Genomic DNA, 72,089 nt, shown 5'->3' on the forward strand with positions numbered 1-72,089 from the left:
AAGATTTGACTTTTGGCTATAACATGAAATAGTAAAAGTTCTATTAACTTGTACATAGATGAACTTTTTAACATTAATATAACATACAATTTCAACATCTTACCATGTAAGTTGCATCCTTGAGTTTGTTTTCCCCCTGAAGCTTGTCAATAACATTGCCAATTGTGTGTTTCAATGAAATCTCACAAATATCCATAACGGTGATGATGTGACTTCTACAAATCCCGCAACCACTTTACCAAGAGCTTTATAATTATAACAGTCACTATCATAGCCAATGTTTGGGATATTGAAACCATGGGGAATACCTGCAATAACTAGGGAATAATCCCTTTTAGGTTTGAGTTTAGCAATGTCTTCATAGTCACCTTGTATTAATTGATATTGAATAGTTTCAAGCCCATTCCAAATGAAATGAGTAAGAGTTGGATCAAGTTCAACATTCCTAATATGCTGCTTTCTCAGTCTTTCGATCTTAATTTTTTCAATAAAGCTTCTAAAACTATCTAGTGCTCCATTTGCATCCTTCCTCATATTTAATAAAATAAACAAATATATGTATAAGTTATAAAATAAAAATAGTATACAGATGAATAAAAATGAATGTATAAATCAACATACCTTTTTAAATGCAATATAAAAATATTTTAATGTTGATGTAGTTCTTGAATAGGGGTAGTTGCATACAACATCGTCCCAACTATCTTCATTCAACAATTTAACCATTTGTTTTTGTATTTTCATGTAAACTTTTTGATTGAATAGATAAAGTAAAAAAAGTTAATATAATGATCTGTATAACAAACACTACCAAGAACAATATGTTATATTTAAAAGAAAATTATAATCTAGAAATAAGTAAAAATAATAGAACAAAGTTACTTTTGAAATTCCTCACACATTTCGTCTAATGATAATTCGCCTAACTTCACACGAGATAATATTGGTTTGACAACTTTTTCATCTTTCATTCCTTTCAATGCCCTCCAAGGTGTGATAGTCATATCTTCTGGAAACTGCTTCATTTTAGGACTTGATTTATTGCTCCTACATATCAATGGTTTAGAATTTTTGACCTTCTGGTTTTTAATCCCAATGTTCTCCCACATGCTAAAAATCTCATTAATCAATTCCCATAACTCTCCAGTTCTAAATTCCAACTAGAAAAATTTATCAATACTTGTAAATATATCATAATGTACTTTTCGCCTTTTGAATTGATTTTCCTCAATTTGATAGCCTATTTTCATACAACATTCCTTTCGAAATTCTAGACTAACATTTATCTTATCCGCACCATATTTTTCTTCAAATTCCTTATGGATAAATCTAACCATTTGGATGAAAGTCATAGACATCCTATACCCATTATCTGTATTACGATCCCATGGAAATAACTTTGCTTCTATATGTGATAAACCAACATAAATGATACATTTCATTGTTTCAAAACATGGGTTATTGGGATATTCCTCCATCAATTTCCTTTGAGCTTCTACATAATGATTCCCACCAAGCACATAATAATTGTATTCAAAAGATTTTGACTTATGAAATGCTTCTTTGTTGGGAACTTGAACTGGATCAACAAGAAGCACATAATCAGTCACATGAGCATATCGATTGTACCTCATCAATGTCTTCAAGTTGTGAACATGCAGGTGGTGTGGCTTTCTGATTTGATATTTAAATTGTCCTTCACTTGGCTTATAGATTTGTTCGACATTAAGCTGAAATATACGACCACCCTCAATTAACTTTATCTTTGCCAAGTTATGTCAAATGGAATTTTTTTTTGTTTTGTTTTAATAATGTCATCCTCTAAATTAGCTCCTGGTGTAATGATTTCCTTGCTTTATTTTGAGTTTTCACTAGGATCTTCATTGTTGGCCTTGACTATTTGAGAACAATCAACTTTTATTTTCTTCCTCCTCTTTTATTCTAGATAAGTGACATTCTCATCATCAACTAGAATGGAGACATTCTTGGGCATTTTTACTTTTGGTCTTTTATGGATCTTCTCCTTTCTAACATCAGTTCTAATCTCATCCTCAGTAACGACAACATATTATTTAGCGTCAGTTTAAAATTCTTCATCTTCAAAAGCAACATTCCTACCTTTGCTAGACTTATCCACTGCAGGCATTCTTTGTTGATCCCTTGGATGTTGTTTTGTAGCATCATGAATTACTATATTTTGGTTGTTTTCCATATCTTCTTTTAACCCTGAGTAGAAAATGTTGACAACATTCATAATATCTTGCTCTACGAAATAAATGCCTCCCGACATAATTGAAATTTATTTTTGGTGTTATTTTCTAGTTTGGAACCCCTGATTCTGAAAAAGCTAGTAAATATGAATAGCTATATCTTTGTTTAATCTCATGGATTTTGAAAAACTAATAATAATAATTACTAATTAGTTATAGTGATTATTAATAATATGAAATTAAAAATTATTTTTGTTATATAAAGTTAATTAACATATATGATATATGTATATATACATATGCTACCAATTGATATATATCCATTACATTTACTAATGTGTATAGGAAGGATTAGTAAACTATGATTGATTATGGCTAAATATGTTCTAGATATGGTTAAGGAGGACTTATTACAATCAATATAAAGTTGACTATGTATGACTATGGTTGTTCACAATCAATTATAGTTGACTATGATAGATTTTGATTAACTATGGTTCACTATGGTTGCCCATGTTTGATGATGGTTAACCATTTGCAATGATGAGCATCATTGAGCATGGGTTGACTATGGTTGACAAAAGATGACTATGGTTGATCACTATTGAGCATGGTTAACTATGGTTAGCTAAAGTTGACTATGGCTGACCACAACGAACCATGGTCAACAATGGTGACCAAAGTCAACTATAGTTGATGATGACTGACCATGCTTACCAAAGTTAACTATGGGATACTATAGTTGACTATGGACAACTATACTTAACCATAGTAAACCATGATGACTATAATTGACTATGGTTGACTACATTAACTATCACTGGCAATGGTTGAATATGGTTGACTATGATAACTATGGTTGATTGAAGATGACCATGTTTTCTCATGGTCTAGTAAGGTTGACAATGGTTGACTATATTGTGACATGACCATGCTTACTAATGATTGACTAAAATTGATCATAGTTGATTATGCTGGACTAAAATTAAGTAAAGAACTATAACTATTTATTATTAAACTTTATCCACTATGATCAAATTATTTTTACCACATTACAATGTTACTCATTCATTTAATAAATAAAAATGTAGATATTTTACCGTGTGAAAATAGTGATCAATTTGTAAAATATTGAGCATCAGCAAATTTCACTTATCAACTTAGCACTGACAACATCAGTTAATATGATAATTTCACCGATCAACTAAAGTTAAAGTAACACGTCCGCGGATTTTTAGTGGACTTGTAACCATAAAATAACAACTGTAAATACTGGTAAATCGGCATTTCAAATACATTGGAGTGCATTTCGGTGTTCTCATTACACTTCATTCTAACACGCTCCTTCATTTTTATTATTAATTCAATTTATAGTTTGTTTTAATGGAATGTGAAATTGATTAATATGAAATTATATTAATTGTCTACATTTTAATTGAGTGATTATGTGATAATATAATGTATATTTTTTTTTTTATAAATTTTAATAAATAAAGTAATTGAGTTTTAAAATTTTAAGTTAATTGAATTTATCTTGGGAGGAATAATTTTTATTTTTTTAATTAAATTTAATCCTTGTAAATGATATGATAAAATTAGATGTAATGGCTTCTAATCTTGATATAATGAATAAATATAGCAGAACATGTATATTTTTTATATAGAATATAAATATATTTATCTTTAATGTCTATTTTATAAATCTAAATTATTTTGAATATCAAATTTTACACTAAAAAAGTGATTGATAATTTTTTTAATAATAATAATTGGTTTATCTTTAAGGTAGGTTAAATGTAATGTCAAAAGAAATCATAATGATAAATTATTTAAAAATTAAATTTTTTTGTTGGATAGTTAACAAAAAGTCCATTGAAGATAGTTTATGAATAATGTATTAAAGTGATATTTTATATGGTTAAGTATTAATAGGAAATATTTTCGTTGATGTTATCTCCTCATATTATTAAGATATAAGGGAAAGGTAATACCAAAATGAATTAGGATGATAAATCATTTAAAGATAAAGTAATTTGTTAGATGGTTTATGATCTATTGAATATACTTCATAAATATGGTACATAAATGATATTTTGTAAGCATTAATAGGAATTCTTCTCTTTGATATCATCCAAGATGAGTAATTGCTCATATATAACTCGCATATTTTTAAAATAGAGAAAATGTAACACTAAAATGAATTACGATGATAAATTCTTTAAGAAGTTTATTGGATGGTTCATTGATGGCTAATAGAAAATCTATTGAATATAGTTTACAAATAGTATATTAAAATGTTATTTTATATTGTTAAATAATAATGGAAGATCTTCTCTTTGGCATCATCCATGATAAGTAATTGCTCATATAACTAGTGTATATTTAAAGTAATGCCAACATGAATAATGAACATAAATTGTTGAAAGATAAAAATGGTAAGTTGGATGGTTGAGGAAACACTAATAAAATATCTATTGAAGATAATTTACAAATAGTATATTAGAATGATATTTTATATGGTTGAGCATCAATTGAAGGTTTTTTCCTTGGTATCATTCATGAGGAGTAACTACTCATATACAAGGGAATGAGGTAGTTGTGGGGTTCACACAAAAAATCACAAATCCTAAATGTACGTGAAGAAAAAATTGAACTTGCAAAGAGAAGTGGGATTTCAAAAAGAACAAACTTTATTTAAGGACGAGGACATTAAGAAAATATGGAGATCACCATAATAAACATTCTAGTAAAATTAAGAAGAAATGAATTAAAGGATCTAATTGTAGGAATTTATTATGTCAGTAAGTTAAGGTCATATAATGTTGAATTTAATTTAGGTTGGAGTGAAAAAACATGGATAGGAAACCCAAGCAGTTTGGGTTGAATTTTAATTTAGATTCACAAGTTGAAAATTACTTTAGGGTTTGCAAGAGCTTTTCTAGATCTAAGTATGATATGTCAAAGAGTAATTACATGGATAGCAAAGAAAAATAGTTTGTGTTCAACTTATTCAGATTCATGGCTTGAAAATGGTTATACTATTATAATACTTTTTCTAGATAAAATATGGTTTATCAAAGAGTAGTGATACTCTTGTTGTCAAAAGCAACCAAAATTTGTTTCACAATTAGAGTGTTTATTATGTGGATCTTGAAAAAAATGGCCAATCGCTACTCACTCTTACTCTTGGGCTTGATAAGAGGTCAAAGCTTTTTTACTTTAATGAGAAAATTCCTTTTTCTTTCATTATTTATTTTTGAATTCCATGTAATGTCGATAAATTGTGTTTACAAGTGTGATAGCTTAGATCATGGATTTTGTGTCTTCAACAAGAGTATGCCACAATTTGTCAATTCCTCTCCCTCAAACTCCATTAAAAAACTCATGTATTGGATTGCAATTTAAATGTCCATGATATTATTTACATGCAATTGAAATGATGACATATATAGAATTGGGATCTCATTTCATGAAAATCAATATGATAATGTTCTCATTCTTAAACTAAATATACACTAAACTATAGTGTAATGACTCCACAATACACCACATAAATACATATAATCTTTTTTTTTAATACTTTAGATTGCATCAATATACATTCTAGTTTAAATTGTCATAACTCTATTCTTTACTGTTAACGAGGTAGGTACATTCGTATCCTTGTAAAGAGGCTCCTTGATTAAGGTTATGGTTGTCAATCTGTTTGTTTTTGGTTTAAGTGCCATTGTTGTGAAGGTCTTCATTAAATATTTTTGTGCCACGCATTTCCATACCATACCACCTGCTATATTCGTGCATATGTTGTCTCAGTCACCTGGCTTGCAAGCTGTATATCTTTATGATGGTATTGATATTTGTTTTTTTGACATTAAATGCCCTGATCTATCTTGGTACGTGGCACAGGCAGGCTGTCCTACCACAACTACTCCTCTCGGCCTCCCGTCTCATTGACGGTGGAGAACCTGGGATCTCCATCCTATGGCTAAGCTGCATCTGGGGTTTTTCACATCTTCATTTGCGATGGCAGTGTTTCATTTTCCTCCAACCTTCCTCGGTGCCTGCTCTGGTTCCACATCTCTTCTTGCAGGCCTGCTTGGCCTGCCAATTCGGAGTTGCAACGTGAGGAAATTCCCAGAATATGGTTATGTTTTTCTTATGGGCGAGTGTTTTCTTAGGTAAGCTTGTATTCACTGAGGTCTCTATTTTATTTCCCTCACAGATGAATGATATACATTTTCTATGTTGCTCTATTGCTAATCGACGATTGTGGCATGGTTGAACTGTAGGAACCTCGGCTACAAGCTTGGCATTTACGATAGTGCCTAAAGGAGGGTTTCTCCACAAGCTTTTGTCACCCGAGTGATTCCGGGTAAGGTTTAACTTCGGCCTGTGCTAGTCTGCCCGAGATGAAACTTTTCTAGGCTACTTGAAGCAAGGGCTTCGGCTCTCTGTGTAATTAAGCTTTTCATTCCTATTGAAATGTTGTGGTCTCTATAAAGTTAAAAGTTTAAAGTTATCATGCGGATACCCATCGCTATTTTGAGGTGTATGTATGGACATTTCCTCTTTAAGAATGACGGTTTCATTATCTAGCGGTGGATCTTGTGTTTAAGGCAACGTCGGTGTATTTTACATGTTAATTCTATATTTATTATGAAAAGTTTACATTTCTCGGTATGAAGAACTATTGTCCAATCTTAACTAGCTTTCTTAGTTTGAAGTCGTGTCATTCCTCTTATTACTATGATTTTGGAACCTTCTGGTTATAGATCAAGGTCTGGTTCATTGTGTAAATCTTGTATGCTATATGGAAATGCGATTTGAATTTTGGTCGTTACATAATTGTGTTGTATTATTGTTCTTTGAACTACCTATGATAATGTTGTTCATAAGTTTCAGTTTTTTATTGATTCGAATAGAGCTTAATGTGGAAAGACTCAATTCAAGGTTTCTTTTTAATTCCTTCTGTTTACGCAATTCCGAATTAAGATTGTTTTCGATACTGTCCTTTGCGTGATTAAAATGTAACTAATTCTCTGTTTTCCGATTAAACTAGAACATTAGTTAATTTGTTCAATGTTGGGTTTTGTTGTAGTTAGAAGCATGGGGTTTCAATTTCCTGGTAGGGTTTTAGGAAATCCTGGCAGGGTTTTAGACTTTAATTAAAAGTCCACTCTCGGGAAAAAATCTGGTCAGGTCAGCTAGGGTTTCTACTCTTATGCCCCTTCCTCATCAGCCCCTTTTATGTTTTCTCACTCTTCGGGAAACAACATTCCCAACATTTTTAATCAATTCCTCGTTTGTCTGTATTTCACTCAATCAACAGAGGAAATTATTCACCCGTTCTTTTCTACTGAATTTTTACAATAACCCTCTTTTATTTTTTTGCATAAAAAGACTTGTAAAGAGATGTAACTCCACAATAGTTCTAGAATTAGGCTATTTTCCTGCATTAAATTACCTGTACAGATCATATTCTACAGTAATTCTATATTAATCAATTTTCCTGCATTAAATTACCTAAATAGATCATTTTCTACAGTAAATATTAATCAATTTTCCTGCATTAAAGGATCTGAATAGGGTATATTTTTGCAAATATTATGTTCTAGATTTACAGGGAAACCCCCTTGCTTCGACAATTAATTATTCTTCTGTAAAAGATTACTATACTTAAGTTTTTCTTGATATCGATAGATAAAATGTAAAACAGAACCCTACTATTATCCTTTTCAATTATCACTCCACGCTTAGGCACGCCTCTACATCGTTTCATTCACAGTAAAAGACACATAATTTAGTTTATGCAACGGTCTAATTTTCTAGATGGTACCTCATACTTGAGCCGCGTTAATGTAAAGTACTCAAATGATAGAGGCCACCTCTGGTTTCCATTGCTAGTCAATCCGCCCGACCATGAGATTGTCTTTCGGGACAAAATCTCCCCCCTAGCTTTCTCATGAGACTTTCTGTCTCCTGCAATTTGCTCGCACATAGTGCTCATACTATCTGGTCGTCACTAGACTTAGCAATTTTCCCCTATACTTCCTGAAATTACCACGCAGTTTTTCCTCTCCCCTACTTCCTTTTCTTTGGAATTATTTCATAGTTGGGGGAGGTAGTTAGGGTTTTTCTAGCCACTGCCTTTTCAACTTCTTTCCCCCCAGAAGTTACAAGATCTACTGATGCTTTAAATCATTACTCATTTTCAATAAATAAAAATATTATTAAATTCAAACAGGTAATGACACTAATTATTCAATTTATTCTTAATGCGATAAATAAAATATTTACAGTTTTCTAGGGACATTACATCTATAAAATTTATAGACTAATCAAACTTCACAAAATATATTTTAAAGAAAATATCTTTAGAGTCTTTTAATTTTTTTTTAAAAACTCAATTAACCTGAAAGTAAAAAGATTTTTTTTTTGAGAGAAGTCATTGATATTTAATATTCAACCTATTAATATGATAAAAATTAAGCTAATCCATTTATCCTAAAATGCCAAACAAGAAAAAATACCATATATGCACAAAGAAAAAATAAAATTTTTTAATTAAGAGAATACATTCCGGTAATCTTAACTTTCTCCTATTTTCATAAATAAAACTTATGAAACCATAATGGATGATAAATGGTATCCAGTCCATTCAACCTTTATATTTCATTCCACTTGAAGGTTGAACAAAGGCATATGTTATCAATTTTTTTTTTTTGTCCAGAAACGAAAAAGCTTATATGTTATCATATTTTATAGTTGTGAAAGTAAACAAAATAGTTTTTTATTGGGTACAAAATGAAAAATTCGATGCATCAAATGCACATTTAAACCTCTTGACTAAGGAACACGAAAATTTATAGTTGTGAAAGTAAACAAAATAGTTTTTTATTGGGTACAAAATGAAAAATTCGATGCATCAAATGCACATTTAAACCTCTTGACTAAGGAACACGAAAAGGAAAACTTCACAGACAAATAACAAAATAGTATAAAATGGAAAACAACACAATAAATCATAATTTAATTTAATAGTTAAAATACTCAATGCAGGTCAAAATTTTTAATAAAACAAGAGTAGACAAAACGACATAAAGAAAATATGAAAAATAGAAATTGAAGGGTGAAACTGCATCCCATCATTTCACAATCGGAGACAATTAGTATATTTTACAAGAAAGTATAACCTACTATTTTTGGTGAAAATTCAGGGAGTCCGTGGATTTTGAAATGATGGAAAAAATCCTCTATTAATGATCTCTGGGTGATTACAAATAAGAGAGATTTTGTAACCCTTTTGTATATTACTAAATGCTTTAAAAATTCTTTAATCTCCAATTTTAAAGTAACTTGGAGTAAGTTCTTCCCCAGTGACAATTCATCTCTTCTTGAATCAATACAGTAATAGGAGACTGACAATGTAAAGAGCGAAACATGAAGCTTGAGTCATAAAATCCCTTCGTATCCCTTTCACAACGTTCATCCTTAAGTGAGTGGACGGTATCCCGCCACCTGGTATTATCGATAACCAGAGATCAACGAGGAGGCAAAATAAAAAGATATCTCCGTGAAAAGGAATGCACGTCTTTCTTAGAAAAAAAAGAAGGGACCCATAAAAATAGTAACCTATGTATGCTGATGCATGTCGAACGTCTATGAAGATGAGATGGTTATAGTAAAGGTTTATAATTTCATTCCCAAAGTTTATGAAGATGAGATGAAATAATGTCAAAATAAATCCACATTTACTTAAAAAGTCCAAGATATGTTTAGAAAGAAAAAAATATCTTGCAACTTTGTGAGTTAGAATTCAAAATAAATCCACATTCACTTTAAATTTTAAATTGGATGGCTTTCGCACTTTCTCGCTAATCTTCAGAATTTCAATTTCAGGAAAGATCATTTGACCGTTTTCACAGGTACTCACAATTTAAATTAAAAAAAAAAAAATCATCAGAATTTCAATTTCAGGAAAGATCATTTGACCGTTTTCACAGGTACTCACAATTTAAATTAAAAAAAAAAAATTCATCTGACGATTTTCACACTTTCCCACCCATCCTTACAATTTCAATTTGAAGGAAAGATCGTAACGACCGCCTGCACTTGAACACCGTTGGGTGCAGAGAGGCAACCGTGCAGTTATCGTTCACATTTCATATCATGTCTATAATATTGGTTCCGCGGTTGGGTGCAGAGAGGCAACCGTGCGGTTATCGTTCACATCTCATATCATGTCTATAATATTGGTTCGGCCGTTGGGTGCAGAGAGGCAGTTCTCGTTCGTATCTCATATCATGTCTATAATATTGGTTCGGCACGTTCAATACAGCCAGATACGGTCAGGCTATATTGGTTGGTGAGTTACCCTCCACCAGAAGATAGAGTGGCTTAATAAATTCCTCATAATGAAGTTTGGTATCATTTTTAGCTTCTAAAACTTGGTTTCCTTCACAGGACTTTGAGTATTGTTGGCTTTAGCCATCCGATGAGCCTTAGAACGCTCTTGTACAATTTCTTCATTTTCTTTTAATGTATTTTCCAGTTGAATCTCTTATTTCTCTATTTACTATTCATACTTTTTTGTTGTAGGTTACATTGGTTAAATGATTGAAGTGAATTGTTTTGCAGTTTATTTACAGATTCAAAATCATGATTCATCCTTTTAAAATCTTTGAAAATTCATATTCATCATTGAGTTAATTAAATTGGTTTACTAGTTCACAAATCTAAAGTTTCTGCAAGTCTCTTGTAGCAAAATAATAGTATTTTTATTCTATTTCTTAGAACGTGTTAATCAACTTAATTTGAGTTGATTCCACTTGTGTTGAGTCGTAAAAACATTCAAGTTAATAAAAACAATTAATCCATAACATTTCACTTGATTAGGCTAGGCATTTGATAGGTTAACTAGCTCACTAATTCTTAAATTTCTAGTTTTTAGAGTAGTAATTTTCTATTATTTTTTAGCACATGTTAACAAAGCTATTTAGGGGGGATTCCACTTGGAACGGAGCCTTGGGAAATTCTAATTCATAAAAAAAATTGTCCCATCTCATTTGCATTTGATTTTCTTGGGAATTCATCAAGTTATCTCACTCATGTGACAATCCTGACACTCTTGTAGCAGTCTTGTAGTAGACTAGTAGCAATTTGTTTTCAATATTTTCCTTTCCTAGGTTCACTCTAAATTCATGGTAGAAGTATATTTATATCCTATGAAGGCTCTTAGACCACTTTAGTTGAGATGGGGTTTGGTTAGGCCACCATTTATCTCTTATAGTGCTTACTTCTTAAATGTTGATTTTTGCAAATTACTCTAGATTCCTTTTCCGCAATTTACTTTATGAAAAGTGTGATTTCCTTTTTGCATGATTACTCTAGGAATTTTATTTCCTACAAAATATAATATATCTCCTTTAAATTTCATTTCCTTTCCATCAAGATAGTTGATATTTGCTTAGTTTTCATTATGCTTTACATCTTTGCAAGGATTATAGATTCCCTTCCTTCCATTTACTTTCCAAGTAGAATAGATTTTACTATTGTTGTTTACATTTTGTAACTTAGGATTGGCGACTTACTTAGATATTTGTTCAATTGAAGTTGTGTCATTGCCTTCTTTCACTTGCATCAAAGGGAGTTAGACTAGGAAGAGGAAGGTGTGTGCTGCACATACTACTGACCCCTCTTAAGTTTGTATGAACCCTAGGTTGATAATTTAATTTAATAACCTCAGGAGTTTCAACATTCTTGTCCCAATAATGAGGCTCATCAAATTTTCATATTGTTTCCTGTGAGTGTATCAAAGAAAGCACTCTCTTGTTCTTGGAATGATTCCTTCCTTATTTTCTGCATTCATATTTTCTACAAAAACACAATAGGCATCTCTCATTGCATTAGCATTCTCATTCAATTTTTTTTAAAGAAAAAAATTATATTCTTCAATATCACAAACCCCCTCACTTGATCATGTCCAGGTATAATAAGAAGATGTGGCAGAGAAGTTAGAAAGAGGCATGGAGCAACCCTACTTTTTCAACTCATATCAACAAGATATGGACTACCCCTTCTCTTTCAATATAACATGTAATGTATAATTTCAACCTTGGTCTCCACCTAGCAACTCACCTTGGTCTCCATAGTCTTATCCTTCCCAATGGGGTGATCCATATTCATGGTCTTATCCTCCTCAATATGGCATTCCCCTTTTCATCCATATCAGCACCAGAATCTTTAATGGGGTGATCCATATTTCCCTCAACACCCTCAATATCCTCTATACCAAACCCAATCCTATCCATTTCATCCACCTCCACCATAATGACATGCTTAACCATAACCATTTAAAAGACCCACTCCAACACAACTACCTCTATAACCATTTCCAAACCCAAGCAATAAAGTAACTCAACCCACTTAGAATGCTAAGATACAAAATCTCCAAACAAATCCTCTTGATCTAGATGACATTCGTCCTGGATCGGAAAGAGTATTGCAAAGAAGAAATTATCTTGCTTCTGTTGTAGAAAAAATCCAAAAGAAGAAGATTCATAGGGGGCTAAAGAATCATGGACCACATTTGATGGAGAGTAGCCATTAGTGCCTGAGACTGAAGAATTTCTATAATGCTTATGATCAGAGCCTTTATGTGTTCAAGGGGATAATCAACAAATAGTAGAATATTTGAATGGTATAGAAAAAGAAGACATGAAAAATGATTTAGATAAGCAATAAAACCAAGGGCATCAAAGCTATATTGGGGTTTGGTTCTAGAAAATCTACAAAATGGAGCATCAGTCTCTTCTTCAACATTTCTTGATATCATAAAAGTCAAAGTAGTTGGTCTCTAATATTCAGGCACACATCAAAGCATATGTTTCGAGCCTACACATGAGTTTATGTGTCATTTTGTTATGCACAGTGACCCATTTGAAGTATTTTTATATTTGAAAGAGAGTTTTGTTTTTTTTCAAGTAGAGTAGGATAGATGAATAAAAGAAAAAAGGAAAGAGTGGAAAAGAAAATAAAATAAGAAAAATAAAATCTCAGGTGAAAACCTCCTTTGAGGCACCTGATATTGGCTCATCGATTGAAAATCTCCATGAGACGGTCAATGGGTTGGAAAAGAGAGAAAAATAAAATATCCTAGGTGAAAACCTCTTTTGAGACGCCTAGGTAGACCTACTAGTTGAAAACCTCATTGAGCTAACTAGTAGGGCTACGAAAAAAATAAAAATAAATAAAAAGAAAAAATTATTTTCTCCATGTATCTATCTCTAATGAATGCAGGTGCTCTCCAACCTTTGCAAGAAACAAAAACAAGTTAGCACCAAAAGAAAAAGTTAATAAAAATCCTAATCATAGAAAGTCAAACTTGGGCCTTCTCCTCCTTTGCCCAGATGCTCTAGTAGGACCAAGACCATGTTAATCCATCACCCTCATCCATTTCCAACATCCACCCATCATTCCCAATCCTTTCCCATTCATTTTCCTTGTTGTCCTAAAATGTTACAGGAAGGTTTTTTTTTTTGCTACAAGACTGACAAAACACATAGGCCATAAATTGTTTTGACCATATATCAAAAACCATGCATAATTTGTTTATTTTTTCATGGGGAGATGTAAAAGGATTATGGTAACATGCTCAAGGAATTTCAGCAGATTCCAGTGTGCACTTTTCAAGAAATTGGCCTCCATCACCTTCAACCATTCTTTTTTCTCAATATTTGTGCATCTATTGGACAATATTCCTTTATTGGAATGTGCATTAGGATCAAGGAAAAATGCTCAAAAAATTTCAAGTCAATTCAGTCTACCATTTGACAGATCTGGATAAAACAAGTTTTCTATAGGAATGTCCTATAATGCTACAAGACAGTCTAGAATTTCTACAGCATTATGATCGACATAGAAGAATGGTTCAGATATTATGTTTCTCATCTAGAAACAAGAGGAGGGGTCAACCATAGCCTCATCATTCATTTTCCACACAACTTTTCCTCTTCTCCACTCCCATTTCCACCTCTGTCCATCAAAACACCACTTTTCACCTCGTCTTCCATCCCTTCTACCACAAAAAGGCCTTTGATCCTTGTTAAAAGATTACTTTTTAATTATTAGTATTTCTAAAGGAAAAACTTGAAGGAAATTATGATCTTAGTAGGATCTATGTGACTGTTATAGGAAGACACATAGTCCTATAGTAGTCTGCACATCCCTTACCAGACCATAGCTAGAGTACTAGATTGAGAAGTCAGCCACCATGGAGAATTTGGAGATGATAAATCTGGTCCTCAAACAACTACAAGACCTTCTGTTATCTGTTAAAAGATTCTTGATCACTCAATAAATAGAAACATATCATCCAAAGAGAATTTGCATGAAGGACAAACTTGCATCATCGAGCATCAATCAACAAGAGAAAATAAAAAATACATATCTTTATGAGGAAATTGCAGAAGACATGCACATCAATGTTACCTCTATTTAGAAATGACATATGATCATCTACAACACTCACATCAAAAGAATCTCAGAAGCAGGGCAACAACAACAGCAAGAAAACCTAGAGGACCTGAAGCATATTATCACATGTAGCTTCAAGATCATCAAAAGCAACCTCCACAACTCCATGAATAAACCTCATAGTTTTCTCTTTGTTTGAATTTTGAAAAATCTAAGAACAATGATTGTTAGTAATATAAAATACAAAAATATTTATATTATTTAGAATTAATGGAATATATAAATCTAAGAACCATGATTGTTAATAATATAAAATACAAAAATATTTATATTATTTAGAATTAATTAAATATATATTTCATAGAAAGTAAACAATTACAAACTCGTAATATAATTGTAACATATATTCAAATTGATTTAGTCATAAATTGACATTATAATAAAAATTGTACTTCATTTTATTTTATTTTTCTTCTCATAAATTGTAATTGTTATTTAATTTATTTACTTTATATTAATTTAGTAACAAACAAACTATAATGCAATTTTTATTCAATATTGGAAATTTTATTCAATATGGGTAATCATAAAATTTATAACTGATTTTTACTTTTAAGTTTATTTTATTTATTTTATTTTTTATATTGGTAAATTTTTGGTCTAATAAATTGTATTGCCTATTTAATTTATATTATCAAAATTTATTTACTTGCTATTAACTATTTCATAAAATTAAACTAGTATAGATTTATCTTAAGCATAGATCTAGTATGTATTGAAAAAGATCATATATTTTCAAGTGTAAATCTTTTTGAAGATGCAAAATTTGAAAAAATTACATCTCGCTCATGATATATATTTATGTTTCTATTATACTATACCTTGTATTTTTATTTTTATTTAGATAATATTTCTTTTTTTTTTAGAAAGTACATATTTCCATGCAATTATATAGAGTTTTAAATTTGTCCAAAATTAATGTCTCATATTATGGTGCAGATTAAGCCTCTATTATTATTTTTTGGTATTTAATTTTATTATAAGCAAAATTTTAAATAAAATTTATTTTTGGCGTTATTTTCTAGTATGGAACCTCTGATTCTGAAAAAGCTAGTAAATATGAGTAGCAATATCTTTGTTTAATCTCATGGATTTTGAAAAACTAATTATAATAATTACTAATTAGTTATAGTGATTATTAATAATATGAAATTAAAAATTATTCTTGTTATATAAAGTTAATTAACATATATGATATATGTATATATACATATGCTATCCATTACATTTACTAATGTGTATAGGAAGGATTAGTAAACTATGATTGATTATGGCTAAGTATGTTCTAGATATGGTTAAGGAGGGCTTATGATGATCAATATAAAGTTGACTATGTATGACCCTCCTTGTTCACAATCAATTATAGTTGACTATGATAGATTTTGATTAACTATGGTTGACTATGGTTGCCCATGTTTGATGATGGTTAACCATTTGCAATGATGAACATGTTGAGCATGGGTTGACTATGGTTGACAAAAGATAACTATGATTGATCAACTATAGTTGATGATGATTGACCATGCTTACCAACGTTAACTATGAGATACTATAGTTGACTATGGACAACTATACTTAACCATAGTAAACCATGATGACTATAATTGACTATGGTTGACTACATTAACTATCACTGGCAATGGTTGAATATGGTTGACTATGATGACTACTGTTGATTGAAGATGACCATGTTTTCTCATGGTCTAGTAAGGTTGACAATGATTGGCTATTGTGACATAATCATGCTTGCTAATGATTGGCTAAAATTGATCATGGTTGACTATGCTTGACTAAAATTGACGTAAATCACTATAACTATTTATTATTAAGCTTTATCAACTATGATCAAATTATAATCAACAATAATATAATTATTTTTTACCACATTACAATGTTACTCATTTATTTAATAGATAAAAATGTAGATCTTTTAGGGTGAAAATAGTGATCAATTTGTAAAATATTGAGCATCAGCAAATTTCACCTATCAACTTAGCATTGACAACATGGGTTAATATGATAATTTCACCGATCAACTAAAGTTAAAGTAACACGTCCGCGGGTTTTTAGTGGAATTGTAACCATAAAATAACAACTGTAAATACTGGTAAATCGGCATTTCAAATACATCGGAGTGCATTTCGGTGTTCTCATTTCACTTCATTCTAACCCGCTCCTTTATTTTTATTATTACTTCAATTTATAGTTTGTTTGAATGGAATGTGAAATTGATTAATATGAAATTATATTAATTGCCTACATTTTAATTGAGTGATTATGTGATAATATAATGGTAATTTTTTTTTTTTTTAATTTTAATAAATAAGGTACTCAAGTTTTAAAATTTTAAGTTAATTGAGTTTATTTTGGGAGGAATAATTGTTATTTTCTTATTTAAATTTAATTCTTGCAAGTGATATGATGAAATTAGATGTAATAGCTTCTAATCTTGATATAACTAATAAATATAGGGGAACGTGTATATTTTTTATATAGAATATAAATATATTTATCTTTAATGCTTATTTTATAAATCTAAATTATTTTGAATATCAAATTTTACATTAAAAAAGTGATTGATATTTTTTTCTTAATAATAATAATTGGTTTATCTTTAAGGTAGGTTAAACGTAATGTGTCACACCAACGTTCACATACACATAATTTTTTTTTTTTTTAACTATATACCTCATTTAAAGAACTTGCTATATAACACATGGTTTTCCAACCTTTATGTATACACGTATGTTTAATTATTACCATACGCATGCCACGTATTTACAGCTGATTAGCCTATGTTTTGATTACTGCTGTAACCTCGCTTTATATAAGCTACGTGGCTATATATTACACTGTCATACGGGTTTTGTGTACGCATTGACTTCATGTAGAAGCCAGCTATTAGACCACCAGTTCTACAGTGAATATTAATGTGGCATCGGGCTTTGGCGGTCCTACCGCAGCCCTTGCAGGTGCCAACTCACTCTTGCCTTAATGACTTCAGTCCTTAACGAGGCAGGTGGCAAGGTTTGGCTCCTTTGGCCATGTGACATCTCGGTCACAGTGATCTCGGCCTTTACGCTTTGTATTCCCGCCTTGCATAGACGGTCAGGATCTCACCCTTGGATCAAAGGGCTGAGATGCACTCAAGGGTTTAAGTCCTTACAAAACCTCATCCGAACGTTCTCGGGGTTTATTCATTCGTTCGGCCTTTCCGGCTCCGTCTCGATGTTCATCCTCTGGTTCAACCCCACCCGCGCTACCTTCTTCACCTGCAATTGCTCCGAAAGCTGTGAAGTGCCTGACACTAATCCAGCACAGGTATATGGGACCTCGACTCTTAAATCTATTGCATATATTTACAGTTCTGATTATCTGTAACGATCTCTTATGGTTTGTTTTCTCTTTGCTTACAGGGCGCGCAGTTGGGCTATCCGAACCCCTCTGGTGGTGCCAAGGCAGTTATACATGATGGTTCCACCCTCTCGGCGGCCACAGGTATGCCCTCAGATTCTTATTTGCTTTGCCCCTGCCCACAAGAGCTCGCGGACCATCGATTTGAGTTGTTTAAAATTATGATTGTGCAGACCGTTGTTCGAATGAGGGTCTCTTTGCATCGATTGCCGAGGTATTCTCCACAGAGAACCCTCACAATTTGCACTTAGGTTTTCTTTTGTGTTCTGGTCAAGTCCATGACCCGTACTATTGAGATGTTATCCACGGCGGAACTCTCCTGAGTTCTGTTGTATGTATTTAAGGACTTATTTTGTTTGTAATGCAGCCCCTTGCAGCATACTCAGATTTTTGGTTTACCATATCTAATCTTGGACATGTGACTTCGGATCTGGCCGTAACGCGCAGATCTGGCTAACGGGTTCAGGTTCTGTTTTAGGTTTTCCCGTTATTTAATGTATGAACAGTTCTATTCTTCCAAGATTTCGCCATTCGGGTTTTGTTCTTTTGTGTTTTATATATGGAACCCTTGCAATTTATGCATGGACTACGACTCTATCTGAGCCTTCAGGGCAATTTACGTTTTGCACCTTATATGAATATAATCTATGTATTTAACCATGCTAGAACAGTGCATGGAGGTTATGTTTTTATTACTAGTTTCGCTCGTCTCCACGACGACAACCTCATGGATTATCTCAGGTTATGATGACTGCTTCGAATCATTCGTTCTGTATTCTCTATACGACTGACGTGTTTGCTAAGCTTGTTCAGTATGTACAATATGCATTTGGATGGTTATAAGAAAAGATATTATACTTTCCCCTTTCTTATGAGAATGTCGAAGTAAATGCATGCCTGATTTTCCTCTTTGAAGTAACATGTACAGGATTACTTGAATATACATATTCATAACTTGTTTCATTTATCGCTCTAAATGAACTGGGTTCTCTGATATTGAGTCCGTGAGTACTGTAACTTAATAATGTGGTTTGATGGAATACAATATGATTCCCGTTCTCTGTTTTGCATAGTTTACATAATAGACTCTGTTTATCTGAAGTAGTTTATTTGTTTCTTTATATATCACAGTCATTTATTCTAAATAACTGTAGCCGTCGACGAGATAGCATCCAACTGCCGTCGGTGCTCTCTACCTAGACTCAGAGGTTCTAACCTCGTTCCTCTCGACACATTCAAGTATCTGCTTGATTATTTCTCAAGGTGTTCAATACTATTTATTCCACTGTTAGTTTTTTCTTCTATTGTTAAACAGTGACTTGGTCTTTCGGACGAGGTTATATCATGACCGTTATTCAATAATCAGTTTTTGATTAACCTCCCCTTGTGCCAATATCCAGTCTTTAACTATATACATTTATGTAGCTTTAACTACAGTGCGACTAATTCAGACCATGTCTATTGAATGACAATCTGTCCCTTAACTTAGAACTACATCTGTGCAGTTATATTATTATTATGACAGTAACTAGGAAAATGGACTTAGTTCCTGTTTGACTACTGTAAATTCACAGTATTTTCATATTCAATCAGAGACTCTACAATTTGAAACCGTACCTGGTTCACCAGAGTCAGGAATGGGCTCTCAAACAAGTCACCTGTGCTTTGATTTTGCTCTACCACCCAGCCATGAGATCCATCTCTTAGACGGAATTCTCCCCCCGAGCCATCTTGCAGGCCTCAAGCCCTCAACAAGATTTGTGCACTTTGTGCTTGGTTATCTGGTCCTAACCAGACTTAACCAGTTCTTCTTTTTTTTTTTCCTTTTTCCTCTTCTTTGGAAAGGTCTCTTCTATCTGTCCCCACAGCACAGAACTTCCTCCCTACAGCCAGGACTTTTCCTGTTTGGGAGGGTAGTTTCCATCAGTTATTATAACTGATCTCTTTCTTTTAAATCCACCTCCTAGAGGCTGCCAGCATTTCAAGAAAATATTTAAATTACTTTTAATAAAATAGTTTGTCACAGTTTTGTTTTTAAAACATAAACAACAACTGTCTTACTGTCTTTTACCACAGTACATTTTCACATTTACATAGTCTGGGGTCATTACATCTCCCCCTCCTGTGATTGGACATCGTCCCGATGTCTGTCTCCCTTAAACAAATTCGGGTAAGCTTCTCTAAGGAGTTCCTCATCCTCCCAAGTGGCCTCTTCAGGCCCATAGTGCTGCCACTGCACTTTATCTTGGAAAATAACCCGTTTCCGCAGCCGCACTTCTCTCCGGTCGAGAATGGTCAGTGGTTCGACCAGAACCTCGCCTTTCGGCTCGACCTGTAATTAGCAACAAATTTAGTTATTTTCTTATTTAGGAACAAAGCTTATCTAGAATGACCAGATTAATTCTTACCTGAACATTCTGCCATTGAATCACATGTTTAGGATCGTAGACGTATTGTTTTAACACGGAAACGTGAAAAACATTGTGGATCCTAATATGGCTTGGTAGGGCGAGTTGATAAGCTACCGGCCCCACCCTTGCCAAGATTTGAAAAGGTCCAAAATAGCGAGGTGCAAGTTTGGCACACCCGCTCCACTATAAAGTACTCCTTATGGGTTGAATTCTAACAAACACATGGTCCCCAACCTGGAATTCTTTGAACCTTCTCTTTCGATCAGCAAAACTTTTCTGTCTGTCCTGAGCGGCTTTTAAGTTGGTACGCACTTTTTTTACCGTGTCTTCCATTTCCTTGAGCATTTCAGGACCAATTCGTAACCTATCCTCAGGTCCACTCCAACTTGAGGGTGTGCGGCACTTCCGCCCATACAGCACCTCAAAAGGACTCAGCTGTGTTGAGGAATGATACCCATTATTATATGCAAACTCGACTAGGTGGAGGTATTCCTCCCATTGAGTTGGTTTCATCATAACACATGCTCTCAGCATGTCCTCCACTACTTGATTCACTCGTTCCGTCTGGCCATCAGTCTGGGGATGATAAGCTGTGCTAAAGTTCAGCTGTGTTCCCAGTTTAGCAAACAATGTCCTCCAAAAGGTTGATGTGAACTTAACATCACGATCAGAGATAATTACCTTCGGAAGTCCATGCAATTTGAACACATTTTGCATGAAAATATGAGCAATTTGCACAGCCTTATACGTTGATTGCACAGGTATGAAGTGTGCTGCCTTACTTAACTTATCCACTACCACCATAATGGAATCATTATTTTTCTTCGTTCGAGGCAATCCGGTTATAAAGTCCATGGAAATAGTCTCCCATTTCCATTCCGGAATGGGTAAGGGTTGTAGCAGCCCTGCTGGATGCAGATGCTCCTCCTTAATCTGTTGATATTCTAGACATCGTGCTAGATACTCGGCTACCTCCTTCTTCATTTTTGGCCAGTAATATTCTTTTCGAAGTGCGGTAACCATTTTCTGGTACCCTGGGTGCCCGGTGTAATGGCTGATATGAAATTCATCCAGAATCAGCTTCTTAAGACTATCTTCATTGGGTACATACAGCTTTTTATTAAAATACAGCATTCCGGCATCATCTAGCTCATACCCCTGTCATATTTCCTTACCAGAAAGTTGTTGTACTTGTTGTTTAATTTGGTGGTAAACAGCATCTTGATCAGCCGTTGTTTTTATCCTTTCCAGTAGGGTACTCTGCCATTTACTAACCAAAATCTTGCACACGCATTGTACCTTTCGACTCAATGCATCCGCTACTCGGTTCTCCTTCCCCTTTAAATGCTTAATTTCAAAATCAAACCCGCTTAAGAAGTCGGCCTAACGAGCTTGTCTCGCATTTAAAGTGGGTTGGCTGAAATAGTTTGTTAAGCTATGGTGATCTGTTAACAGCAGAAATTTTCTTCCCAAAAGGTAGTGTCGCCACATTTTCAGGGCATGAATAACAGCTGCCAGCTCCAAGTCGTAAGCAGAATATTTCTGCTCATGTTCCTTCAGTTTCCTTGATTCATATGCAATTACTCTTCCTTCTTGCATCAACACTCCTCCCACACCTTCTTTACTTGCATCAGTACAGACCACGTAATCCTTATTAGGATCAGCTATGCTTAATATGGGCGCGGTGGTGAGTAAGTGCTTGAGCTGTTCAAAGCTCTGCTGATATTCTGAGGTCCACTTAAATACCTTTCCCTTCTTTTGTAAGGAGGTGATAGGGTATGCTACCCTTGAAAAGCCTTCCACAAATCTTCTGTAATAACCTGCTAGGCCCATAAAGGACCTAATATCTGCCACGTCCTTTGGTATGGGCCACTCCATTATAGTTCTGATTTTCTCAGGGTCAACTGCAATTCCTTCCTTTGTGATTACATGGCCTAAGTATTGTATTTCCTCCTTAAAGAAATCACACTTACTAACCTTTGCATATAATTGATGTTCTCGCAAAGTTTGCAACACCAATCTGAGGTGTTCTTCATGCTCCTTCCTTGATCGGGAGTAAATCAGAATGTCATCTATGAATATCAACACAAATTTATCTAAGAACCTGTGAAACACACTGTTCATCAAACACATGAAGGTAGCAGGTGCATTGGTCAGACCAAAAGGTAGCACCACGAATTCATAATGGCCATACCGCGTTCTGAAAGTTGTCTTAGCGATATCCTCTTCTTTAATTCTGATCTGATGATATCCAGATCGCAGATCGATCTTAGAGAATACCGTTACCCCCTTCACTTGGTCAAAAAGTTCATCTATCCTAGGCAAAGGATATTTATTTTTAATTGTGCGCTTATTCAGATGACGATAATCAATGCACATCCGAAAAGTTCCATCTTTCTTTTTGACAAATAACACTGGGACGGATGTAATTTTTATCTAGCAGCTCCTACAGTTGCATTTTTAATTCTGTTAGTTTTGGTACACTCATTCGGTATGGTGCCCGTGACACGGGTGCTGCCCCCGGAATTAATTCAATGGTGAAGTCCACATCTCTTTTAGGTGGTAATCTCGGTACTTCCTCGGGAAAAACATCCGCAAATTCTTATACCACCGGAATATTACCCAGCGTAGCAGTTTTTTCTTTCTGATTTGCGTAACCCACCTGAATAGCGTAAACTTGACATTTCTTTCTGATGCATTTAGCTAACTGAGATGCTGTAATGGGTCGAATCTGTACGGGATGCTTGATTCCTTGTAACTCCTGCTGCTCTCCACGGTCATCCTTATAGTAAATGGTTTTTGTCTTGCAATTTACTAAGGACCAGTGCTTCTCTAGCCAATCCATCCCGATCAGGATGTCATATGAACCCAAAGGTAGTATGTTCAAGTCTGCCACTATTGGCTGCTCTGCTATGGTTAGAGAGCAGTTATTTATCTTGGCCAAGACCCGTCTCTTGGCTCCTATAGCTAACTGTACCAACCATGGATTCCTGAATTTTTCAGATTGTAACTTACACTGTTCTACTATCTTTGGGCTAACATAACTTAAAGTAGCTCCTGGATCTATAAGAACAGCTATAGAAAGGTTTGAAATTTTACCTTCAAATTCAACCATGGTCGGCTGGTATTCCGCTTGGCGGTCCTCCAAAGCTGCATTAATTCTGGGTACATTACGTGCCACGTCCCCAACGGTCGAAGCTTCATGAATTTGGGATATCTGGTCTGTCCCCTTTCGCGATGGGCAGTTTTTAACATAGTGAGGTCCTCCACAGCCCCAACATTGAACTCGAGGTCTGGTCATCCCTTCGCCTTCTGGTCTAACAGGCTGCTCACTTGCTCTGGATTCACTTATTGGCCTAGATCGGGGCGCATTCTTTGCAACAGATCTACTGCTCAATCCTTTACCAGCTCCCTTACTTCCATTGCTGCGACCTCCCTTGCTGCTCCCAACCATCCGACTACCCTTTTTTTCATTCCATCTTTTGTTTGAAGTATCCCCCTTCTGTTTATTCTGCTGGTAGAAGATCCTTTCTTTACGAATAGCCTCATCCATGGTCCTAGGATTGTCAAACTCAATCCTCTCTCTTATATACGAAGGTAAGCTGCTCACAAACCTTTGTACCTTGGCCTTTTCCTTTTTGATATAAGGTACATAACGTAACAGAGAGGTAAAGCGATTAATGAACTCGTCCATAGTCTGCTGTCCCAATCTTAAATCATGGAATTCTCTTGCCTTTTCATCGTAGAAGCGTTCAGTCAAGTACCTTTCTTTGAAGTATTTCTGAAACTTCTCCCAGGTAATGGTCCGTTCGCTTACCCCCTTGACAATCTTGATTTCCTCCCACCACAAGGTTGCCTTACCTTGTAACTGGAAGATAGCTAATCTCGCCTTCAAGTTATGATCATACTCGTACAACTGAAAATATTTATTCATATTTATTAACCAAGCTTCAGCTGCTTCCTCCTGTTCGCCATCAAAATGTGGGGGTTTAATTTTTCGAAATTCTCCCTGCAACTCCATTCTCTGACGTTTTGAAGTTTGCTGCTCTGGTACATTGTCAGAATGATCCTCTTTGCCTTCTGAATTTTCAGGTTCAATCTGATAGTTTTGTTCTTCTGTCATCCTCTGCTGTTCCGCGCTGGGGTTAGATAGAGGTGGATTTTGCCTGTCCGACAAACTCTTCAGAATCCTTTCTTGTTCAACTGTCAAACGCGCGTTGTCTTCTCGCAACCGTGCCATCTCATTTTTCAACTCTTGAACAGTTTCCAGTATTGCAAGATTGGTACTTCGTGTTTCCTCACCCAACTGTACCCACAGCTCTGGGTTCTCTCGAGGGTTACTGCCGGTTCCTTGCATTTCGTCTCCTTTCTGGTTTAACTGTTAGCTGTTGTAATTCTGTGTTTGACCCCTAAATAGACAGAACAACGGTTAAGTAAATTATTAACTTACATACATATGCATGGTGTATGCTACTGCACAGTGAAACATGTTTTGCTTGAGGCCACAGTGTTGAAACTTGGCTCTGATACCAATTTGTCACACCAACGTTCACATACACATAATTTTTTTTTTTTTACTATATACCTCATTTAAAGAACTTGCTATATAACACATGGTTTTCCAACCTTTATGTATACACGTATGTTTAATTATTACCATACGCATGCCATGTATTTACAGCTGATTAGCCTATGTTTTGATTACTGCTGTAACCCCGGTTTATATAAGCTACGTGGCTATATATTACACTGTCATACGGGTTTTGTGTACGCATTGACTTCATGTAGAAGCCAGCTATTAGACCACCAGTTCTACAGTGAATATTAATGTGGCATCGGGCTTTGGCGGTCCTGCCGCAGCCCTTGCAGGTGCCAACTCACTCTTGCCTTAATGACTTCAGTCCTTAACGAGGCAGGTGGCAAGGTTTGGCTCCTTTGGCCATGTGACATCTCGGTCACAGTGATCTCGGCCTTTACGCTTTGTATTCCCGCCTTGCATAGACGGTCAGGATCTCACCCTTGGATAAAAGGGCTGAGATGCACTCAAGGGTTTAAGTCCTTACAAAACCTCATCGGAACGTTCTCGGGGTTTATTCATTCGTTCAGTCTTTCCGGCTCCGTCTCAACGTTCATCCTCTGGTTCAACCCCACCCGCGCTATCTTCTTCACCTGCAATTGCTCCGAAAGCTGTGAAGTGCCTGACACTAATCTAGCACAGGTATATGGGACCTTGACTCTGAAATCTATTGCATATATTTACAGTTCTGATTATCTGTAACGATCTCTTATGGTTTGTTTTCTCTTTGCGTACAGGGCGCGCAGTTGGGCTATCCGAAACCCTCTGGTGGTGCCAAGGCGGTTATACATGCTGGTTCCACCCTCTCGGCGGCCACAGGTATGCCCTCAGATTCTTATTTGCTTTGCCCCTGCCCACAAGAGCTCGCGGACCATCGATTTGAGTTGTTTAAAATTATGATTGTGCAGACCACTGTTCGAATGAGGGTCTCTTTGCATCGATTGCCGAGGTATTCTCCACAGAGAACCCTCACAATTTGCACTTAGGTTTTCTTTTGTGTTCTGGTCAAGTCCATGACCCGTCCTATTGAGATGTTATCCACAGCGGAACTCTCCTGAGTTCTGTTGTATGTATTTAAGGACTTATTTTGTTTGTAATGCAGCCCCTTGCGGCATACTCAGATTTTTGGTTTACCATATCTGATCTTGGACATGTGACTTCGGATCTGGCCGTAACGCGCAGATCTGGCTAACGGGTTCAGGTTCTGTTTGAGGTTTCCCCGTTATTTAATGTATGAACAGTTCTATTCTTCCAAAATTTCGCCATTCGGGTTTTGTTCTTTTGTGTTTTATATATGGAACCCTTGCAATTTATGCATGGACTACGACTCTATCTGAGCCTTCAGGGCAATTTGCATTTTGCACCTTATATGAATATAATCTGTGTATTTAACCATGCTAGAACAGTGCATGGAGTTTATGTTTTTATTACTGGTTTCGCTCGTCTCCACGACGGCAACCTCATGGATTATCTCAGGTTATGATGACTGCTTCGAATCATTCGTTCTGTATTCTCTATACGACTGACGTGTTTGCTAAGCTTGTTCAGTATGTACAATATGCATTTGGATGGTTATAAAAAAAGATATTATACTTTCCCCTTTCTTATGAGAATGTTGAAGTAAATGCATGCCTGATTTTCCTCTTTGAAGTAACATGTACAGGATTACTTGAATATGCATATTCATAACTTGTTTCATTTATCGCTCTAAATGAACTGGGTTCTCTGATATTGAGTCCGTGAGCACTGTAACTTAATAATGTGGTTTGATGGAATACAATATGATTCCCGTTCTCTGTTTTGCATAGTTTACAGAATAGACTCTGTTTATCTGAAGTAGTTTATTTATTTCTTTATATATCACAGTCATTTATTCTAAATAACTGTAGCCGTCGACGAGATAGCATCCAACTGCCGTCGGTGCTCTCTACCCGGACTCAGAGGTTCTAACCTTGTTCCTGTCGACACATTCAAGTATCTGCTTGATTATTTCTCAAGGTGTTCAATACTATTTATTCCACTGTTAGTTTTTTCTTCTATTGTTAAATAGTGACTTGGTCTTTCGGACGAGGTTATATCATGACCGTTATTCAATAACCAGTTTTTGATTAACCTCCCCTTGTGCCAATATCCAGTCTTTAACTATATACATTTATGTAGCTTTAACTACAGTGCGACTAATTCAGACCATGTCTATTGAATGACAATCTGTCCCTTAACTTAGAACTACATCTGTGCAGTTATATTATTATTATGACAGTAACTAGGAAAATGGACTTAGTTCCTGTTTGACTACTGTAAATTCACAATATTTTCATATTCAATCAGAGACTTTGTAGTTTGAAACTGTACCTGGTTCACCAGAGTCAGGAATGGGCTCTCAAACAAGTCACCTGTGCTTTGATTTTGCTCTACCACCCAGCCATGAGATCCATCTCTCAGACGGAATTCTCCCACCGAGCCTTCTTGCAGGCCTCAAGCGCTCAACAAGATTTGTGCACTTTGTGCTTGGTTATCTGGTCCTAACTAGACTTAACCAGTTCTTCTTTTTTTTTCCTTTTTCCTCTTCTTGGGAAAGGTCTCTTCTGTCTGTCCCCACAGCACAGAACTTCCTCCCTACAGCCAGGACTTTTCCTGTTTGGGAGGGTAGTTTCCATCAGTTATTATAACTGATCTCTTTCTTTTAAATCCACCTCCTAGAGGCTGCCAGCATTTCAAGAAAATATTTAAATTACTTTTAATAAAATAGTTTGTCACAGTTTTGTTTTTAAAACATAAACAACAACTGTCTTATTGTCTTTTACCACAGTACATTTTCACATTTACATAGTCTGGGGTCATTACATCTCCCCCTCCTGTGATAGGACATCGTCTCGATGTCTGTCTCCCTTAAACAAATTCGGGTAAGCTTCTCTAAGGAGTTCCTCATCCTCCCAAGTGGCCTCTTCAGGCCCATAGTGCTGCCACTGCACTTTATCTTGGAAAATAACCCGTTTCTGCAGCCGCACTTCTCTCCGGTCGAGAATGGTCAGTGGTTCGACCAGAACCTCGCCTTTCGGCTCGACCTACAATCAGCAACAAGTTTAGTTATTTTCTTATTTAGGAACAAAGCTTATCTAGAATGACCAGATTAATTCTTACCCGAACATTCTGCCATTGAATCACATGTTTAGGATCGTAGATGTATTGTTTTAACACGGAAACGTGAAAAACATTGTGGATCCTAATATGGCTTGGTAGGGCAAGTTGATAAGCTACCGACCCCACCCTTGCGAAGATTTGAAAGGGTCCAAAATAGCGTGGAGCAAGTTTGGCACATCCGCTCCACTGCAAAGTACTCCTTCTGGGTTGGATTCTAACAAACACATGGTCCCCAACCTGGAATTCCTTGAACCTTCTCTTCCGGTCAGCAAAACTTTTCTGTCTATCCTGAGCGGCTTTTAAGTTAGAACGCACTTTCTTTACCGTATCTTCCATTTCCTTGAGCATGTCAGGACCAATTCGTAACCTATCCTCAGGTCCACTCCAACTTGAGGGTGTGCGGCACTTCCGCCCATACAACACCTCAAAAGGACTCAACTGCGTTGAAGAATGATACCCATTGTTATATGCAAACTCGACCAGGTGGAGGTATTCCTCCCATTGAGTTGGTTTCATCATAACACATGCTCTCAGCATGTCCTCCACTACTTGATTCACTCGTTCCGTCTGGCCATCAGTCTGGGGATGATAAGTTGTGCTAAAGTTCAGCTGTGTTCCCAGTTCAGCAAACAATGTCCTCCAAAAGGTTGATGTGAACTTAACATCACGATCAGAGATAATTACCTTCGGAAGTCCATGCAATTTGAACACATTTTGCATGAAAATATGAGCAATTTGCACAGCCTTATACGTTGATTGCACAGGTATGAAGTGTGCTACCTTACTTAACTTATCCACTACCACCATAATGGAATCATTATTTTTCTTCGTTCGAGGCAATCCGGTTATAAAGTCCATGGAAATAGTCTCCCATTTCCATTCCAGAATGGGTAAGGGTTGTAGCAGCCCTGCTGGATGCAGATGCTCCGCCTTAATTTGTTGATATTCTAGACATCGTGCTAGATACTCGGCTACCTCCTTCTTCATTTTTGGCCAGTAATATTCTTTTCGAAGTGCGGTAACCATTTTCTGGTACCCTGGGTGCCCGGTGTAATGGCTAATATGAAATTCGTCCAGAATCAGCTTCTTAAGACTATCTTCATTGGGTACATACAACTTTTTATTAAAATACAGCATTCCGGCATCATCTAGCTCATACCCCTGTTGTATTTCCTTACCAGAAAGTTGCTGTACTTGTTGTTTAATTTGCTGGTAAACAACATCTTGATCAGCCGCTGTTTTTATCCTTTCAAGTAGGGTACTCTACCATTTACTAACCGAAATATTGCACACGCATTGTACCTTTCGACTCAATGCATCCGCTACTCGGTTCTCCTTCCCCTTTAAATGCTTAATTTCAAAATCAAACCCGCTTAAGAAGTCGGCCCAACGAGCTTGTCTCGCATTTAAAGTGGGTTGGCTGAAATAGTTTGTTAAGCTGTGGTGATCTGTTAACAGCAGAAATTTTCTTCCCAAAAGGTAGTGTCGCCACATTTTCAGGGCATGAATAACAGCTGCCAGCTCCAAGTCGTAAGCAGAATATTTCTGCTCATGTTCCTTCAGTTTCCTTGATTCATATGCAATTACTCTTCCTTCTTGCATCAACACTCCTCCCACACCTTCTTTACTTGCATCAGTACAGACCACGTAATCCTTATTAGGATCAGCTATGCTTAATATGGGCGCGGTGGTGAGTAAGTGCTTGAGCTGTTCAAAGCTCTGCTGATATTCTGAGGTCCACTTAAATACCTTTCCCTTCTTTTGTAAGGAGGTGATAGGGTATGCTACCCTTGAAAAGCCTTCCACAAATCTTCTGTAATAACCTGCTAGGCCCATAAAGGACCTAATATCTGCCACGTCCTTTGGTATGGGCCACTCCATTATAGTTCTGATTTTCTCAGGGTCAACTGCAATTCCTTCCTTTGTGATTACATGGCCTAAGTATTGTATTTCCTCCTTAAAGAAATCACACTTACTAACCTTTGCATATAATTGATGTTCTCGCAAAGTTTGCAACACCAATCTGAGGTGTTCTTCATGCTCCTTCCTTGATCGGGAGTAAATTAGAATGTCATCTATGAATATCAACACAAATTTATCTAAGAACCTGTGAAACACACTGTTCATCAAACACATGAAGGTAGCAGGTGCATTGGTCAGACCAAAAGGTAGCACCACGAATTCATAATGGCCATACCGCGTTCTGAAAGTTGTCTTAGCGATATCCTCTTCTTTAATTCTGATCTGATGATATCCAGATCGCAGATCGATCTTAGAGAATACCGTTACCCCCTTCACTTGGTCAAAAAGTTCATCTATCCTAGGCAAAGGATATTTATTTTTAATTGTGAGCTTATTCAGATGACGATAATCAATGCACATCCGAAAAGTTCCATCTTTCTTTTTGACAAATAACACTGGGACGGATGTAATTTTTATCTAGCAGCTCCTACAGTTGCATTTTTAATTCTGTTAGTTTTGGTACACTCATTCGGTATGGTGCCCGTGACACGGGTGCTGCCCCCGGAATTAATTCAATGGTGAAGTCCACATCTCTTTTAGGTGGTAATCTCGGTACTTCCTCGGGAAAAACATCCGCAAATTCTTGTACCACCGGAATATTACCCAGCGTAGCAGTTTTTTCTTTCTGATTTGCGTAACCCACCTGAATAGCGTAAACTTGACATTTCTTTCTGATGCATTTAGCTAACTGAGATGCTGTAATGGGTCGAATCTGTACGGGATGCTTGATTCCTTGTAACTCCTGCTGCTCTCCACGGTCATCCTTATAGTAAATGGTTTTTGTCTTGCAATTTACTAAGGACCAGTGCTTCTCCAGCCAATCCATCCCGATCAGGATGTCATATGAACCCAAAGGTAGTATGTTCAAGTCTGCCACTATTGGCTGCCCTGCTATGGTTAGAGAGCAGTTATTTATCTTGGCCAAGACCCGTCTCTTGGCTCCTGTAGCTAACTGTACCAACCATGGATTCCTGAATTTTTCAGATTGTAACTTACACTGTTCTACTATCTTTGGGCTAACATAACTTAAAGTAGCTCCTGGATCTATAAGAACAGCTATAGAAAGGTTTGAAATTTTACCTTCAAATTCAACCATGGTCGGCTGGTATTCCGCTTGGCGGTCCTCCAAAGCTGCATTAATTCTGGGTACATTACGTGCCACGTCCCCAACGGTCGAAGCTTCATGAATTTGGGATATCTGGTCTGTCCCCTTTCGCTGTGGGCAGTTTTTAACATAGTGAGGTCCTCCACAGCCCCAACATTGAACTCGAGGTCTGGTCATCCCTTCGCCTTCTGGTCTAACAGGCTGCTCACTTGCTCTGGATTCACTTATTGGCCTAGATCGGGGCGCATTCTTTGCAACAGATCTACTGCTCAATCCTTTACCAGCTCCCTTACTTCCATTGCTGCCACCTCCCTTGCTGCTCCCAACCATCCGACTACCCTTTTTTTCATTCCATCTTTTGTTTGAAGTATCCCCCTTCTGTTTATTCTGCTGGTAGAAGATCCTTTCTTTACGAATAGCCTCATCCATGGTCCTAGGATTGTCAAACTCAATCCTCTCTCTTATATACGAAGGTAAGCTGCTCACAAACCTTTGTACCTTGGCCTTTTCCTCTTTGATATAAGGTACATAACGTAACAGAGAGGTAAAGCGATTAATGAACTCGTCCATAGTCTGCTATCCCAATCTTAAATCATGGAATTCTCTTGCCTTTTCATCGTAGAAGCGTTCAGTCAAATACCTTTCTTTGAAGTATTTCTGAAACTTCTCCCAGGTAATGGTCCGTTCGCTTACCCCCTTGACAATCTTGATTTCCTCCCACCACAAGGTTGCCTTACCTTGTAACTGGAAGATAGCTAATCTCGCCTTCAAGTTATGATCATACTCGTACAACTGAAAATATTTATTCATATTTATTAACCAAGCTTCAGCTACTTCCTCCTGTTCGCCATCAAAATGTGGGGGTTTAATTTTTCGAAATTCTCCCTGCAACTCCATTCTCTGACGTTTTGAAGTTTGCTGCTCTGGTACATTGTCAGAATGATCCTCTTTGCCTTCTGAATTTTCAGGTTCAATCTGATAGTTTTGTTCTTCTGTCATCCTCTGCTGTTCCGCGCTGGGGTTAGATAGAGGTGGATTTTGCCTGTCCGACAAACTCTTCAGAATCCTTTCTTGTTCAACTGTCAAACGCGCGTTGTCTTCTCGCAAACGTGCCATCTCATTTTTCAACTCTTGAACAGTTTCCAGTATTGCAAGATTGGTACTTCGTGTTTCCTCACCCAACTGTACCCACAGCTCTGGGTTCTCTCGAGGGTTACTGCCGGTTCCTTGCATTTCGTCTCCTTTCTGGCTTAACTGTTAGCTGTTGTAATTCTGTATTTCACCCCTAAATAGACAGAACAACAGTTAAGTAAATTATTAACTTACATACATATGCATGGTGTATGCTTCTGCACAGTGAAACATGTTTTGCTTGAGGCCACAGTGTTGAAACTGGGCTCTGATACCAATTTGTCACACCAACGTTCACATACACATAATTTTTTTTTTTTTACTATATACCTCATTTAAAGAACTTGCTATATAACACATGATTTTCCAACCTTTATGTATACACGTATGTTTAATTATTACCATACGCATGCCACGTATTTACAGCTGATTAGCCTATGTTTTGATTACTGTTGTAACCCCGGTTTATATAAGCTACGTGGCTATATATTACACTGTCATACGGGTTTTGTGTACGCATTGACTTCATGTAGAAGCCAGCTATTAGACCACCAGTTCTACAGTGAATATTAATGTGGCATCGGGCTTTGGCGGTCCTGCCGCAGCCCTTGCAGGTGCCAACTCACTCTTGCCTTAATGACTTCAGTCCTTAACGAGGCAGGTGGCAAGGTTTGGCTCCTTTGGCCATGTGACATCTCGGTCACAGTGATCTCGGCCTTTACGCTTTGTATTCCCGCCTTGCATAGACGGTCAGGATCTCACCCTTGGATCAAAGGGCTGAGATGCACTCAAGGGTTTAAGTCCTTACAAAACCTCATCGGAACGTTCTCGGGGTTTATTCATTCGTTCAGTCTTTCCGGCTCCGTCTCAACGTTCATCCTCTGGTTCAACCCCACCCGCGCTATCTTCTTCACCTGCAATTGCTCCGAAAGCTGTGAAGTGCCTGACACTAATCTAGCACAGGTATATGGGACCTTGACTCTGAAATCTATTGCATATATTTACAGTTCTGATTATCTGTAACGATCTCTTATGGTTTGTTTTCTCTTTGCATACAGGGCGCGCAGTTGGGCTATCCGAAACCCTCTGGTGGTGCCAAGGCGGTTATACATTCTGGTTCCACCCTCTCGGCGGCCACAGGTATGCCCTCAGATTCTTATTTGCTTTGCCCCTGCCCACAAGAGCTCGCGAACCATCGATTTGAGTTGTTTAAAATTATGATTGTGCAGACCACTGTTCGAATGAGGGTCTCTTTGCATCGATTGCCGAGGTATTCTCCACAGAGAACCCTCACAATTTGCACTTAGGTTTTCTTTTGTGTTCTGGTCAAGTCCATGACCCGTACTATTGAGATGTTATCCACAGCGGAACTCTCCTGAGTTCTGTTGTATGTATTTAAGGACTTATTTTGTTTGTAATGCAGCCCCTTGCGGCATACTCAGATTTTTGGTTTACCATATCTAATCTTGGACATGTGACTTCGGATCTGGCCGTAACTCGCAGATCTGGCTAACGGGTTCAGGTTCTGTTTGAGGTTTTCCCGTTATTTAATGTATGAACAGTTCTATTCTTCCAAAATTTCGCCATTCGGGTTTTGTTCTTTTGTGTTTTATATATGGAACCCTTGCAATTTATGCATGGACTGCGACTCTATCTGAGCCCTCAGGGCAACTTACGTTTTGCACCTTATATGAATATATTCTGTGTATTTAACCATGCTAGAACAGTGCATGGGGTTTATGTTTTTATTGCTGGTTTCGCTCGTCTCCACGACGGCAACCTCATAGATTATCTCAGGTTATGATGATTGCTTCGAGTCATTCGTTCTGTATTCTCTATGCGACTTTCGTATTTGCTAAGCTTGTACAGTATGTACAATATGCATTTGGATGGTTATAAGAAAAGATATTATACTTTCCCCTTTCTTATGAGAATGTTGAAGTAAATGCATGCCTGATTTTCCTCTTTGAAGTAACATGTACAGGATTACTTGAATATGCATATTCATAACTTGTTTCATTTATCGCTCTAAATGAACTGGGTTCTCTGATATTGTGTCTGTGAGCACTGTGACTTAATAATGTGGTTTGATGGAATACAATATGATTCCCGTTCTCTGTTTTGCATAGTTTACAGAATAGACTCTGTTTATCTGAAGTAGTTTATTTATTTCTTTATATATCACAGTCATTTATTCTAAATAACTGTAGCCGTCGACGAGATAGCATCCAACTGCCGTCGGTGCTCTCTACCCGGACTCAGAGGTTCTAACCTTGTTCCTGTCGACACATTCAAGTATCTGCTTGATTATTTCTCAAGGTGTTCAATACTATTTATTCCACTGTTAGTTTTTTCTTCTATTGTTAAATAGTGACTTGGTCTTTCGGACGAGGTTATATCATGACCGTTATTCAATAACCAGTTTTTGATTAACCTCCCCTTGTGCCAATATCCAGTCTTTAACTATATACATTTATGTAGCTTTAACTACAGTGCGACTAATTCAGACCATGTCTATTGAATGACAATCTGTCCCTTAACTTAGAACTACATCTGTGCAGTTATATTATTATTATGACAGTAACTAGGAAAATGGACTTAGTTCCTGTTTGACTACTGTAAATTCACAATATTTTCATATTCAATCAGAGACTTTGCAGTTTGAAACTGTACCTGGTTCACCAGAGTCAGGAATGGGCTCTCAAACAAGTCACCTGTGCTTTGATTTTGCTCTACCACCCAGCCATGAGATCCATCTCTCAGACGGAATTCTCCCACCGAGCCCTCTTGCAGGCCTCAAGCGCTCAACAAGATTTGTGCACTTTGTGCTTGGTTATCTGGTCCTAACTAGACTTAACCAGTTCTTCTTTTTTTTTCCTTTTTCCTCTTCTTGGGAAAGGTCTCTTCTGTCTGTCCCCACAGCACAGAACTTCCTCCCTACAGCCAGGACTTTTCCTGTTTGGGAGGGTAGTTTCCATCAGTTATTATAACTTATCTCTTTCTTTTAAATCCACCTCCTAGAGGCTGCCAGCATTTCAAGAAAATATTTAAATTACTTTTAATAAAATAGTTTGTCACAGTTTTGTTTTTAAAACATAAACAACAACTGTCTTACTGTCTTTTACCACAGTACATTTTCACATTTACATAGTCTGGGGTCATTACATCTCCCCCTCCTGTGATAGGACATCGTCTCGATGTCTGTCTCCCTTAAACAAATTCGGGTAAGCTTCTCTAAGGAGTTCCTCATCCTCCCAAGTGGCCTCTTCAGGCCCATAGTGCTGCCACTGCACTTTATCTTGGAAAATAACCCGTTTCTGCAGCCGCACTTCTCTCCGGTCGAGAATGGTCAGTGGTTCGACCAGAACCTCGCCTTTCGGCTCGACCTACAATCAGCAACAAATTTAGTTATTTTCTTATTTAGGAACAAAGCTTATCTAGAATGACCAGATTAATTCTTACCCGAACATTCTGCCATTGAATCACATGTTTAGGATCGTAGATGTATTGTTTTAACACGGAAACGTGAAAAACATTGTGGATCCTAATATGGCTTGGTAGGGCAAGTTGATAAGCTACCGACCCCACCCTTGCGAAGATTTGAAAAGGTCCAAAATAGCGAGGTGCAAGTTTGGCACACCCGCTCCACTGCAAAGTACTCCTTCTGGGTTGAATTCTAACAAACACATGGTCCCCAACCTGGAATTCTTTGAACCTTCTCTTTCGATCAGCAAAACTTTTCTGTCTGTCCTGAGCGGCTTTTAAGTTGGTATGCACTTTTTTTACCGTGTCTTCCATTTCCTTGAGCATTTCAGGACCAATTCGTAACCTATCCTCAGGTCCACTCCAACTTGAGGGTGTGCGGCACTTCCGCCCATACAGCACCTCAAAAGGACTCAGCTGTGTTGAGGAATGATACCCATTATTATATGCAAACTCGACCAGGTGGAGGTATTCCTCCCATTGAGTTGGTTTCATCATCACACATGCTCTCAGCATGTCCTCCACTACTTGATTCACTCGTTCCGTCTGGCCATCAGTCTGGGGATGATAAGTTGTGCTAAAGTTCAGCTGTGTTCCCAGTTCAGCAAACAATGTCCTCCAAAAGGTTGATGTGAACTTAACATCACGATCAGAGATAATTACCTTCGGAAGTCCATGCAATTTGAACACATTTTGCATGAAAATATGAGCAATTTGCACAGCCTTATACGTTGATTGCACAGGTATGAAGTGTGCTGCCTTACTTAACTTATCCACTACCACCATAATGGAATCATTATTTTTCTTCGTTCGAGGCAATCCGGTTATAAAGTCCATGGAAATAGTCTCCCATTTCCATTCCAGAATGGGTAAGGGTTGTAGCAGCCCTGCTGGATGCAGATGCTCCGCCTTAATTTGTTGATATTCTAGACATCGTGCTAGATACTCGGCTACCTCCTTCTTCATTTTTGGCCAGTGATATTCTTTTCGAAGTACGGTAACCATTTTCTGGTACCCTGGGTGCCCGGTGTAATGGCTAATATGAAATTCGTCCAGAATCAGCTTCTTAAGACTATCTTCATTGGGTACATACAACTTTTTATTAAAATACAGCATTCCGGCATCATCTAGCTCATACCCCTGTTGTATTTCCTTACCAGAAAGTTGTTGTACTTGTTGTTTAATTTGCTGGTAAACAACATCTTGATCAGCCGCTGTTTTTATCCTTTCAAGTAGGGTACTCTACCATTTACTAACCGAAATCTTGCACACGCATTGTACCTTTCGACTCAATGCATCCGCTACTCGGTTCTCCTTCCCCTTTAAATGCTTAATTTCAAAATCAAACCCGCTTAAGAAGTCGGCCCAACGAGCTTGTCTCGCATTTAAAGTGGGTTGGCTGAAATAGTTTGTTAAGCTGTGGTGATCTGTTAACAGCAGAAATTTTCTTCCCAAAAGGTAGTGTCGCCACATTTTCAGGGCATGAATAACAGCTGCCAGCTCCAAGTCGTAAGCAGAATATTTCTGCTCATGTTCCTTCAGTTTCCTTGATTCATATGCAATTACTCTTCCTTCTTGCATCAACACTCCTCCCACACCTTCTTTACTTGCATCAGTACAGACCACGTAATCCTTATTAGGATCAGCTATGCTTAATATGGGCGCGGTGGTGAGTAAGTGTTTGAGCTGTTCAAAGCTCTGCTGACATTCTGAGGTCCACTTAAATACCTTTCCCTTCTTTTGTAAGGAGGTGATAGGGTATGCTACCCTTGAAAAGCCTTCCACAAATCTTCTGTAATAACCTGCTAGCCCCATAAAGGACCTAATATCTGCCACGTCCTTTGGTATGGGCCACTCCATTATAGTTCTAATTTTCTCAGGGTCAACTGCAATTCCTTCCTTTGTGATTACATGGCCTAAGTATTGTATTTCCTCCTTAAAGAAATCACACTTACTAAACTTTGCATATAATTGATGTTCTCGCAAAGTTTGCAACACCAATCTGAGGTGTTCTTCATGCTCCTTCCTTGATCGGGAGTAAATCAGAATGTCATCTATGAATATCAACACAAATTTATCTAAGAACCTGTGAAACACACTGTTCATCAAACACATGAAGGTAGCAGGTGCATTGGTCAGACCAAAAGGTAGCACCACGAATTCATAATGGTCATACCGCGTTCTGAAAGTTGTCTTAGCGATATCCTCTTCTTTAATTCTGATCTGATGATATCCAGATCGCAGATCGATCTTAGAGAATACCGTTGCCCCCTTCACTTGGTCAAAAAGTTCATCTATCCTAGGCAAAGGATATTTATTTTTAATCGTGAGCTTATTCAGCTGACGATAATCAATGCACATCCGAAAAGTTCCATCTTTCTTTTTGACAAATAACACTGGGGCTCCCCAGGGTGATACACTGGGACGGATGTAATTTTTATCTAGCAGCTCCTGCAGTTGCATTTTTAATTCTGTTAGTTTTGGTACACTCATTCGGTATGGTGCCCATGACACGGGTGCTGCCCCCGGAATTAATTCAATGGTGAAGTCCACATCTCTTTTATGTGGTAATCCCGGTACTTCCTCGGGAAAAACATCTGCAAATTCTTGTACCACCGGTATGTTACCCAGCGTAGCAGTTTTTTCTTTCTGATTTGCGTAACCCACCTGAATAGCGTAAACTTGACATTTCTTTCTGATGCATTTAGCTAACTGAGATGATGTAATGGGTCGAATCTGTACGGGATGCTTGATTCCTTGTAACTCCTGCTGCTCTCCACGGTCATCCTTATAGTAAATGGTTTTTGTCTTGCAATTTACTAAGGACCAGTGCTTCTCTAGACAATCCATCCCGATCAGGATGTCATATGAACCCAAAGGTAGTATGTTCAAGTCTGCCACTATTGGCTGCCCTGCTATGGTTAGAGAGCAGTTATTTATCTTGGCCAAGACCCGTCTCTTGGCTCCTATAGCTAACTGTACCAACCATGGATTCCTGAATTTTTCAGATTGTAACTTACACTGTTCTACTATCTTTGGGCTAACATAACTTAAAGTAGCTCCTGGATTTATAAGAACAGCTATAGAAAGGTTTGAAATTTTACCTTCAAATTCAACCATGGTCGGCTAGTATTCCGCTTGGCGGTCCTCCAAAGCTGCATTAATTCTGGGTACATTACGTGCCACGTCCCCAAAGGTCGAAGCTTCATGAATTTGGGATATCTTGTCTGTCCCCTTTCGCGGTGGGCAGTTTTTAACATAGTGAGGTCCTCCACAGCCCCAACATTGAACTGGGGGTCTGGTCATCCCTTCGCCTTCTGGTCTAACAGGCTGCTCACTTGCTCTAGATTCACTTATTGGCCTAGATCGGGGCGCATTCTTTGCAACAGATCTACTGCTCAATCCTTTACGAGCTCCCTTATTTCCATTGCTGCGACCTCCCTTGCTGCTCCCAACCATCCGACTACCCTTTTTTTCATTCCAGCTTTTGTTTGAAGTATCCCCCTTCTGTTTATTCTGCTGGTAGAAGATCCTTGCTTTACGAATAGCCTCATCCATAGTCCTAGGATTGTCAAACTCAATCCTCTCTCTTATATACGAAGGTAAGCTGCTCACAAACCTTTGTACCTTGGCCTTTTCCTCTTTGATATAAGGTACATAACGTAACAGAGAGGTAAAGCGATTAATGAACTCGTCCATAGTCTGCTATCCCAATCTTAAATCATGGAATTCTCTTGCCTTTTCATCGTAGAAGCGTTCAGTCAAATACCTTTCTTTGAAGTATTTCTGAAACTTCTCCCAAGTAATGGTCCGTTCGCTTACCCCCTTGACAATCTTGATTTCCTCCCACCACAAGGTTGCCTTACCTTGTAATTGGAAGATAGCTAATCTCGCCTTCAAGTTATGATCATACTCGTACAACTGAAAATATTTATTCATATTTATTAACCAAGCTTCAGCTGCTTCCTCCTGTTCGCCATCAAAATGTGGGGGTTTAATTTTTCGAAATTCTCCCTGCAACTCCATTCTCTGACGTTTTGAAGTTTGCTGCTCTGGTACATTGTCAGAATGATCCTCTTTGCCTTCTGAATTTTCAGGTTCAATCTGATAGTTTTGTTCTTCTGCCATCCTCTGTTGTTCCGCGCTGGGGTTAGATAGAGGTGGATTTTTCCTGTCCGACAAACTCTTCAGAATCCTTTCTTGTTCAACTGTCAAATGCACGTTGTCTTCTCGCAACCGTGCCATCTCATTTTTCAACTCTTGAACAGTTTCCAGTATTGCAAGATTGGTACTTCGTGTTTCCTCACACAACTGTACCCACAGCTCTGGGTTCTCTCGAGGGTTACTGCCGGTTCCTTGCATTTCGTCTCCTTTCTGGTTTAACTGTTAGCTGTTGTAATTCTGTGTTTCACCCCTAAATAGACAGAACAACGGTTAAGTAAATTATTAACTTACATACATATGCATGGTGTATGCTACTGCACAGTGAAACATGTTTTGCTTGAGGCCACAGTGTTGAAACTTGGCTCTGATACCAATTTGTCACACCAACGTTCACATACACATAATTTTTTTTTTTTTACTATATACCTCATTTAAAGAACTTGCTATATAACACATGGTTTTCCAACCTTTATGTATACACGTATGTTTAATTATTACCATACGCATGCCATGTATTTACAGCTGATTAGCCTATGTTTTGATTACTGCTGTAATCCCGGTTTATATAAGCTACGTGGCTATATATTACACTGTCATACGGGTTTTGTGTACGCATTGACTTCATGTAGAAGCCAGCTATTAGACCACCAGTTCTACAGTGAATATTAATGTGGCATCGGGCTTTGGCGGTCCTGCCGCAGCCCTTGCAGGTGCCAACTCACTCTTGCCTTAATGACTTCAGTCCTTAACGAGGCAGGTGGCAAGGTTTGGCTCCTTTGGCCATGTGACATCTCGGTCACAGTGATCTCGGCCTTTACGCTTTGTATTCCCGCCTTGCATAGACGGTCAGGATCTCACCCTTGGATCAAAGGGCTGAGATGTAGTCAAGGGTTTAAGTCCTTACAAAACCTCATCGGAACGTTCTCGAGGTTTATTCATTCGTTCAGTCTTTCCGGCTCCGTCTCGACGTTCATCCTCTGGTTCAACCCCACCCGCGCTATCTTCTTCACCTGCAATTGCTCTGAAAGCTGTGAAGTGCCTGACACTAATCCAGCACAGGTATATGGGACCTCGACTCTGAAATCTATTGCATATATTTACAGTTCTGATTATCTGTAACGATCTCTTATGGTTTGTTTTCTCTTTGCTTACAGGGCGCACAGTTGGGCTATCCGAACCCCTCTGGTGGTGCCAAGGCGGATATACATGCTGGTTCCACCCTCTCGGCGGCCACAGGTATGCCCTCAGATTCTTATTTGCTTTGCCCCTGCCCACAAGAGCTCGCGGACCATCGATTTGAGTTGTTTAAAATTATGATTGTGCAGACCGCTGTTCGAATGAGTGTCTCTTTGCATCGATTGCCGAGGTATTCTCCACAGAGAACCCTCACAATTTGCACTTAGGTTTTCTTTTGTGTTCTGGTCAAGTCCATGACCCGTACTATTGAGATGTTATCCACGGCGGAACTCTCCTGAGTTCTGTTGTATGTATTTAAGGACTTATTTTGTTTGTAATGCAGCCCTTTGCGGCATACTCAGATTTTTGGTTTACCATATCTAATCTTGGACATGTGACTTCGGATCTGGCCGTAACGCGCAGATCTGGCTAACGGGTTCAGGTTCTGTTTGAGGTTTTCCCGTTATTTAATGTATGAACAGTTCTATTCTTCCAAGATTTCGCCATTCGGGTTTTGTTCTTTTGTGTTTTATATATGGAACCCTTGCAATTTATGCATGGACTATGACTCTATCTGAGCCTTCAGGGCAATTTACGTTTTGCACCTTATATGAATATAATCTGTGTATTTAACCATGCTAGAACAGTGCATGGAGTTTATGTTTTTATTACTGGTTTCGCTCGTCTCCACGACGGCAACCTCATGGATTATCTCAGGTTATGATGACTGCTTCGAATCATTCGTTCCGTATTCTCTATACGACTGACGTGTTTGCTAAGCTTGTTCTGTATGTACAATATGCATTTGGATGGTTATAAGAAAAGATATTATACTTTCCCCTTTCTTATGAGAATGTCGAAGTAAATGCATGCCTGATTTTCCTCTTTGAAGTAACATGTACAGGATTACTTGAATATACATATTCATAACTTGTTTCATTTATCGCTCTAAATGAACTGGGTTCTCTGATATTGATTCCGTGAGCACTGTAACTTAATAATGTGGTTTGATGGAATACAATATGATTCTCGTTCTCTGTTTTGCATAGTTTACAGAATAGACTCTGTTTATCTGAAGTAGTTTATTTGTTTCTTTATATATCACAGTCATTTATTCTAAATAACTGTAGCCGTCGACGAGATAGCATCCAACTGCCGTCGGTGCTCTCTACCCAGACTCAGAGGTTCTAACCTCGTTCCTGTCGACACATTCAAGTATCTGCTTGATTATTTCTCAAGGTGTTTAATACTATTTATTCCACTGTTAGTTTTTTCTTCTATTGTTAAACAGTGACTTGGTCTTTCGGACGAGGTTATATCATGACCGTTATTCAATAACCAGTTTTTGATTAACCTCTCCTTGTGCCAATATCCAGTCTTTAACTATATACATTTATGTAGCTTTAACTACAGTGCGACTAATTCAGACCATGTCTATTGAATGACAATCTGTCCCTTAACTTAGAACTACATCTGTGCAGTTATATTATTATTATGACAGTAACTAGGAAAATGGACTTAGTTCCTGTTTGACTATTGTAAATTCAAAGTATTTTCATATTCAATCAGAGACTCTGCAGTTTGAAACCGTACCTGGTTCACCAGAGTCAGGAATGGGCTCTCAAACAAGTCACCTGTGCTTTGATTTTGCTCTACCACCCAGCCATGAGATCCATCTCTTAGACGGAATTCACCCACCGAGCCATCTTGCAGGCCTCAAGCCCTCAACAAGATTTGTGCACTTTGTGCTTGGTTATCTGGTCCTAACCAGACTTAACCAGTTCTTCTTTTTTTTTCCTTTTTCCTCTTCTTGGGAAAGGTCTCTTCTGTCTGTCCCCACAGCACAGAACTTCCTCCCTACAGCCAGGACTTTTCCTGTTTGGGAGGGTAGTTTCCATCAATTATTATAACTTATCTCTTTCTTTTAAATCCACCTCCTAGAGGCTGCCAGCATTTCAAGAAAATATTTTAATTACTTTTAATAAAATAGTTTGTCACAGTTTTGTTTTTAAAACATAAACAACAACTGTCTTACTGTCTTTTACCACAGTACATTTTCACATTTACAGAGTCTGGGGTCATTACATAATGTCAAAAGAAATCATAATGGTAAATATGTAGTTTATGAATAGTGTATTAAAATGATATTTTATATGGTTAAGTATTAATAGGAAATATTTTCTTTGATGTTATCTCCTCATATTATTAAGATATCTTTAAAGTAAGGGAAAGGTAATAGCAAAATGAATCTTTAAAATAATTTGTTAGATGGTTTATGATCTAGTTAATATAGTTCATAAATATGTTACATAAATGATACTTTGTAAGCATCAATAGGAATTTTTCTCTTTGATAACATCCAAGATGAGTAATTGCTCATATATAACTCATATTTTTAAATAGAGAAAATGTAACACCAAAATGAATTACGATGATAAATTCTTTAAGAAGTTTATTGGATGGTTCATTGATGGCTAATAGAAAATCTATTGAGTATAGTTTACAAATAGTATATTAAAATGTTATTTTTTATTGTTAAATAATAATGGAAGATCTTCTCTTTGGTATCATCCATGATGAGTACTTGCTCATATAACTAGTGTATATTTAAAGTAATGCCAACATGAATAATGAACATAAATTGTTGAAAGATAAAATTGGTAAGTTGGATGGTTTAGGAAACACTAATAAAATATCTATTGAATATAATTTACAAATAGTATATTAAAATGATATTTTATATGGTTGAGCATCAGTTGAAGGTTTTTTCTTTGGTATCATTCATGAGGAGTAACTACTCATATACAAGGGAATGAGGTAGTTGTGTGGTTCACACAAAAAAACCACAAATCGTAATGTACATGAAGAAAAAATTGAACTTGCAAAGTGAAGAGGGATTTCAAAAAGAACAAACTTTATTTAAGGATGAGGACATTAAGAAAATATGGATATCACCATAATACACATTTTAATAAAATTAAGAAGAAATGAATTAAAGGATCTAATTGTAGGAATTTATTATGTCAATAAGTTAAGGTCATACAATGCTGAATTTAATTTAGGTTGGAGTGGAAAAAAATGGATAGGAAACCCAAGTAGTTTGGGTTGAATTTTAATTTAGATTCATAAGTTGAAAATTACTTTAGGGTTTGCAAGAGCGTTTCTAGATCTAAGTATGATATGTCAAAGATTAATTACATGGATAACAAAGAAAAATAGTTTGGGTTCAACTTATTCAGATTCATGGCTTGAAAATGGTTCTACTATTATAATATTTTTTCTAGATAAAATATGGTATATCAAAGAGTAGTGATGCTCTTGTTCTCAAAAGCAACCAAAATTTGTTTCACAATTAGAGTGTTTATTATGTGGATCTTGAACAAAATGGCCAATTGCTACTCACTCCTACTCTTGGGCTTGATAAGAGGTCAAAGCTTTTTTACTTGAATGAGAAAATTCCTTTTTCTTTCATTATTTATTTGTGAATTCCATGTAATGTCGATAAATTGTGTTTACAAGTGTGATAGCTTAGATCATGGATTTTGTGTCTTCAACAAAAGTATGCCACAATTTGTCAATTCCTCTCCCTCAAACTCCATTAAAAATATTATGTATTGGATTGAAATTTAAATGTCGATGAAATTATTTACACGCAATTGAAATGATGACATATACAGAATTGGGATCTCATTTCATGAAAATCAATATGATAATGTTCTCATTCTTAAACTAAATATACACTAAGCTATAGTGTAATGACTCCACAATACAGCACATAAATACATATAATCTTTTTTTTTTAATACTTTGGATCGCATCAATATACATTCTAGTTTAAATAGTCATCACTCTATTCTTTAATGTTAACGACATAGGTACATTTGTATCCTTGTAAAGAGGCTCCCTGATTAAGATTATGGTTGTCAATCCGTTTATTTTTGGTTTAAGTGCCATTGTTATGAAGGTCTTCATTAAATATTTTTGTGCCATGCATTTCCATACCATACCGCCTACTATATCCACGGATATGTTGTCTTAGCCACCTAGCTTGCAAGCTGTATATCTTTACGATGGTATTGGTATTTGTTTTCTTGACATTAAATTCCCCGCTCCATCCTAGTACGTGGCACGGGTAGGTGGTCCTACTGCAACTACTCCTCTTGGGCCTCCCGTCTCATCAAGGGTGGAGGACCTGGGATCTCCATCCTATGGATAAGTTGCATCTAGGGTTTTTCACATCTTCGTTTGCGATGGAAATGTTTCATTTTCCTCGAACCTTCCTCGGTGCCTGCTCTGGTTCCGCATCTCCTCTTGTAGGCCTGCTTGGTCTGCCAATCCAGAGTTGCAACACGAGGAAATTCCCAGAACATGGTTATGTTTTTCTTATGTGCGAGTGTTTTCTCAGGTAAGCTTGTATTCACTGAGGTCTCTATTTTATTTCCCTTACAGATGAATGATATACATTTGCTATGTTGCTCTATTGCTAATCGACGATTGTGGCATGGTTGAACTGTAGGAACCTCGGCTACAAGCTTTGGATTTATGATAGTGCCTGAAGGAGGGTTTCTCCACAAGATTTTGTTGCCCGAGTGATTCCAGGTAAGGTTTAACTCCGACCTATGCTAGTCTGCCCAAGACGAAACTTTTCTAGGCTACTTGAAGCGAGGGCTTCGGCTCTCTGTGTAATTAAGCTTTTCATTCCTATTGAAATGTTGTGGTCTCTATAAAGTTAAAAGTTTAAAGTTATCATGCGGATACCCATTGCTATTTTGAGGCATATTTATGGACATTTCCTCTTTAAGAACAAGGGTTTCATTATCTAGTTGTGGGTCCTATGTTTAAGGCAACATCCGTGTAGTTTACATGTTAATTCTGTATTTATTATGAAAAGTTTACATTTCTCGGTGTGAAGAACTGTTGTCCAATCTTAACTATCTTTCTGGGTTTGTAGCCGTGTCATTCCTCTTATTACTATGATTCTGGAACCTTCTGGTTATAGATCAAGGTCTGGTTCGTTGTGTAAATCTTGTATGCTATATGGAAACGCGATTTGAATTTTGGTCATTACATAACTGGGTTGTATTATTGTTCTCTGAACTACCTATGATAATGTTGTTCATAAGTTTCAATTTTTGATTGATTTGAATAGAGCTTACTGTGGAAAGACTCAATTCTGGGTTTCTTTTTAATTCCATCTATTTACGCAATTCTGAATCGAGATTGTTTTGGATACTATCCTTTTCGTGATTAAAATGTAACTAATTCTCTGTTTTTCGATTAAACTATAATATTAGTTAATTTGTTCAATGTTGGGTTCTGTTGTAGTTAGAAGCATGGGGTTTCAATTCCCTAGTAGGGTTTTAGAATATAATTAAAAGTCCACTCTTGGAAAAAAAATTTGGTCAGGTCGGCTAGGGTTTCTACTCTTACGCCCCTGCCTCATCAACCCCTTCTATGTTTTCTCACTCTTCCGGAAATGACGTTCTCAACATTTTTAATCAATTCCTAGTTTGTCTATATTTCACTCAATCAACAGAGGAAATTATTCACCGGTTCTTTTCTACTGAATTTTTACAATAACCCTCTTTTCTTTTTTTGCATTAAAAGACTTGTATAGAAATGTAACTCCATAATAATTCTAGAATTAGACAATTTTCCTACATTAAATTACCTGTACATATAATATTTTATAGTAATTCTATATTAATCAATTTTCCTACATTAAATTACCTGAACAAATCATTTTCTACAGTAATTCTATATTAATCAATTTTCCTGCATTAAAGGATCTGAATAGGGTATATTTTTGCAAATATTATGTTCCAAATTTACAGGGAAACCCCCTTGCTCCTACAATTAATTATTCTTCTGTAAAAGATTATTATACTTAAGTTTTTCCTGATATTGGTAGAGAAAATGTAAAATAGGACCCTACTATTATCCTTTTCAATTATTACTCCACCATTAGGCATGCCTCTACATCTTTTCATTCACAGTAAAAGACACATAATTTAGTTTATGCAGCGGTCTAATTTTCCAGATGGTACCTCATACCTGAGCTGCTTTAATGTAAAGTACTCCAATGATAGAGGTCACCTCTGGTTTCCATTGCTAGTCAATCCGCTCGACCATGAGATTGTCTTTTGGGACCAAATCTCCCCCTTAGCTTGCTCACGAGACTTTCTGTCTCCTGCAAGTTGCTCGCACATAGTGCTCATGCTATCTAGTCATCACCAAAGTTAGCAATTTTCCCCTCTATTGCTTGACATTACTACGCAATTTTCCTCTCCCCTACTTCATTTTCTTTGGGAGCATTTCACAGTTAGGGGAGGTGGTTAGTGTTTTCCAGCAACTGCCTTTTCAACTTCTTTTCCCCTATAAGTTACAAGATCTGCTGATACTTTAAATCGTTTCACATTTTCAATAAATAAAAATATTATTCAATTTAAACAGGTAATAACACTAATTATTCAATTTTTTCTTAATGTGGTAAATAAAATATTTACAACGTTGTAGGGACATTACATCTAGAATATTTATAGACTAACCAAACCTCACAAAATATATTTTAAAGAAAATATCTTTAGAGTCTTTTAGTTTTTTTTTTAAAACTCAATTAACTTGAAAGTAAAAAGATTTTTTTTGCGAGAAGTCATTGATATTTAATATTCAACCCATTGATATGATAAAAATTAAGCTAATCCATTTATCCTAAAAAGCCAAACAAGAAAAAATACCATATATGCACGAAAAAAAATACTTTTTAATTAAGAGAATATATTCCGGTAATCTTAATTTACTCCCATTTTCATAAATAAAACTTATGAAACCATAATTGATGATAAATGGTATCCAGTCAATTCAACCTTTATATTTCATTGCACTGGAAGGTTGAACAAAGGCATATGTTATCATATTTTATAGTTGTGAAAGTAAACAAAATAGTTTTTTTGGGGTACAAAATGAAAAATTCGATGCACCAAATGCACATTGAAACCTCTTGACTAAGGAACACGAAAAGGAAAACTTCACAAACACATAACAAAATAATATAAAATGGAAAACAACACAATAAAATGATTTTAATTTAATAGTTAAAATACTCAATACAGCTAAAAAATTTTAATAAAACAAGAGTAGACAAAACGACATAAACAAAATATGAAAAATACAAATTGAAAAGTGAAGCTGCATCCCATCATTTCACAATCGGAGACAATTAGTATATTTTACAAGAAAATATAGCCTACTATTTTTGGTGAAAATTCAAGGAGTCCGTGGATTTTGAAATGATGGAAAAAATCATCTATTAATGATCTCCTGGTGATTACAAATAAGAGAGGTTTTGTCAACCCTTTTGTATATTACTCAATGCTTTAAAAATTCTTTAATCTCCAATTTTAAAGTAACTCGGAGTAAGTTCTTCCCCACTGACAATTCATCTCTTCTTGAATCAGGACAGTGACAATTCATCTCTTCTTGAATCAGGACAGTAATAGGAGACTGATCACAATGTAAAGAGCGAAACATGAAGCTTGAGTCATAAAATCCCTTCGTATTCCTTTCACAACGTTCATCCTTAAGTGAGTGGACGGTATCCCGCAACCTGGTATTATCGATAACCAGAGATCAACGAAGAGGCAAAATAAAAAGATATCTCCATGAAAAAGGAATCCACGTCGTTCTATGTATGTTGATGCATGTCGAACGTCTATGAAGATGAGATGGTTATAGTAAACGATTATAATTTCATTCCCAAAGTTTACGAAGATGGGATGAAATAATGTAAAAGTTTGGTGAATGATATATATTTTGGTTGGTTGGGAGGGTTTAATGATAACCACCAAGGTTCTAGTCATGACATAATTATGTTGAATTTTTTTTTGAAAAAAGGTTCTATGTAAGGCATAAGCTCGGCAATGAAAGAAATAACGCAGAAAAAAAAGGCAAATTGTTTTAGATAGCTCTAATTTTTTAGTGGTCTAAGACATATTTAGAAAGAAGAAGATATCCTGCAACTTTGTGGGTTAGAATTCAAAATAAATCTACTTTTACTTTAAATATTTTAGTGGTTTAAATATATTTAATGGTCTAAGATATATTTAGAAAGAAAAAGATATCTTGCAACTTTGTGGGTTAGAATTCAAAATAAATCCATGTTCACTTTAAATTTTAAACGGCTTTCACACTTTCTCACTAATCTTCCAAATTTCAATTTCAAAATAGATCATTTGACCATTTTCACACTTCCTTATTGGTACTCACCATTTAAATTTCAAAAAAAAAATCATTGGACAATTTTCACACTTTCCCACCCATCCTTACAATTTCAATTTGAAGGAAAGATCGTAACGACCGCCTGCACTTGAACACCGTTGGGTGCAGAGGGGCAACCGTGCAGTTATCGTTCACATTTCATATCATGTCTATAATATTGGTTCCGCGGTTGGATGCAGAGAGGCAACCTTGCGGTTATCGTTCACATCTCATATCATGTCTATAATATTGGTTCGGCCGTTGGGTGCAGAGAGGCAACCGTGCAGTTCTCGTTCGTATCTCATATCGTGTCTATAATATTGGTTCGGTGCGTTCAATACAGCCCGATACGGTCAGGCTGTAGTGGTTGGTGAGTTACCCTCGACAGAAGATAGAGTGGCTTAATAAATTCCTCATATCATGTCTGTAATATCGGTTCGGCGAGTTCAACGCTGGTAGATAGGTTTGGTCTGTATTGTTTGGTGGGTTACCGTCCACCGGAAGATACACTGACTGAATAAATTCCTCTCGTCCTTGGTGTATCTGTGCTTTCTTATATCTAGCTTATTTAATAACTACTTATTAAAAGTATTTAATAATTATTGGGCAAACTTCACTGTTGAGTTTGCTTCATACCTATTGGACACCAAAATATGTTATTAATATAATTTTATTTATACATAAAATAACTTTAAAATAGATTAACTCCATCTATTGTAATTAGTTGAAATAATATATGTACTATACACAAAATTATGAGCTAAATGACAGAAATTAATAATCATTTATGATGAATTGTACACAATAATTATAGGACAAGAAAGAGTTAATATCTCCAAAATATTAGCTTAAGGAATATTTGTATTAATCTTTTGTATGTCTAAGTCTTCATCAATTTTTCTATCTCTTTCAAAATATTGTAGATTGAGTTACTTTCCACCATCCACAACTAGCTATATTTCCACTTAATTCCTTGAAGATAGAGTAACCTATATTTCTACTAAATTCCATTTCCACTTAATTCCTTGAAGATCTAGTTTTTTTAGACTACTAATCAATTTTGTATTTGTAATGACTAAACTACTTGTCATTCTATGGATGTGCTTTCATCTACCAAAATATGTGGCCCACCAATTTGCTAGTTACCTAGGAAAGCTATCTAGATACTAAATGTATCTGGAGTCAATCTTACAACATGAAGTCTTTCATGTAATTTTAAATATTTGTCCTCATTTATTTTTACAAACAATATTAATACACATGACACTAAAATTATCTTCATGCTAAAACTAAGATAATCACTCGGAGCTCCTTTGGATTGATACAACAATGTGACCTAAAAATCCATGGCAAAACCTGCAGACATAACTAGCAGTGGTGCTCTTGTAGCATCAAGTTCACTAAGAAGCACAAGCTCTTAGGCCATGTCACCATGTTCGAAGGTCATAAATTCTCATTTTTGAATTTCTATGCACACAATGCATTGTGAGTTTAATAACTCCATAGATGCACCCAACTCTATTTTGTATAGCAACAAAGATTTCCCTTGTTGGCGGTAAATAACACGTTGAATCAGTCCTCATCGATATGGATGACACCGATCATCTCATCCATGGACTGAAGGCTTTGAAATCCATAAATGTCTTCAAAAATCATTTGTTGAAAACATATTTTTTGTAACACCCATTTGTTAACTCTTGAATTTGTAATAAACAATCCTTGAAATTAGAAATAACATTTATTTTTTGCTATCATGAAGAATGCGATAGATGAATCCATGATCTAAGGGAGAGTTGAAAGTGGGTGGTTTGGGTTGGTGTAATAGAATGCTCCACCACCAAACACTTGTCAAAGGAATGATTGGGAAAAAAACGCCCACATTTTTTATGATACCACGATGTGGGAAAATGGAAGTGAGGCAAATCCTTAGGAAATGAAGATTCTGGAGGAAAAATAAGAGTAGTATGCAAAAACATATTCGAGCATCAGAACACTAGAGAAAAATAATGTGAGATAACACTGAGAAATAAGCTAACTTGGAGCACAAGAGCGAGGGTACTACGTGCAGGAAAAATATGCTAAGACTGACGGGATGCAACTCCTAGTTTTGATGTGTTAGAGAAATTGGACTTTGGCATCCAAGATTGGAAGACTAATGGGAGGCTCAAAGGAGGAATTTGGTGAATAGTGCTTGTTAAAAAGGGATGATAAACCACCAAGTGTTTGTTGAGAAAGATGATAAACCACTTAGTACTTTCCAAATAGGAAGATAAACCACTCAAGTGTTTGTTGTAAGATTGGTAAACCATTAGGTAAGGTGGATATCAACTCGAGTGCTTTCTAAGAAAGATTGATAAACAACTGAGTTCTTGCTAAGGAAGCTAATAAACCACTTGGTTCTTTCCATGTAAGCTAATAAACCACCCATACAATGTGACTCAAAACCTGTAGTGCTTGCCTTAAAAAAAATTGATAAACCACCTGTAAAGAATTACCATACTCTTAGAAAGTTGAGCAATACCCAACTGGGTCTAGTTCAATCCCTAAAAAAACAATCCCTTGGAACATGGATCTGATTCAGGGGTTGACAATTGCAAGAAAGACTATGTTTCAACTGGCCTATAGTTGGGTGGAGAGTTACATTTTAACCTTCAAAACTAAGCCATTTCTAACCATTAAAATGAGTTCCATGACTTACATGTATTGAATCTAAATAATTACATGATTAAGTTATTATTGTTTAGATTATATCTCTTGTTAACTCTTGAATGATCATTGGAAACTATTACATGCATGACTTGTATGTTCTTTTGTCTAGTTGGGAATGGGAGTTTTATTTGAGTGGTATGAACTTTCTTGATTATATATGTGAATTTAACTAGTTGCATGAAGACATGTAGTTAATATTATTATTGACGGGCCTCCAAAATAGACACAAATTAAGGCTCATCTAACCTTTCCTAGGCACATAAAGGCTATATTAAATGTCTCCTTCTTCACTTAATAATGTTTTTCTACCTTTAATATGTTCTTGGGAAGGTCTAGAGATAATTGCATATTATGTGCCTAATATTATTTATTTTTGTAGAATATTGTGAGAATATTGGACAAATTAGGAAGACATGGAGGATGAGATAATATAGGGATGTGGTCCCTGCTATAGGAGGATCAATATTGGATAATAAATGAACAAAATATCATGAAATTATTGAAAAATTATGGAGCTCCACTGATTGAGAAAATATAAGAATGTGTTACCTATCATTTAATGCAAATTCCTATATCCACATTTTGAGGGATTTTTTAGGGGAAAACTTCCTCCTTTCAAGGAGAATTCATCCTCATCACTTTGTGTAAGTACCAATTTAAGTTTTCTTCTAGAGCCATGTATTTCTTAGTTTTCTTGTGGAGAAAACTTGTTATTTAACAAGTCCACTTTCATTTCTAGCAAATATGTTCTTGGATTGATTCAAATAATGAAGTTTGGTGCCATTTTTAGCTTCTAAAACTTGGTTTCCTTCATATGACTCTGATTATTGTTGGCCTTAGCCATCCCAGGAGCCTTAGAGCCCTCTTGTACAATTTGTTCATTTTCTTTGAATGTATTTTCCACTTGCATCTCTTATTTCTCTATTTACTACTCATACTTCTTTGTTGTAGGTTACATTGGTTAAATGATTGAAGTGAATTGTTTTGTAGTTTATTTATAGATTCAAAATCATGATTCATCCTTTTAAAATCTTTGAAAATTCATATTCATCATTGAGTTAATTAAATTGGTTTACTAGTTCACAAATCTAAAGTTTCTGCAAGTCTCTTGTAGCAAACTAGTAGTACTTTTATGCTATTTCCTAGAACATGTTAATCAACTTGATTTGAGTTGATTCCACTTGTGTTGAGTCATAAAAACATTCAAGTTAATAAAAAAAATTAATCCATAACATTTTCCCTTGATTAGGCTAGGCATTTGATAGGTTAACTAGCTCACTAATTCTTGAATTTCTGGTAGTTAGAGTAGTAATTTTCTATTATTTTTTAGCACAAGTTAACAAAGTTATTTAGGGGGGGTTCCACTTGGAACGGAGCCTTAGGAAATTCTAATTCATAAAAAAATTGTCCCATCTCATTTGCATCTGATTTTCTTGGGAATTCATCAAGTTATCTCACTCATGTGAAAATCCTGTCACTCTTGTAGTAGTCTTGTAGTAGACATGTAGCAATTTGTTTTCGATATTTTCCTTTCCTAGGTTCACTCTAAATTCGTGGTAGAAGTATATTTATAGCCTATGGAGGCTCTTGGACCACTTTAGTTGAGATGGGGTTTGGTTAGGCTGCCATTTATCTCTTATAGTGCTTACTTCTTAAATGTTGATTTTTGCAAATTACTCTAGATTCCTTTTTTGCAATTTACTTTATGCAAAGTGTGATTTCCTTTTTGCATGAGTACTCTAGGAATTTTCCTTCCTACAAAATATAATATATCTCCTTTAAATTTCATTCCTTTCCATCAAGATAGATGAGATTTGCTTAGTTTTCATTATGCTTTACATGTTTGCAAAGATTATAGATTCCCTTCCTTCCATTTACTTTCCAAGTAGAATAGATTTTCTTATTTTTATTTACCTTTTGTAACTTAGGATTGGCGACTTACTTAGATATTTGTTCAATTGACATTGTGTCATTTCCTTCTTTCACTTGCATCAAAGGGAGTTAGACTAGGAAGAGGAAGGTGTGTGCTGCACCTACTACTAACCCCTCTTAAGTTTGTATGAACCCTGGGTTGATAATTTAATTTGATAACCTTAGGAGTTTCAATATTCTTATTGCAATATTGAGGTTCATCAAATTTTGGCATTGTTTCCTGAGAGTGTATCAAAGAAATCACTCCCTTATTCTTGGAATGATTCCTTCCTTCTTTTATGCATTCATATTTTCTACAAAAACAAAAAAATCGCATCAGGCATCTCTCGTTGCATTAGCATTCTCATTCATTTTTATTTTAAACAAAAAATTATATTCTTCAATACCGCAAACCCCCTCACTTGATCATGTGCAGGTAGAATAAGAAGATTTGGCAGAGAAGTTAGAAAGAGGCATGGAGAAACCCTACTTTTTAAACTCATATCAACAAGATATGGACTACCCCTTCTCTTTCAATATAATATGTAATGTACAATTTTAACCTTGGTCTCCACCTAGCACCTCACCTTGGTCTCCATAGTCTTATCCTTCCGAATGGGGCGATCCATATTCATGGCCTTATCCTCCTCAATATGTCATTCCCCCTTTTCATCCCTATCAACACCAACATCCTTAATGGAGTGATCCATGTTTCCCTCAACACCCTTAATATCCTCTATAACAAACCCAATCCTATCCATTTCATCCACCTCCACCACAACCACATGCTTATCCACAACCATTTAAAAGACCCACTCCAACTCAACTACCTGCATAACCATTTCCAAACCCAAGAAATAAAGTAACTCAACCCATTTACAATGCTAAGATACAAAATCTCCAAACAAATCCTCTTGATCCAGATGACATTCATCTTGGATTGGAAAGAGTATTGCAAAGAAGAAATTATCTTGCTTCTGTTGTAGAAAAAATCCAAAAGAAGAAGATTCAGAGGGGGCTAAAGAATCATGGACTACATTTGATGGAGAGTAGCCATTAGAGCTTAAGACTGAAGAATTTCTATAATGCTTATGATCAGATCCTTTATGTGTTCAAGGGGATAATCAACCAACAGTAGAAGATTTGAATGGATAAGAGATGAAGAATGATTTAGATAATCAATAAAAACAAGGGCATCAAAGCTATATTGAGGTTTGGTTCTAGAAAATCTACAAAATGGAGCATCAATCTCTTCTTCAACATTGCTTGATATCATCAAAGTCAAAGTAGTTGGTCTCTAATATTCAGGTACACATCAAAGCATATGTTTGAAGCCTACACATGAGTTTATATATCATCTTGTTATGCACAGTGATCGATTTGAATTATTTTTATATTTTAAAGAGATTTTTGTTTTTTTTTTTAAGTAGGGTAGGATAGAGGAATAAAATAAAAAAGGAAATAGAGGAAAATAAAATAAAATAAGAAAAATAAAATATCAGGTGAAAACCTCCTTTGAGGCGCCTGATATTGGCTCATCAATTGAAAACCTTCATGAGGCGGTCAATGGGTTGGAAGAAAGAGAAAAATAAAAGATCCTAGGTGAAAACCTCCTTTGAGACGCCTAAGCAGACTACTAGTTGAAAACCTCATTGAGCTAACTAGTAGGGCTAAGAAAAAAATAAAAATAAAAAGAAAAAATTATTTTCTCCATGTATCTATCTCTAATAAATGTAGGTGCTCTCCAACCTTTGCAAGAAACAAAAAAAAGTTAGAACCAAAAGAAAAAGTTGATAAAAACCTAATCAAAGAAAGTAAAACTTGGGCCTTCTCCTCCTTTTCCCAGATGCTCCAATAGGACCAAGACCATGTTAATCCATCACCCTCATCCATTTCCAACATCCACCCATCATTCCCAATCCTTTCCCATTCATTTTCCTCGTTGTCCTAAAATGTTACAAGAAGGTTTTTTTTTTGCTACAATACTGACAAAACACACAGGCCATAAATTGTTTTGAGCATATATCAAAAACCACGCATAATTTGTTTGTTTTTTTCATGGGGAGATGTATAAGGATTAGGATAACATGCTCAAGGAATTTCAGCAGATTCCAGTGTGCACTTTTCAAGAAATTGGCCTCCATCACCTTCAACCATTCTTTTTTCTCAATATTTGTGCATCCATTGGACAATATTTTTTATTGGGAGGTGCATAAGGATCAGGGAAAAATTCTCAAAAAATATCAAGTCAATTCAGTCTCCCATTTGATAGATCTGGATAAAACAAGTTTTCTATAGGAATGTCCTATAATGCTACAAGACAGTCTAGAATTTCCACAGGACTATGATCGACATAGAAGAATGGTTCAGATATTATGTTTTTCATCTAGAAACAAGAGGAGGGGTCAACCATAGCCTCATCATTCATTTTCCACACAACTTGTCCTCTTCTCCACTCTCATTTCCACCTATGTCCATCAAAACACCACTTTTCACCTCGTCTTCCATATCTTCTACCACGAAAAGGCCTTTGATCCTTGTTAAAAGATTACTTTTTAATTATTAGTATTTCTAAAGGAAAAACTTGAAGGAAATTATGATCTTATCAGGATCTATGTGACTGCTATAGGAAGACACATAGTCCTATAGTAGTCTGCACATCCCCTACCAGACCATAGCTAGAGTACCAGATTGAGAAGTCAACCACCATGGAGAATTTGGAGATGATAATTCTGATCCTCAAGCAACTACAATACCTTCTATTATCTGTTAAAAGATTCTTGATCACTCAATAAATAGAAACATATCATCTAAAGAGAATTTGCATGAAGGAAAAACTTGCATCATCAAGCATCAATCAACAAGAGAAAATAAAAAATACATATCTTTCTGAGGAAATCGCAAAAGACATGCACATCAATGTTACCTCTATTTAGAAATGACATATGACCATCTACAACACTCACATCAAGAGAATCTCAGGAGCAGGGCAACAACAACAGCAAGAAAACCTAGAGGACCTGAAGCATATTATCACATGTAGCTTCAAGATCATGAAAGGCAACCTCCACAACTACAACAACATCCTACACAAAAAAAACTCGTGGTAAGGCTCAGGTATAAAACTCTCTAACCCCACCCTTTGAACTTATTCTAGCATGAGAAAACATTTAAAGTGTAAGAATGAAATGTCTTATCTAGCCAAACTTAATAACAAGAAGCATCGATCTTATCTAGTATGTCACTTAGCTTTTCTCCAAAGGATAACCACACAAGTGCAATATAAATGAGACAAAAGTGAAAAAAAACTTAATAAAGTGGGATTTTATCATGGAGTTCAAAAACAAGCTAGAGGCAAACTCATTTAACTCAAATCACTTCGATTTTATTTTACATGCAATGAAAAAAAGAAAACAAATTTGAAAAATAATAAAAAGTAATAAAAAACAACAATAAAAATAAAAGGTGGACCCACCACCTCTTGGCATGCCTAGTTGCGATAGGATTCGGGTTGTGTGCTGCAGGATTAGAACAATATGCTACAGGACCAAAACATAACTGCTACAGGACCAAAACAAAATTTCTACAAAACCATAATAAAACTGCTACTGAAAGAATGTAACTGCTACAGGAAGACTATAGTTTCTATAGGAAGGAACAATTTGCTACAGGAAACTATGAGTGCTAGAGGAAGAAAAAAGAATTGCTACTGAATGAAGAAAAAGTGTTACAGGAAGGGACAAAAACAACTCAAGAGGAGTGAGAAGGACCATAAGGACTCCAGGAGCCCACTCCATAACCTAATATTGGAACATATTAAAAATTTATTACAAATAGAGGTTGAACTCACCAGTGGATGCAAATTGAAAAATCCAAGAGAGTAGAGGATGTGGGCCTCATGGATGAAAGAGTACAATAAATGAGCAAGGAATTGAATTATTGAAGTCCAAGGGAGTCTGTCATGAAAGAAAAACTATAGTTAGAAAACAACAGGCTAAGGGAGAAGCTACAGGAAAAGGAGGTACAACTTGCCACCATGAAAAGTTTTCCCATGGAATCCATCCAATGCACCATCCAGATCATATTACATTAACCTAAGGAAGGGAATTTCATGAAAATACATATGAGGGATAAAATAAGAACAACATGGCAATAAGTTATATAGGTTGTTGAGAGGATGAGAAATAGTTTCAGTAGAGGGGTATAATGGGCCTCCAAATTAGACACAAATTAAGTCCCGTCTAACCTTTCCTAAACACATAAAGACTATAATAAATCTCTCCCTCTATACTTAATAGTTTTTTTCTAGCTTTAATATATGCTTAGGAAGGTTTAAAGATAATTTCATATTATGTGCCTAATATTATTTATTTTTGTAGAATATTGTGAGAATATTGAACATATTATGAAGACTTGGAGGTTGAGATAATCTAGGGACTTGATCCTTGCTACATGAGGATCAAGATTTGATGATAAATGAACAAAATATCATGAAATTATTGAAAAATTATGGAGCTCCACTGATTGAGAAAATATAATAATGTATCCCTGTCATTTAATGCATATTCCTAGTGTTGGGAACTAGTTCCACTTTTTGAGGGATGTTGGAGGGGAAAACTATCTACTTTCAAGGATAATTCTTCCTCATCACTTTTTATAAGTACCAAGTTGAATTTTCCTCAAGAGACATGTATCTCTTAGTCTTCTTGTGGAGAAAACTTGTTATTTAGCATCTCCACTTTCATTTATATAATGGATGTACTTGGATTTATTCAAATAATGAATTTTATTCCAAATTTTAGCTTCTAAGGCTTGATTTTCTTCATAGTAATATGTGTATCCTTGGGCTTGGCCATCCCAAAAGCCTTAGAGCCTTCTTGTACAATTTCTTCATTTTCCTTTAATGCCTTTTCCACTTGCATCTCTTATTTCTGCATTTACTATTCGTACTTCTTTATTGTAGGTTACATTGGTTAAATGATTGAAGCGAGTTGTTTTGCAAGTTATTTAAATAGTCAAAAGCATGATTCATCCTTATAACAACTTTTACAAGTCATATGCATCATTAAGCTACCTGGATTGGTTTACTAGTTCACAAATCTAGAATTTTTGGAAGTCTCTTGTAGCAAAACAGTAGTAATTTTTTTATATCTTTTAGAACTTGTTAATGTGTTTCATTTGAATTGATTCCAGTTGTATTTATTCATAAAAAAATTTAATTAATAATAAAAAAATACCCTGTAGAATTTTCACTTGATTAGGTTAGACATTTTATAGGTTAACTAGCTCACTAATTCTTGAATTTCTGGTTTTTAGAGTAGTAATTTTCTACTATATTTTAGCACATGTTAAAGTTGTATTTTTGAGTGATTCCACTTGGAATGGAGTCCTAGGAAATCCTAATTCATAAGAAAAAATCCCATCTCATTTTCAACTAATTTTCTTAGGCATTTGGAAAGTTATCTCACTCTTGTAGCAATCTTGTCACTCCTATAGCTGTTCTGTAGCAAGCCTGTGGAAATTTCTTTTAGAGATTTTCCTTTCATAGATTCACTCCAAATTCATGGTAGAAGTCGATCTATATGGGTCTCTGAGGTCATCTTGGTTAAGATGAGGCTTGGTTAGGCTGCCATTTAGCTCTTATATTGCTTATTTCTTGAATGTTGAATTTTACAAATCACTTTAGATTCCTTTTCCACAATATAAATTATGCAAAGTGTGATTTGATTTTTGCAAGAGTACTCTATCAATTTTCTTTCCTACAAAAAGGAATATATCTCCTTTAAATTTCATTTCCTTTCTATATAGATAGATTACATTTGCTTATTTTTCATTATGCTTTACATGATTAAAAATAGAATATATTTCCTTCTTGCCATTTACTTTCCAAGTAGAATATATTTTCTCACTGTTATTTATCTTTCACAACTTAGGATTTGCATCTTACTTAGATATTTTTTCATTTGAAGTTGTTTCATTGCATTATTTCACTTGCATTAAAGGGAGTTTGACTAGGAAGAGGAAGATTTCAGGTGCACATACAGTGTCGATTCGTCTTAAGTTTGTACGAACCCTGGTTTGATGATTTAAGTTGATAGCCTCAGGGGTTGCAACCATTTTGTTGCAATAATAAGGCTCATCACTTTTTGGCACCATTTCTGGGGAGGGTGTCAGAGAAAGGAATCTCTTGTTCTTGGAATTATGCCTTCATTCTTTTCTACATTCATATTTTCTGTGAAAAAAAATACATGAGGAATCTCTCATTTCATTAGAATTTTCATTCAAGTATTTTATAAAAATAAAAATAAAAAATTATATTCTTCAATACCACAAACCCTCCCACTTGATCATGTGCATGTAGAAGAAGAAGATGTGGTATAGAAGTTAGAAGGAGGCATGGAGTAGCCCTACTTGGACAACTCATATCAATAATATATGAACTACCCCTCTTATTTCAACATAAGTTGTAATGCATAATTTCAACCTTTGTCTCCACCTAACACCAAACCTTGGTCTCCATGGTCTTATCCTTCCCAATGGGGTGATCCATATTTACGATCTTATCCTCCTCAATATGCCGTTCCTCCTTTTTGTCCATATCAACACCAACCTCCTCAATCGGGTGATCCATATTTCCCTAAACACCCTCAATATCCTCCATATCAAACTCAATGATATCTATCCCATCCACCTCCACCACAACCACATGCTCAACCACAACCATTTCAAAGACCCACTCCAACTCAAATGCTTGCACAACCATTTCAAAACCCAAGCAATAAAGTAAGCCAACCCACTTACAATGTTGAGATACAAAATCTCCAAACAAATCCTCTTGATCCAAATGGAATTCATCTTGGATCGGAAAGAGTATTCAAAAGAAAAATTTATCTTTCTCATGTTGAAGAACAACATGCAAAAGAAGAAGATTCAAAGGATACTATAGAATCATGGACCACATTTGATGGAGAACAACCATTAGAGCCTGAGATGGAAGAATTTCTACAATTCTTATCATTAGATCCTTTATGTGTTCAATGGGCTAATCATCGAATAGTATAAAATTTGAATGACACAAAAAAAAAACATGAAGAATGATCTAGATGAGCGAGGAAACCAAGGACATCAAATCGATATTAAGGTTCGATTCCAAAAAATCAACAATATGGAGCATCACTCTCTTCTTTAAAAGTGCTTGATATCATCAAAGTCAAAGCAATTGGTCTCTAATATTCATGTACATGTCAAAGAATATTTTTCGAGCCTACACATGATTTTACCTATCATATTTTTATGCACATGGCTCCATTGGAAGTATTCCTATACTTGAAAAATATTTTGTTTTTTTCAAGTAGGGTAGGATAGAGGAATAAAAGAAAAGAGGAAAAGAAAACAAAAGAAGAAAAATAAAATCTCAGGTGAAAGCCTCCTTTGATGTGCCTAAGATTGTCTTATTGATTGAAAACCTACATGAGGAAATCAGTGGGTTAGAAAAAAGAGAAAAAATGAGAAAAATAAAATATCATAGGTGAAAACCTCCTTTGAGGTGCCTAGGTAGACCTACTAGTATAAAACGTCAATTAGGCAGCTAGTAGGCTTGAGAAAAAAATTGAAAAAAATGAAAAGAAAAAATTGCTTTGCTCCATGTGTCTCTCTTTGATGAATGCAGGTGCTTTCCAACCTTTCCAAGAAACAAAAATAAGTTAGCACCAGAAGGAAAAGTTGATAAAAAACCTAGTCAAATAAAGTCCAACTTGTGTTTTCTCCTCCTTTTCCCAGATGCTTAAACAGGACCAAGGACATGTCAATCCATCACCCTCATCCATTTCCAACATCCACCCATCATTCCCAAGCCTTTCCCATTCATTTTCCTTGTTTTCCTAAAATGTTACAGGAAGGTTATGTTTTGCTACAAGACTGATAAAATACATAGGTAAAAAAATATTTTTACCATATCTCAAAAAGCATGCATCATTTTGCTGAGTTCTTTCAAGGGGATATTTATAAGGATTATGGTAACATTCGCAAGGAATTTCAGCAAATTCCAGTTCACACTTTTCAAGAAATTGGTCTCCATCACTCACAAGCATTTTTAGTTTTTCTCACTATTCATGCATCCATTGGCCAAGATTTGTTTATGGACAGTTGGATAAGGATGAGGAAAACATGCTAAAAACATTTCAGGTCAATCCAGTCTACCATTTGAGAGATATGGATAAAAAAATGTTTGCTACAAGACTATCTTGTAGTGCCACGTGACTGTCCAAAATTGTTATAGGACTATGATTGGCATAGATAAGTGGTTCATACCTTAAGTTTTTCATCTACAAACAAGAGGAGGGGTCCACCATGGCATCACCAATGATTTCCACACCATTTAACCTCTTCTCCACTCTCATTTCCACCCATGTCCAATGAAAAAAACACTTTTCACCCCTTCTTCCATCTCTTCTACCACAAAAAGGACTTTGATCCTTTTCAATGGATTAGTCATGAATTATTAGTATTTTTAAAGGTAGAACTTGAAGGAAATTGTGATCTTAGCAAGGTCTATGTGACTTCTATCAGAATACACATAGGCTTGTAGCGTTTTACACATCCCTTGCTAGACCATAGGTTGAGTACCAGATCTAGAAGTCAACCACAATGGAGAATTTGGAGATGATAACTTTGATCCTCAAGCATCTAAAAGACCTTCTGTTAGCTGCTACAAGATTCTTGATCACTCAACAAATAGAAACATCTGATCCAAAGGGAATCTGTATGAAGGATAGACTTGCATCATCAAGCACCAGTCAGCAAGACAACATAAAAAGTACATATCTTTTACAAGAAATTGTCGAAGACATGCACATAAATGTTACCTTTGTTTAGAAATGACATATGATGAGATATAACAATCACATCAAAATCATCTTAGGAGCAGAGCACAACAACAACAAGAAAACCTAGAGGACCTCCAGCAGATTGTCACATGCAGCTTAAGGATGATCAAAGGTAGCCTCCACAACTACAACAACATCTTGCACAAAAAAACACTCATGGTAAGGAAAAGGTATGCAACTATCTAACCTTCCCCTTTGAACCTATTATAGCTTGAGAAAACATTAAAAGTGTGAGAAGGAAAGGTCTTTTATAGCCAAAATTAATAGCAAGAAGCTTTAGCCTTATCTAGAAAGTCACTTAACTTTTTTCCAAGGGACAACCATACATGTGGGAGATAAATGAGACAAAAGTTAAAAAAACCTTAAGAAAGTGGGATGTTATTGTGGAGTTCAAAAAGTAGTTGGAGGCCAGCTAAATTAAGTCTAACCACTCTGATTTTATTTTGCATGCAATGAAAAAACAAAAAAATAAAAATAATAATAAAATATTAAAAAATAACAACAAAAAAATAAAAGATTGACGCACCACCTCTTGGCATGTAAAGATTAGTTTCTACAATATTTGGGTTGTGTGCTATAGGATCAAAACAAGGTGTTACATAACCAAAATAGAACTTCTATAGGACCAAAATAGAACTAATACAAGACCATAACATAATTGCTACTGGAAGAACAAAATTGGTACAAGAAGAACACAGTTGCTACAAGAATGAACAATTTATAGGAAGCTATAAGAGTGCTACAAAAAGACAAATTTTGTGTAGAACAACCACTAGATCCTTGGGGAGAAAGAAAATATTCAAAGGAAATGGAAAGGGTACAAACATAGATAATACAGGTGAAAAAATAATTTCTATAGATAAAAAGTGCTATGGGAAGGGACAAATGCAACTCAAGAGGAGGGAAAAGGTCCACAAGGACTCCAAAAGCCCACTCTACGGCTTGGTATTGAATCGTATTACAAATTTATTACAAAAACAGGTAGAGCTCACTAGTGGGTTCAAATTGTAAAATCCAAAAAAGAAGAGGATGTTGGCCTCATGAAGCAAAATGTTAAAGAAATGAGCAAGGAATTGAATGATTTAAGGCTAAGAAAGACTGTCATGAAACAGTTAGAAAAAAATAGGCTAAGGTAGTAGCTATAGGAAAATGAGGTACAACTTGCCAGCATGGAATGTTTGCCCATGGAATCCATCCAATGCAGCAAGCCATCCAAATAATATTCCATTGAGCTAAGGAAGGGACTTGTATGAAAATACATATGTGGTATATAAAAAGAAGAATAATAGGGCAAGAAGTTGGATAGGTTGCTGAGAGGATGAGCAACAATTTGAGTAGGGCGTATGATGGGCCTCCAAATTAGACACAAATTAAGACCCATCTAACCTTTCCTAGGCACATAAAGTCTATATTAAATCTCTCCTTATACACTTAATAATGTTTTCTTAGCTTTAATATTTTCTTCGGAAGGTTTAGAGATAAATACGTAATATGTGCCTAATATTATTTATTTTCTTAGAATATTGTGAGAATATTGGGCAGATTAAGAAGACTTGGAGGATGAAATAGTCTAGGGACTTTCTCCTTGATACAAGAGATGAATATTGGATTATAAATGAACAAGATATCATGAAATTATTGACAAAATATGGAGCTCCACTAATTAATAAAATCGAAGAATGTGTTCCCTATCATTTAATGCAAATCCCTTGTGTTGGGAACTATATCCACTTTTTGAGGGATTTTGGAGGGGAAATATGGATCCTTTCAAGGAGAATTCTTCCTCGTCACTTTGTATAAGTACCAATTCTAATTTTCCTCTAGGGGCATGTATTTCTTAGTCTTCTTGAGGAGAAAACTTGTTATTTAGCTGCTCCACTTTCATTTCTAGTAGGGATGTACTTGGATTGATTCAAATAATGAAGTTTTGTGCCATTTTTTGTTTCTAAATATTGGTATCCTTAATAGGACTATGAGTATCCATGGGCTTGGCCATCCCAAGAGCCCTAGAGACATATTGTATAATTTCTTCATTTTCCTTGAATGTCTTTTCCACTTCCACCTCTTATTTCTGCATTTATTATTCATACTTATTTGTTGTATGTTGCATTGGTTAAATGGTTGATGTGAGTTTTTTTCAAGTTATTTATAGAGTCAAAAGCAAGAGAAATTATTATAACATCTTTGAAAGGTCATATTCATAATTGAGCTACTTGGATTGGTTTACTGTTTCACAAGTCTTGAATTTTTGGAAGTCTCTTGTAGAAAAATAGTAATAATTTTTTGTTATTTTTCAAAACATCTTAATGAGTTTCATTTGAGTTGATTCAATTTTTTTGGGTCATAAAAACATTCAATTTAATAAAAAAATTTACCCCATATCATTTTCACTTGATTAGGTTGGGAATTTTATGTTAGCTAGCTCACTAATTCTTGCATTTCCATTTTTTAGAGTAGTAATTTTCTGCTATTTTTTAGCACATGTTAAGAGGGATATTTTTGAGTGATTCCACTTGGAATAGAGTCCCAGGACACAATAATGCATAAAAAAAAATTCCCATATCATTTTCATATGATTTTCTTGGGCATTCAACAACTTATCTCACTCTTGTAGCAATCTTGTCACTCTTGTAGCAGTCTTATAGTAGACCTGTGGCAATCCTGCAGTAGACCTGTAGCAATTTGTTTTCGAGCTTTTCCTTGCCTAGATTCACTCCAAATTGATGGTATAAGTATATTTATAGCCTATGAAGGCTCTCAAGACATTTTGGTTGAGCTAAGGTTTGGTTAGGCCGCCATTTAGCTGTTATATTTCTTACTTCTTGAATGTTGATTTTTGCAAATTAGTCTAGACTCCTTTTCCGCAATTTACTTTATGCAAAGTTTGGTTTCCTTTTTGCAAGAATACCCTAGGACTTTATTTTTCTAAAAATAGAATAGATATCCTTTAAATTTCATTTCCTTTCTAGCAATATAAGTTATATTTTCTTAGTTTTCATTATGTGTTACATGTTTGCAAAGAGAATAGATTTCGTTCCTACCATTTACATTCCAAGTAGAATAGATTTTCTTATTTTTATTCACCTTTTTCAACTTAGGATTGGCGGCTTAATTAGATCTTTGTTCATTTGAATTTTTTTCATTTCCTTCTTTCACTTCCATCGAAGTGTGTCGGACTAGGAAGAGGAAGGTGTCTGCTGCGCATAAAATGTTGACCCCCCTTAAGTTTGTATGAACCACAGGTTGATAATTTAAGTTGATAGCCTCAGGAGTTGTAACATTCTTATTGCAATACTGGGGATCACCAATTATCAATGCTAATATGGTTGGTATTCTTATTGTTGATTTTTATGTATCATTGGGAGGTATTCCCTCATTCTAAGTGGCCTACCCAATTGGGCAAGAAAACTTATGAAAAATAAAATTAAAAGTTTAATTTTTGGAGTTTATGTAGGCTCTAAGATGACAGGTTCACCCCACAATGAATGGGTGTGACCCTTGTTCAAATCCACTTAAAAAATATAAATACACAATAATTCATCATCATTTAACCAATCCAACGACACAACATCATCTACAAGATATATATGCATGTGTGAATAGAAAGGAGGAAAGACTGTTAAGTTTGATCAATTTTGACTGAGTTTTAGTTTGACTGAAATCTGACATTTGATTGAGGTTGACTGCATGGATTTATGACCCCAAAATTTGACTATAGACCAAGTTAACCACAGATTGACCATAGTATGAATTTTGGCAATTGACCAATGTTGACTTTTCTAGTTTTGGGTGATACTTGATTAGGATTCACTGATATCTTGGGTCTGATTTTTGGCACAAATTTCTAGAATTTTATGTAATTTTGAACCTTTTTGAAGAAAAATTCTCCTAGAAGAAAATTTGTTGGGTTTTCTCCCAAGTTTGGGTTTCCCAGAGAAATTGTTTGTCTCTATTATGCATGATTGTCTCTTTATGTTCCTATTATTTTTGTTTATATTATTGTTGAGATTTTTTTGTGTATAATTGCTCAATGATATAAATGTCTTAAGGGAAAATTTGATAAGGATCATTAGGAAGTAATTATTAAATTAGCAAATCAGATTCTACTATTTATTACTTTCGAAAATTCTACATGGTTTCAGAGCCTTCTTAAAAAGAGCAACCACTAAGTCATCCTAATAAACAAGTCCTCAACAACTTGACTATATTTATCTACTACTCAATATTCACCATGGAAGACAAGGCTTAGAAATAAGTTATTCTAAGTCTAGAGGTAATTGAGAAGAAAATATTTGTGTCTTCTCTTTTAAGAATTATCACAACTTGCGATGATATATGGTTAGAAAATAGTGGTGCCTCGAGGCACATCACAGGTTTTGGAGAAACTCTCACATATTTGACAAAAAGAGACTCAACATTAAAGGTAGAAGTTGGAGACAACACTAAGTATGTAGCAAAAGGAGCTGGAGCAACCATATTTCATCTAGAATTTGGAAACTCTCTACACATGAAAGAAGTTTTATTTGTACCAGATCTAAAGAAGAATCTATTCTTTATCTCAACATTGGAAGATAGATGATATATAGTTACACTCTTAGATAAACAAGTAAATATATGGCTTAACACTTCCAACATAGAATCAAAAAAAAGTAGTCGGTGTTCAAGAAGGTGGACTATATAGACTAATAAGATGACCAAGAGAAGCATTGGTTCATAATAATATTAGTCTATGTGAGAAATGACATGATATATTTGCTCACTTACGCTACAAATCTTTACCAACATTAAGAAAAATGGTTAAAGGTATTATAGAACTTCAAATTGAGCATGATGGCATCTGCAAGTGTTGTGAACTTGGTAAAACTACCAAAGGATATTTTCTAGGTAGTGATAGTAGATCCAAGGGAATATGGATCTAGTACATTCATATGTATGTGTACCAATGATTGCAACCTACTTAGGTGGCTACATGTAGTATGTAACATTCATCGATTATTTCTCCTGAAATACTTGAATCTACTTTATGAAATCTAAGGATGAAGTCTTTAACAAGTTCCAAGAATTCCAAGTGCAAGTAGAAAACATGATAGGAAGGAGAATCATAGTCTTGAGAGAAGGTAATGGAGGAGATTACACATCCAAGGAATTCAAATACTTTTAAAAATAAGTAGGGATAAAGAGGGATTGGATTGTTCCATACATATCCTTAATAAAATGGAGCAGCATAAAGGAAGAATAGAACAATTATAGATTAAGCAGTGAAGGAAATGATTCATGATCAAGATATTCCAATGTTATTATGAGAAAAATCTTCCAACGTAGTCATTTATGTTCAAAATAGAAGTCCTCGCTAGACATTAGAGGTCGAGACATCTAAGGAAGCGTTCATTGGAATAAAAATTTAAGTTAATCATTTAAGAATATTAGAGTCTCTAGTATATGTTCATGTGTCTAAATAGAAGAGAAAGAAGTTTGAATCTTCTGGGGATAAGGGTATCTTTGTAGGATACAATGAGACTTAAAAGGAATACCAGATTTACATTTTAGAAAGACACCAAATTGAATTTAGCAAGGATGTTACCTTTGATGAAGAAGTAGCCTTCAAGAAGTCTAGAAAGTCTCACATGGAAATTGATGATGAAGAACATGAGGCTCCAAAGAATGCAGGTATAGGTCCTTCTAAACAAATCACTCATTCTTCAGAAGATCAGGAGGAGTCAACAAAACTATTAGAACTAGCAAAACCTATGAGAGAGACTGTTGTAATTAGAAAAAAACTAATATGGCTTCGTGATACTCTAAAAGATGCAAAAGTACATGCAATCCTTAAATCTATAACAGTGAAAGTAAACAACCTCAAATATACATAGGATAAATGAAACTAATGAGCCACATCATTGATTCTGAGCCCTCTAGTTATGAAAAGGAAGTATACAAGCAAGTTTAGAAATATTCCATGATGGAAGAAATCAGTGTTTACCTCCAAATGGATCTATGTTAATTTCAGTTAACAATGGTATGTTCTTTGCTTAGCACAATTACTTCAATGTCCTTTTAGCATCTCAATGACAATTTCCAATTTAGTTTTCCATTAGAAATCACACTAACCATAAATCACACTAACAATAACTGTAGATAAAACATGAATAACAAAATGCAGAAGACAAACCAAGAAAAGAGAACACTGAATTTTGCAAATGCGAGGGAAAAATGCCAAGATGGGGACAACCCTTTCATCAATTCTTCTTATTATTATATCAAATGTTCATCAGAGAGAGATTACAATAAAGTTAAAATTGACTATCCAAATGATGATCAAAGTAGCCATATCAAATCTGAATTTTTTTGCAGTAGTCAACAACCCTAACCAGAAAGTTAACATTGGTCAACATAGTAGAAAATTGTCATTAAAGCATCTCAGTCATAGTTAGTCAAACTTGAACTTTTATGGTGTTCAAAGTCAGGCCAAAATAGTTATGGAAACAATGATCAAGCTTAGTCAAATTTTTTAGCCACCCTTGTGGTCAACTCTGCAGTCAACCCTGCTCATAATATCTCAGTTTTCGTGCCAATAAATGTGCCCTCCAAAGATCAAAATTTTGGAATAAAATCGCAACCAAATGTGGTAAAAAAACCCCTGCTAAATGTTGGTCTAACCTACAACAGACACTGAAATTTTGGCCCTGCAATTTGTTCTCTTTGTTGCCACGAGTGTGAAATAATTTTGCTGCCCAATATTTATACAAACTAAAAAGATAAGGAGAGAGAAGAATGTGTGATATGAGATGATGCCAAATTAGATTCTAGGTCTCTCTTATTTATAAAAATAGTTGAGGGTGAAGTGACATGCCTCTTGGGCTTCATGAGCCTACATGATGATGTGGCCGACCTTGACAATTTTCACATGGGTGTGCATAAATTCAAAAAAAAAAAAAATTCTTATCCAAATTTGATGATATTTTGGTCAATTTTTTTCCTCTCTAAAAGATGAATTCAATGCAATAATCATCTCCATCAAATGATATTTTCTAGAGTGGATTTTTTCCCTAGTTAAAAATTTTAACACTTCCTCTCAACTAGGGAGAATTCCAGCTACCAATCCATCTGCCATCCTGTCATCATGTACCATCTCTGCATCTCATATTAACTATGTTGAAAAATTATATAATGATGAAGAAGAATTTATCGATAGTGAGTTACAATACCTTTCTATTCTCCACTGACAAAAGTTAATCCAAGGGTAGAACCCCAATCAGATTTAATCTCGAATGATCAAGTTGTTGAACACCATGCATCTTAGACATAGGGACTAGGGAATTACATGATGCATGCATCTATAGTGCTATGGTCCCTATACACTTTTTGCGGCTCATTGGCCATATGATAAGTACTTCCTATGAGTCTCGGACTACATGGGTAGGATGCATGCTGGGGCATCTGCAGGAGAAGGTGAACCACTCATCCCATGCATATATAATCAATTGTAGGGGAAGGTGAACCACTCATAGCTGCAAGAAGTACACCAAGCCCCTAGGAGCTTCCAAAGCGTAGTGTCCAATATAAGAAAGACCCTCATCAGAGGGTCCTTCCATAACTCCAATTCTCTCTTATAAGGCTAATAATTTGACCTTCCCCAAGGGCTTCGTGAGAATTTCAAAAATCTGCTCATGATTTGTGATGTTTTGGAGCCTCATTTATTCTCATTGTACCATATCTTAGATAAAGTGGTACCTTATGTAAATATGCTTGGAGCGATCATGGAACACAAGATCTCTAAAAGGCGTATCCCACTCTGGTTTTCATGATAGATCATGGTGGTATCCAACACATGCTTAAATAGCTCACTGAACAGCTTCCTCAACCAAATAGCTTCACAACATGCCATACTAGAAGGAATATATTAAGCCTTGATGGTGCTTAGACAAATCAATTTCTACTTCGTTCTCATCTAATAAATCAAAGAATATCTGAATGAGAAGAAACATCCTAACGTTGGCTTTCTATCCACCACACTGCCAACCCAATCAACATCAACATATCCACATAGCCTCAAATTCATGGTAGTGTATCTCAACCAATAGTTGATTGTTCCATTAAGATATCTCAAGAGGTTCTTAGTAGCAATCCAATGTATGTAATGAGGCTCAACCATAAATTGAATCAAAGTATTCACATGAAGCATATGTTTGGTCGAGATTTTTCCAAGAAAATCAACCCCCCCCACAAGTTTTCAATACCCAGAACTGTTTTCTAATCCAGGCCCAAAAACACTTGCACATATCTTCTTGAAGTTGATTACCATCAGACTAGACACGGAGCTGCAATCGACCATCCCACATCTCTCTAGTAGCTTCACAATGTATTTTTCTTGAGAAAGGAAAATCTCTCCTGGGTTTTTCCAAACACCTAGGCCTAGGAAGTAATGCATCAGACCTAGGTCCTTCATCTCAAACTCAAAAGTCAAATACCTCTTGCATTGATAAATGAGAGGGTCTTCACTGGTCATAAAGAGATCATCAACATAAAGGACCAAAATATGAGGCATGTCCTTTTCAACCTTGAAGTATAGGTTAGGATCAACATAGCTCCTCGTAAATCCCAACTTCATGAGATAATTGTCGATCCTTTCGTACCAAGGCCTAGGGGATTTCTTCAACCCATAGAGTGATTTCTTCAACCTACATACATGTGTCTTTCGATCTTGTACTTCGAACCCCTAAGGTTGTTCCAAGTAGACTTCCTCCTTAAGCGAGCCATGCAAGAAATAAATCTTGACACCAATTCGATGTATGCTTCATCCTAGTTGGCAAAGGGAACAATAATATATTGGATAGTGGTATATCAGGTAACTGGTGCAAATATATCATCATAGTCCACTCCTTCCTTTTGAGAGAATCCACAGGTAACAAATCTGGCCTTATATTTTTCAGCACTCCCATAAGTTCTATGTTTTATTTTATA

General features: G+C 35.8%; 1 long non-coding RNA gene across 2 annotated transcripts; it reads left to right on the forward strand.

The window, feature by feature from the left end:
* Positions 1–6,078: 6,078 nt before the first annotated feature.
* LOC149229541 (uncharacterized) lies at positions 6,079–49,215 on the forward strand. Of its 2 annotated transcripts, XR_016247297.1 has the most exons (4): positions 6,079–6,388; positions 6,500–6,582; positions 45,884–45,966; positions 48,825–49,215. It is a non-coding gene; the product is annotated as an uncharacterized LOC149229541 (long non-coding RNA). The 2 variants fall into 2 exon arrangements; XR_016247296.1 differs by lacking the exon at positions 48,825–49,215 and having other exon boundaries at positions 6,080–6,388; positions 45,884–46,398.
* The last annotated feature ends 22,874 nt before the right edge of the window (positions 49,216–72,089 follow it).

This window comes from Pinus tabuliformis, chromosome J, assembly GCF_031772625.1.
Source record: "Pinus tabuliformis cultivar Carrire ecotype Pingquan chromosome J, CPIR1, whole genome shotgun sequence".
In the NCBI taxonomy this organism is placed as follows: domain Eukaryota; kingdom Viridiplantae; phylum Streptophyta; class Pinopsida; order Pinales; family Pinaceae; genus Pinus; species Pinus tabuliformis.